Genomic DNA, 60,948 nt, shown 5'->3' on the forward strand with positions numbered 1-60,948 from the left:
GACTATCCTTACCTAGACGCCAGTTGCACTCAGGGGTCCCTAGGCCATCCTCACTGCTGACTGGCCATAAATTCAGAGGTTCTCATGACCCCCTTGGGTTTGGTAATTCATTAGTAAGATTCACAGAACTCAGGAAAGTTCAAAAGATACAAATCAGAAGGACCAGCCTAAGGACAAGGCGCATGAGGAGGTGATACCCTCCCCCACCAGCCAGGAAGCTCCTCCAAGCTCCAGGGTCCAGAGCTTTGGAGGGAGGGGTTCATTATGTAAGTATGATTGATTTAAATCATTGGCCATATGATCAAACTCAGTCTCCAGTCCCCCTTCCCTCCCAGGAGGCAGGAGGAAGGGCTGGTAGCCCATGACTCAAAGCTCCCACCCTCTAATCACTTGGCTGGATTTTCTGGAGACCAGCTACCATCTTGAAGCTATCTAAGGGTCCCACCAGCTCCAGATCACTTATCCATCACTGAGGAAACTCCAGGCTCAGGGGCAACGACCTGATCAATTCGTCCTTATGCAATGGTGGGTCAGGAGGTTCAGAGCTCAGGTCAACAGAAGAGCCCAGTTGCCCTGGGGTTGCAGTAAGGTGGGAACCCTGTCCCCGTGTGTATCTGTCCCTTTGTCTCATTGGTTCCCTGAGGCCTGTGTCCACAGGGAGAACACCCAGGGGCTCACCACTCAGGGGCTTCCTGAGTTTTCCAGCTTCCTTAACAATTAAGCATCATCCATTCTCAAAGGGCATAATTACCTTCCACAGAGTAATTTCAGTGCAGCTAGAAATTCAAAGATGAGTTAAACATAGGCACCTCTCTTCAGTGAGCTTATCTTGACAGCAAGGAATTCCTATTAGGGGCTGGGAAGAGGCGGGTGCCTCTCGGGAAGGCTCCACTCAGGTAATCGCGAACACAGACATCCTCCTCTTGACCACAGCTTTCCTGCCTCCTTCCCTCTATTTTCTCAGAGCAGCAGTTATTCCCCTCCCCGGGGCCTCCAGCCCACAGAACCGCCCTGTCAACCTGCCTCTGCGTTGGCTCTCTTGTCCGTTCTGTTTAGTTTCCATGCTCCATTCTTCAGCCATTTCTTCCTGGTCTTCTCACGGTCTCTTCCCCTCTCTCACCAGACGAAGCCCCAGGCCTGGTGGTGGAGATGGGCTGCTTCCTCTGCGTCTCTGTTGGGCTGTGAAGGGCTGCTGGGGAAGACCCAGGCTCACTGATGACTGCCACCCCGATGCACCGCCACCCTCTGGGCTCTCACACTGTCCACAGTGCTACAGATCTTTCCTAGTCTGCTGTCCACAGCAGTGACTTCCAATGTTCAGGGTTGGTGGGACTAGCTCATTGCTTATTTTTAGGATTGCTTTCTACCTGACTATAGCTCGAAGGAAGTAGGAGCCAAGTTCTCTGTCGGGGGACAAGTCTGAGGTGAATCCTGCACCAGCCTTGATTCTTGAAAAGTGTCTCCTGGGAAATTAAGGCTGGCTAATCCAGAACATAGGGCTAAGTGGTTTGACAATCAGCAGCACTAAGCCAGCAAGGCGCTGGGTGTTCAGAGAAAGCCCTGAGGGCTACTCCCTTCCCCCATCTCCACTCATATGGGTCTAGTCTCCTTACTAATGAAGCCACTTGTAAAAGGACAGTCAGGCTGGGGTCCTACCGTCGGACTGGCTGAGCAGGATCCTCTGGGGGATGTGGCCCCTGATGACGCTGACATTTTAGTCTGGGGCTCTGCTCAGCACCCTGCCCTCTCTCTAGGGGGGCACCAATGTGGGTGGGAAAAACTGAGCCAGAAGTTGGGCACCACTGTGGGAGTCTGTTACCCGCCAGATCTGCTGCTTCCCTGGGGCAAGTCTCGTCCCTCAGTTGCAACCTGACCTCAGGGCTCAGTAGCAGAAACGGGAGCAGGAGGTCTCAGTTGCCTTAAGCCCTGTGGGACAAGGTCATTCTCTAGACCAAATAAGCAATTTCAGGAACATCCACGAGGACATGAGAGAGGGCAGGGAAACTTGACAGTTAGCCAGGGCAGCCCAGCCAACCAGGCAGGACCCAGATTCATGAGCTGCCCAACCAAAGGCACTGAACTCAGTGGCTCTGACTTTCCAGGGCTTGTGTGTTCTTTGGGGAACTAGCAGTGAAACCTCAGATGGGAGCCAGCAAGAGTCAGGAAGCAGAAACTTCGAGGGAAGGCTCATTTGATCAGTGTTTACTCAGCAATGATAAGCCAACTGTCCCTCAGTCAGGGGCAAGGATGACATGGTCAAGTACTGGATCAGACAGGAGGCCTGTGTGCTGGGAGTGGTAAGCAAGAAGGAGAAGCTGAGAGGTGGGAAATGTCGGTTGGTATGGAGTCTCAGAGAAGGAGACCCATCTAAACTGACCCATGACACTGTAGTGGGGCATCCTGAGGCCATGGATTTTACCCAAACCCACAGAAATGGGGGAGCCTTTCCCCTGAAGAAGGGCACCAAGGACCCATCCATTGCAAGCACAGCTGTGAACCACGAGATCCTCAGTCCACAAGCATCCTGCCACCACAGAGCATTAGGCACCCTGCTAGAGCAGATGACATCAGCCACCTGGACCAGCCAGGGGTGAGCCAACCAGATGCTCAGGGCCATCCTGGTCTCGCTGACACACCCAGAGTCACTCCCCTTCATGTCACATCTGGATGCAGGGGCCTCACACCTGCTTCTTTATACCTCCTTCTGCTCAGTACAATACCTTCCAGATGCCCAGCCAGGGCAGACTTTTGGGGAGAGGGAAGTTAAAGTTGTGTCCTGGACAGGGGAGAGAACAGTGGTGAGAATTCTGTAGAGGTAGAAAAATGTTCCCTTCTTCCTTCCTAGGCTCTTTGGTTGGTCTCAAAATTAAATTTGCGTAAGACAGATCAACAGGAGAAAAGCAAATTTAATTTTGTACATGTATTAAATAAGAGTGTGAGACTCAAAGGCTGAGACTCAAAGCCTCGAGCAGCTGAGGCTTCTGTAAGCCATTCTGAGCTAAGGGGTGGGACAGAGGCCTGGAGCTTCCGAGGGGAGAAGGGCAAGTCACAGGGGAGGAGAGGAGCAGAGTCTGTTCATGAGGTGTTTGCCCTGAGGTGCAGATGAGTCTTCAGATGAAAAGGTGTCTGTGGTCACAGCTGTCCTCCTGGTACAGACCCCCAACTACATTATTTTAGGCAGTTAAGGGGGAGGTAAAAAGCTTTCCCTGAGTCTGCGGGTCTCAGTGATAGGGGCACTTGTGATTTCCAAAGATTGAGCGCCTGAATATTTGTGATATTGTAGAACACATATACTTATGTAAGCAAGGATTTAAGTTTTTTTTTCTTAAACTTCTTTCTCCTAGGCCTTTGCACCCTACACTCCCCTTGATCCTAGACTGAAGCAATTTAGGAGGTGACTACAGCTGTGAACAGTGGGTTAAGGTCTCACCTCTTCCAGGCGACCAAGATCAAAAGAATGACTTCCAGGACTGCACTAGCCGCATTCCATTCCCAGCCTCAGTTTGCCCCATTTCCCTATATAACCCTCTCCCTCAGGCCACTCCTGAAGACAGGTTTTGGATGCTCGTGTGCTCCCTGTCTTCTTGGTTGGCCGGCCTTCTCAATAAACGCCTTATATGATTCAACCCGGCCTCCATTGAATTGGATACAGCGATAGGCAGCCCCAAGACCCACCAGGGTTCCCCAGTAACATATTTTGGCGACTCTGCCAGGACCCTCCTCTGAGCCCTAAGGTAAGTCCCTCCGGGGATTGCTAAATGACTCTGGGTGGCTGCCTGGACCTGGGAGACGTCGTGCAAGCGCCTGTGGAAACTCTGTCGCAGCTGAGAGTTGGTTTCACTCGGGGACTTTCCTTGAGCGCTCAGGAACTTTCCCAGTCGCCTCGCTGTGGGTCGAATGGGTTCTGTGTGGGCGCCTGTTCCCATCTGATCTGTAAGTTCCAGGCACTGTAAGCTAGGCTGGCATATTTAAGGCACCTTCTGTTTCTGTTTCTGTTGTCTGTGGGTGTTGTATAACTCGAAAAGCACGGGAAATGCACTGGCAACCCCACCCGGCAGCCCCTGGGCCGCATTCTGGTCAACTTACGCTTCTGCAACCCTGCAAGGAGGGGCATTGTCGCCTGCAGCCTGTTGTCTGTTGTCCCCCACCTGGGTGAGCTTGGCCAGCTCCTGGTTGCAGGTGGCCTCTCACGGTCCCTGCCTGGTCTCCGCACCCCAGCCTGATCAGCTTAGGGTCGAGACTTAGCCCTTGGTAGTACAGGGCATTGGGTCTGGTGTTCTGTCTGGCTGTGCATGGTAAGCTGCAAGTGGCTGTCTGTCTGTTGCATGTCATCTGTCTGTTGTGCGCATTTGTTAATATTGTATATTAGAGTAGTTTTGATAGGGGCACTTATAATGTCCAAAGATGGAGCACCTGAATTAATCTGAAATATATAAAATTGTAGAACACATATACTTACATAAGCAGGGATTTAAGTTTTTTTCTTAGGCTTATTTCTCCTAAGCCTTTGTACCCTACACTCCCCTTGATCCTAGACTGAAGCAATTTAGGAGGTGGCTGCAGCTGTGAACAATGGGTTAAGATCTCACCTCTTCGAGACATCCCCAGGGGAACCAAGATCAAAAGAATGACTTCCAGGACTGCACTAGCCGCATTCCATTCCCAGCCTCAGTTTGCCCCATTTCCCTATATAACCCGATCCCTCAGGCCACTCCTGAAGACAGGTTTTGGATGCTCATATGCTCCCTGTCTTCTTGGTTGGCCGGCCTTCTCAATAAATGCCTTATATGATTCTACCCTGCCTTCCTTGAATTGAATACAGCACCAGGCAGCCCTGAGCCCCACTGGGGTTTCCCACTAACATCAGTTACCTTCAGCTCAAAATAATGCATGTGCCAGTGTGGCACATTTGGGGCAGCTTAGTCTGCTCCCCTTCAGTTCACTAACCACATACAGCAACCCAGGTCTCAGCAGAGGTCAAATATGCTTATGCCTAATTATGAGCCCCCCTCAGTGTGCCCCCATGACACTGTCTCGGTGCCCACCCTCTGGCCTCCACCTCGGGCCGCCACAACTGCTGCCAGGTGACCTTCATTCATTCTTCGTTCACTCACCCACTTCTTCATTCACTTATTCAAGTCAATCAAACCGGGCTGAGCACCAGCTACCTGCCGGCGCTGCTCTTGTCTCTGGGGTACTGCATGAGCCAAGGTGCCCGGGCCCTGCAATGGGAACCCTTCATGAGAGGGCTCTCTGCTGGGCACAGAATGGTCCCTAAGTGCCCCTGCCTCATCAGTCCTGGAGGGGGAACATTGCTCTCCCCTAAAGCTCTGAGACCACGGTCTTGCCTTCACTGAGGCTTTTCTGAAGACTTTTCTTGAAGATGAGGCAGTTTCTTGAAACTGCCATGGGCAATGTGGCTACTCCCAGGCCCCCAGCCCAGGGTGAGTTCCAGGCAGGTCCCAGGCTCAGATTCCTGGCCGTGGTCACCAGGAAGCCCACAGAAACAGGTTTCTCCACACCCACCAGGACTCCTCCTGCCCAGATGCTCTCTCCATGGATGTCTGACCCTAAAAGTCCAATTCTTTCAGGGTCCAAGCAGTGATAATGGCCACAGCCGCTTGTCCAGTGAGCAAGCATCCACCCCCACCTCTCCTGAGCCTCAGGTCCTCAGCTCTGCTCTGCAGAGAACAACCTGTCCATCAAGAGCCCCCAGTCTCCCAGGAAGCAGCCCAGTGTGTGGCCTGGAGCACTCTCAGCTCACTTTCTGTCCCTCTTCTGCCTGGCGTGTCCCTGAGTTTGTGTGGGGGGAAGGACCGACGATGCCTCCGTGGCAGTTTATACACCACTGGCCACATTCTGTCTTGAACTGTGAGGGTCTTCAAAACCCCTTGAGGATGAGGGAGGACACGTGATTGGGACAGCTGCCGCGTCTGTATAGTGCAGCTCCGCTTCCTCTGTGCGTGTGCGCATGCATGTGTGCACATGCACGCCCTTCCCACAGTGCCTGGTTGGATGGATGGATGAATTAGTGAATGAGAGAATGAATAAATGAATGATGGGAGTCATTCTAAAAGACACTCATCCTCATGCACCATCACCTCTGACTTCACCTTTCTGGGGCTCCTGCATTCTCAGAGGAATTTGGAAAACCCTCAAGAAACACTTCAAAATTGTCATGTGGTAGAAAAGGGAGCGTGTCTCCAGAAATTTACCTCCAAGGTATTTCTGGAGGAACATGGGGCTGGAGAACACCCCCTCTTCCTGGCTAGAATGTCAGCCCCCATCACCTCCCTGTCCCAGAAAACTGCACACAGGGCTCCGAACTCGCCAGACTGGCAGGTAGACGCTGCTCTGACTAAAGCCAGGGCAGCAGATGTCCCCTGGGCCCCTGTGGCAGGAACAGCACTTCTCTTAGAGGACAACCCCCATCAGGCCAGGGACAGGGCCAGGCCCCCTCAGGAATCCTGGGCTTCCCACAGCCTCTGTATCAGCAAGGCCGTGTGCTAAGGAGCCTTTCTGAGCTGGACACTGTGCTTCTGCTGAGTCTCTGCTTGTGACCCAGAGAGATTTTCTCAGGAAATGCTTTCCTAGCTCTAGATGGAAACGTGAGAGTGGCGGCCTGAGGGCTCCCGCCTTTCCGTTTGATCAGCCAACATTGGTGGAGCGCCATCCAGTGCTAAGCAGATAGGTTGTAACAGCAGCCCTGCATCAGGTGCATTGCTCGTAGGAAGACAAGCACGTAAAGCTCCATGGGGGGGTGTGCAGAGGGTGTCACGGCACCACACAGAGGAAGGACACCCACCACCCTGCGGGCAGGGGCTTGTCATGGAGGAGGTGAAGTATAAGCTGAGTCTTGAAGGCCTGGGAGTTTGCCAAACCACAAAGAGGAAAAGGGGTTCCAGAAGAAAGCACAAGCTGTGCAAAGCACAGAGGTAAAAAAGAAAATCACAATCAAGAGACTACACATAGTTTGGACGGGCGGAGGGGTGGGTGGCAGGGGAGAGCTGGGGACTCCAAGGTGGCCTCTCATGCCGTGCTCTGGAGCTCGGGATGGGAGCCAGTGACGAGATGTGAGCAAGGGCTGGATGTCACCAGGTTTGCTCTGTGGAGAGATCTCTGTGGCTGACCTGTGGGGAGTGGGTGGATGGAGTTTCCATGGCAGCAAGCAAACCAATTAGGAGACTACTGGAGGTGAGAGGGAAGGGGGGCTTAGGCTACAGTGAAGTGTGGGGGTGAAGAGAAATCTATGGATCCCGGGCATTCAGGAAGTGCTGGGTGATGAGTGCCAGGATGGGTGAATCCTTGGGTGCCACTTTCTGGTGGAATGGCTTATCCACTGACAGGCAGTGGGGCAGCAGGAGTGGAGGGAGTCCCCCTTTTTACTTTAAATACTTTTGTATTGTTTGAAACTTTGAAAATGAGCAGGTATGATTTTTCATTATGAGAATGACTTTTATTAAAATCCTCATCTGAGGATGTGTTTTAGGGTGTGTTTTTTAATTGATTTTAGAGAGAGAAAGGAAAATAGAAAAAAAAAAACAGAAAGAGAAACATCAATTAGTTGCCTCCCGAATGCACCCAGACCAGGGATCAAACCCACAGACTTTCAGGGTACAGGATGATGCTCTAACCAACTGAGCCACCCAGCCTGGGCCCAAGGACAAAGGATATTTTTGAACAACTATTAGTTCTAACATGTAACTTTCTGCTTGTGCGCATCATTGGTTAACTTTGACAGATAAGCCCTGGAACTACCATACCAAACATCCCTCCTTGTGAAAACCTGCTGTGAAAACGGGTCCTGTGTGTCTGACTCATAGATTCATTATTAAATGTTGGAAGATTTTTCCAAACCTCTAATGTCAGGGAGACAACGGAACCCAAGTCAGGCTGTGCATTCTGGAATATCTTTCCATTGTATTGAAGCTTGGGCGGAATTTTTATGACCCTTTGTTTCTCATTCCACATTGCTTAGTAATCTGGGGAGACAGCCACCCAGAGTGTGGGTCCCAAACATGACAATGCACCCAGCCAATCTGAGCGGCCTTGTGACAACTTCCTCTCCCGGAAGACAGAAGACCCGGCTCCAGCCAACAAGGCAGAAGCGATTGAGGAAGTGAAATTAATCACATCCTGGAAGGAAATGACCAAATCACCTTTGAATGATGTAACAACAGGCAGCTTAGGAGAGAAGCATTTTGTCATAGATTTTTAGGATAGAAGTATATTTTAGCATCATAAAAATAAATGCGATTCCAGGGGGTAGAACCCTAACGGGGGTTTTTTGGACGGCGCTGTAACAAAGCCTTCAGGAAAAAAGACAGAGGAAATCGAGCAACGGGGCTGCTAGTAGCAGGTGAGAAATTGAGGAGGAACAAGGAACTGACTCAGAAAAGGGAAGAGAGGGGACTATACACCCGGTTTAGAAAGTCCCAGCGCTGTCCTGAGAGACGGAGAAAGAAGAAAGTTCACACACACACCACAGCCTGGTGGGAGAGCCCGGGTGGAGGTGGCAAGGCCCGTGCGGGAGCCTGCAGAGGCCGAGCGGCCGAAAGTCATACACCTGCCAGCCAGGTGCCGATCAAAATATGATCAGATGGCCGAGAAACAGCAGCGTGGACGGCACAAGAGTGGCGATAAATGTTTAAACAATTAAAAGTGGATTTTTGAAAAAGGACCTGGTTCGGCTTCAACTAACCTGGGCTTAAGTCATGGTTCCAGTATATACTGGCTGCGTGGTCTTAGCTAAGTCACTTCTGTCGGCCTTGGTTCCCCCATAGGTGAAATGGGTCCCTACTAGTTATCTTAATATTTATTGTGAAGACTAAATAGGATCATAAGACAAAAGTGCCTAACACTTAGTAGGTGCTTGGTAAAGGATGGCTTTTTCTGGGAAAAGTATTGTTTCTAAATTTGTATCCAAGGAAAACGGCATGATACAGTGATGTGGTGCGGGGCCTGCATCCCACGACCTCCAGGGCAAACCCAGCTAAGGCCGTGCATCTGTGTATCACCTGTGGCTGCTTTCTCACAACCAGGGCTGAGCTAAGCCGCTGCAACAGAGACCATATGGCCCTCAGAGCCTAAAATATTTACTGTGTGGCCCTTTTCTATTTTTTAAATTACCACTAGTTCTAATATGTAACTTTTGGCTTGTGCACAGCATTGGTTAACTTTGACAGATCAGTTCTGGAACTATCTGATCAAACATCACTCATTGTGAAAACCTAGTTTGAAAACTGGGTCCTGTGTGGCAACCTTTTTCCTAAATGTTAGCCTTTATGGATAACATTTCCAGACATTTCTGGTATAAATGTACCAGAGCCCTGTGTTTGTGGCCGACTCTTACAACATCACATGTGGGAAAAGGCATGTAACAGGAGGGCCCTGGCATCCACCTCACCCACCCCGTGGCCTTTCTTGCTGGGTCCAAAGGAAGGACAAGTTTTCACTGGCCTGCCTGAGGTGGAGAAGCCACTGGATTCCATATACCTCACCAGACCCAGCCACCTGCTCATGTAGCCAAGCCCTCCTTGTTCTAGACTCGGGGAGAGCGGTACATCCCTGAATCTGCCAGATCCCTCTGAAGACCTGGGTCTAAGAGGAGGGGTGGCAGGTCCAAGGAGATGATGCTATAAGATAAAGAGCAGAGGTCTCAAAACTAAAAATCGGGTTGTCCAATCCCAAATAATCCTTGAAGCAGAAAGCAAAGGAGAGAGGCATCCATGGAGACAGATATAGCTACACAGGAAATTTATACTTTCGGATGCCAGAAAGACCCATAGAAATTATGGAAGGCAGGCCAGACTCTTAAGAACAATGTCAGGAAGTCAATGCCAAGGATGAGATGGGGTTGGGGAGATATGCTGGGGACAGTCACGGCTTAGTTCTGTTCTGATCAAGAGAATGAACATTAAAGGAATGGCCCATGGCAGAGAGCAGACGTTATTACATCCACCCACGATAATGTAAGAAACTAGCCATGATCGTGTTTCTTGTCTTCTTGTTCAAAATGATTGAAGGCCATTTAGGTGCGGCCAGTCTTAGTAAGAGAGGGTAGGAGCCCAAGATCGGACCTAAGATGATACCACGGCACTTGCTGTTCTGAACAAATGCCAGTCTCCTCTCTTGGAGAAATGACCTGCCAGGGGAGAGGTCAACTTGCATCTGAGAAGGGCCTGAATGACATAAGAGCTGAAAATTTTCCCCAAAGCTGGAGCTCCCCACAACATCCGGCATTGCCCACTCCGCACTTCTGCGGGTTTCGTTTCCTGGGGTCTGCATTGCCACCTGCATGGCCATCACTCTCCCAGCCACCCACCCCAGTGCAACTATCTCGGTAGTGAGATGTTCTCTGCTCTCTGGGGACTGGGAGGAAGTGCTGTGACCTGAGTGGTCTCCTTGGAGAGACAGAGTTTAATACATGTGTTGCACAATCTGCTTGCGTGACAAAAGATGTTTCACTTCCTGAGAGGGACAGGATGCTGCCAGATTTTGCATGCAGGCTACAGGCCTGGGATGAGACATAGAGACCACTGGAGACAACGTCAAGGGGCATTGCCCCATGGCTCCAAAATTTCCCTTGAGCAGAAAGAATGAAACTCATACACCCTGAATACTGGGAGATGGAGAAGTAGATTCAAGATTCCTTCCTTTATCTTAAGCCCCAGGAACAGAGTGGATTAACTCGAACGAGGTGCTCTAGTCCCTGGCATCCTTTCCTCCCTGTTGCTGGCTTTCATCCTTCATTTGGCTTCTAATCATCCTACAGATTGAGAGCGTCTCGTGCTCTCTGCCCGGAGAGCCCACACAGCTGCCAGACCAGCAGGTCCTGCTGGCTCTAACACAGAGACTCTCAGGAAGGGGTAGTTCCATCAGTGAGACTTGGGGACCAGAGGTCACTTTGCACAGTGAATACCGTAGAGGAAAACGGAGGGGTTAGCCAGGCTCCCTAGACAAGGCCTCTGGGGTGTCCGCAGAGCCAGACACCCAGTTTTCTGAGGGCTTAGGGTTGGGAACAAGCTACTGCTTCCCAAAGTCACACGAAATTGATGCACTGAATAGGGTGCCACTTATAGATTCCTGTGGGACATGGGGTTTACCAAAAGCGGAATTCTTGTGTCTACTTTCCTGACATCAAGGCACTAGGAGCCAAACTAAGAATCAAAAGGCTGCTTGGTATAATAGCTAAGATCTGGACACAGCTCAAGTGCCCGTCAGTAGATGAGTGGATAAAAAAGCTGTGGGACAGTCACACCGTGGAATACTACGCAGCTGTAAAGAAGGATCTCGTACCTTTTGCGACAGCATGGAGGGACCTGGAGGGTATTATGATCAGCAAAATAAGCCAATCAGAGAAAGACAAATACCACACGATCTCACTTATATGTGGAATCTAATGAACAAAAGCTGATAAACAATATATGTCCAGAGACATGGATGCATGGAGCAGATGGACAGATCTCGGTGGGGAATGGGAAGAGATTAACTAAAGAATTTATATGCATCTATGCATAGCCTATGGACATAAACAATAGTATGGGGAAGGCCTGGGGTGGGGTAGGAGCTGGGTGGAGCAGGACAAATGGGAGAAAATGGGGGACATCTGTAATACTCTCAACAATAAAAATAAACTCTTTAAAAAAGAGCCAGAAGGCTGCTTGGAGAGAATCCATTTCTCTCCTGCCTCTAAAAGTCAGAGGCTCTCTCCCATGGACAGTGCAGAGCAAGCACAGTAGCTGGCACACAGTAGACATGTGCTTATTTGAGTGAAAACACTGGTAATTTCCCACTCACCCACTCAGGCAGCAAACATTCACTGTCTGAGTTTGCAGGCCAGGCACTGTGGTAGACCCAGCATTAAAAGGGTTCACAGCCTCCTACGGGAACCAGATAAGTGAGCAAGGTTTCAAGTCAGTGCTGTAATAAGTGTGATAGTATAGATGTGCCAAAGCAGGTAGGGAAGGCCCGTTCCTAAACTCCAAGACCGGTTATGACCTAGTTACTCATATTCTAAAATGTGAGGGCTGCCCTGAGGCGGGCATTCCACTGGTATCTGAGTATCTGAGTTCAACAAAGTCTGGTGCATTTCTGTACACTAACAACAAAATATGTGCAAGAGAAGTCAAGAAGACAATCCCACTGACAATGGCATCAAAAGCAATAAAGTACTTAGGAATCAATTTAACCAAGAAAGTGAAAGATCTGCACCCTGGAAACTATAAGATGTTGATGAGAGAAATTGAAAAGGAAATGGAAAGATATTCTGTGTTCACAGACTGGAAGAAGTAACGTTAAAATATTCATTCTACCCAAAGCAATCTACGGATTCATTGTAATGCCTTCCAAAATTCCAATTAAAGCATTCTCTAACCTGGGAAAACCCCAGTTAATATTGACATATCCCGCATCATGGTTGTAGAAGATATTTATCTGCATGATAACGCATGTGCATATGAGTCTCGGCTCATGGCCACTTTCCCTTCCATGGGCTTGAGAATTACCGTCTCCCAGAAGTTACCATCATCTGTTTTTTTTAACTTGGTTGCAACACCACTTAACCAAAGTGGAAATTTCTCATTTCCCCACTTCTGCTTTTGAAGGCCATAAAACTCTGAGGGAGAAACTGGAAGACAGCGTTCCTCTGCGAGGCACCACAGGCTAGTCGAGGACTCCGTTCTCTCCAGCTAGTCTTCATTGCTCGGGTATGACTTATTTTTTATGACAAGGTGCTAAGGGGTTTCTCTGTCTCTCCCCTTCTCTCTGTCCCCTTCTCTTCCTCTCTCCCTTGCTGCCTGGAGGCTGGGCTTTCTGCACAAATGCCAGGTGCATTGTTATGCTATGACTTGTGGAGGATTCTGGAAATGAATACTGCTTCGAGCAGCTGACACCTGAGAGCTCAAGATCTCCTAACAGATGCACGCCTGATGTGGGTTTGGTTTAGCAAATGTTTCCCTCTGGATCCAAAGGGAGGCTCTTTCATACATTGGTTGGTTCATTCAAAGATTGTTTCTTTGCTTGTTGGCCATGTACTAGGTGCTGAGGGAAACTCACCTATGGGCTTGGCACGTGAGGGCTCACTCATTTCCTCCTCTTCACACAGGTGTCCAAAGCAGCCATGGCAGCGGTGCCTGGATTCGCCGGTGAAATGTACAGGTCAGTGGGGACACTGAGGCCAGCAGCGTGAGCAGGGCTCCCGTTCGAGACTGTAGTGCTATCTGTGCTTGGAGACCAGATTTGTCCCCCAAGCTGCACCTTTCAGTGGCAAACAGGGTTCCCAATGAACCTGGTTTAAATGCTGATTTTCCGCAAGTCCAGCCTTGGGGCCCACAGGCATCCAGATGCTTGCCTCCCTGCAGAAGGCGAGCGGGAAGGGAAGATGCCAGGTGGATGGCACAGGGCGAAGCTGGGCTTCAGTGAGAGGGAAAGCTCAGATTTTAACGGGGCTGGACATTGGGCCCCCTGATCCTGCAGGGAGCACCCATGCCTGACGTGCCTCCTGTGAGGCCCGTGCATGTCCCCGTGGAACTTGTCAGCTTCCAGCAACTGTGAGGGACATGCTGCTTATCCTGTCAACAGTAAAGATTGTTTTGCAGGAAGGAAAAACAACTTGTCTGGGAGATATAATTGAGCAGTGTCTCTGTTTTTATTCCAGTGGCCATGAGAACGACTTGGTCTTTGAGGCTGATGGTCCGCAACAAACTAAGGTGAGGCCGGGAGCTTAGCATCCAACCCATGGAGGGGCTCTGACTGGGAAAGGCTGAAGGACGAGCCTTCTGGGCCACCTTGATCCTGCTGTGTTTTGCGATGGAATGACTTTCACGTCTTCCAGTAAGATGAGTGCAGGCTGTGCCGCATGGTGGCCTGGCCCCTGGGTGGCCCCTGCACCATGCCATCACCCACTAAGGCTCGGTGATGGCGCCGTGCTTGCAGAGGGTGAGGGGCATGGCAGTGGGGATAGGTTTGCTGTGTAATGTCAGAAAGACAGCCAGGCTTCAATGCAAATTTTATTCTCCTTTTAAGAAAGGGGCTCAGCCTACATTACTCACTGGAGCCTAGTCCTGAGAGCCACAGGAGATGACTTTGGGTGTTAACTCGTCTGTTCCCCTTTGAGGTGGAATAGATCTTTGCTCCCTGGGGTGGAGTTAATGACAAGAGGTAGATGATGGAAACAAAAAGATGAATTGGGAGGTAAAAGAAAATCATTCACTTGTTTGACCTTGGACAAGTCATCTCACCCTTTTAGGTCTCACCTGAAATGCTTTAAAACCAGCATAACTGGTTTAGTCCTGCCCTGGATGGGACGTGGCTTCTCTGTCTGGCCCTTTGCCTCCCAGCAGCCTGGCTCTGCTGGGCAGGAACTTTTCTGCAGTCAGCATTCCTCTGAGCCATTAGAGGTCTCTTTCACTCTCTCTCAAGCTTTTAAACCATTGTCATGCCTCAGGACAACCTCAGTAAGCCTCACTACAGTTACAGTTTCTCCAAACAACAACAAAGTGGTCACACACTTTACAAATAGTAGCCACTTTTAACATATTTGCAGAACGCATATGAAACAGTGTTCTGGAAAATGAACTTGTTTAGAATAATTAAAAACTTATTGAATTAGCATAGATGTATAGAAAATATTATGATCATCACTGACATAAAATTTTAAATGCATAGCATTAGAGTATTAGGGATACAACAAGGTGTAAAGTGTAAAAAAGGAGAAGTTTATGGCTAGTGGAGCAGCTGTAAAAAAGACACACAAGGGCCCTGGCTCAGTGGTTAGAACATTGTCCTGTGGACTGAATGGTTGCAGGTTCGATTCCTGGTGAAGGGCAGGGTTGCAGGTTCCTCTCCCCAGTCCAGGCATGTTCAGGAGGCAATCGATGTGTCTCTCTCACATCGATGTTTCTCTCTCTCTCCGCCCCCCTCCTCCCTCCCTTCTACTCTCTCTAGAAATCAATGGAGAAATTGTCCTCTGGTGAGGATTTAAAAAAAAAAAAAAAAGATACACAAGGGCCCTGGCTGGTGTAGTTCAGTTGGTTGGGCGTCGCCCCATGCACCAAAAGGTTGCTGGTTCCAATCCCGGTCAGGGCACATGCCTGGGTTGCGGGCTCGATCCCTGGTGGGGGGCATGCAGGAGGCAGCCAATTGATGTTCTGCTCTCACATTCATGTTTCTCTTTCTCTCTCCCTTCCTCTCTCTAAAAATCAATAAAAATAGTCTTTTTTTAAAAAGATACACAAGGTACAAATGGGATTTATTCTAAAAGAATAGCATATCGGGCATCAGAAAGCCTCCATTCTGGCCTCTAACCTGCCTCCTGCCCTTGGTAAACCTCTTCATCTCTCTGGGCTTCAGAGAGACAAGAGTTTATCCTTAGAAGCTCAGTGACATCTAAGGCCCCTCCCAGGTCCCTGATGACACCATGGAAGCGCTCTGGCCTGACCACCCTAACAAGCTCACTTTCCGGATCTTTCCACAGTGCTACTTTCAAGACCTGGACCTCAGCTCCCTGGAAAGCGGGGGCATCCAACTGAAAATCTCGCACCAGCTCAGCAGCTCGAGTTTCAGGCGGGCCGTGTCTGTGGTCATCGCCCTGGAGAAGCTGAGGAAGTTTCCCGCTGTCTGCTCGCAGGACTTTCAGGACGACGACCTGAGGAGCCTCTTTTTTCTCATCTTTGTGGAAGGTACTTAATGAGAGCTGAGGGCAGGCAGGGGGCCTCTCATTTCCTTCTCAGAGTCCGTAACTCAGCAGTCAAAGCAGCTCCCCCAAAGCTGAAACCCTTGTGCGTGAGAAGGTCCACACGGAGACTCGACGAGACAAGCGCAGGGGGCCACAGGGCAGGCCAGGAAAGCTTGGTGACCCAGAGTAACCACCCAGGATGGTCGGATTACAGATTGCTAACCGGGCAGGCAGGGCCTTCGAGTCCCAGGCTTATAGCCTCCTTAGCAAATGTCACTCTTTGCCCTAAGGAGCCGCGTCCATTGCTCTTGTGCCCTAGGAGAACACACTTTTGCAATGTCAGAGTCATTTTCTTTTCCTCTGGCACTAAAGCAGGAGGCCACAGAACCGTTGATTGTCATTTCTTCCCCCCACATACCGTCTCTCTGTCTCTACGTGCTGTAAATGTTCATGATTAGTTATCCTGTACCCACCAACGTAAAGCAAGTATGTGCCTCTCCATTTTGTTTTTTATCTAATCACAGAGATGTCCCCGCTTTGCTTTCTCCTGCCTCCCTAGTCTACCACCAATGGATTTCATGTAACCCTCCTTACATTTTTAATCTAATGCATAAAAGAAGCTGCAAAACTGCCATTCTCCAGAGCATTTTCTCAATTTATTGATATTGTGCTTCAGGCATGTCCTCAACATTTTGGCTCAGATCAATTCTTATAAAGCTACAGAACTGGACATTCTTTATTTGGCATAAGCCAACAGGATTCTAAATAAGCCCACCCGGACCACCCTGCGAACCCGGGCCTGGAGCTAGGGGCCAGCAGGGGCCCACTGAGCCCCACCGGCTCCCGCTTTGCATCAGGTGGACTTGGGTGAGTTTCCTATTGGAACTCTGGGCCTCCCTGTTGACTGAGGTCGCAGGTCCTGGCTTTATTTGAGATGCTCTTAGAAAACCCTTGAGGTAGCACTATAGGACAAGGGTTGAGGTAACCCAGGAACAAAAGAAAGATGAAAGACTGCTTTGATTTGTTTTTAAATTTATTTTTCAATTATAACTGGCATAAAATATTATGTTAGTTTCAGGTGTACAGCATAGTGATTAGACATTTAAATAACTTATGAAGTGATCCCCCATAAGTCTCATACCCACCTGGCCCCATAAATAGTTATTGCAATATTTTTTACTACATTCCCTATGCTGTACTTTACATCCCTGTGACTGCCTTTATATCTGGCGATTTGTACTTCTTAATCCCTTCACCTTTTTCACCCATCTCCCCAATCCCCCTCCCATCTGGCAACCATCAGTTTGTTCTCTGTATCTACGCTTCTGTTTGTTCATTTATTTTGTTTTTTAGATTCCGCACATAAGTGAAATCTTATGGTATTTGTCTTTCTCTGACTTATTTCACTTAGCATAATACCCTCTAGGTCCACCCATGTTGTCACAAGTGGCAAGATTTCATTTTTTATGGCTGAGTAATATTCCATTGTATATAGGTACACAGCTTCTTTCTCCAGTTGTCTATCAGTGGACATCTAGGTTGCTTCCATGTGTTGGCCACCATGAATAATGCTGTAATGAACATAGGGGTATATATATCTTTTTAAATTAGTGTTTTGGATTCTTTTGGATACATACGCAATAGTGGAATTGCTGGGTCATATGGTATTTCTATTCTAATTTTTTTTGAGGAACCTCCATACTGTTTTCCACAGTGGCTGCACCAGTCTGCATTCCCATCAACAATGCATGATGGTTCCTTTTCTCCACATCCTTGCCAACACTTGTTGTTTGTCAATTTATTGCTAATAGCCATTCTGATAGGTGTGAGATGATTTCTCACTGTGGTGGTTTTAATTTGCATTTCCCTGATGATGTTGAGCATCTTTCCATCTGTCCGTTGGCCATCTGTATGTCTTCTTTGGAGAAGTGTCTATTCAGGTCCTTTGCCCATTTTTTTAATTGGATTGCTTGTCTGTTTGATGTTGACTGTATGAGTTTTTTATATATTTTGGATGTTAACCCCTTATTGGATGTATCATTTGCAAATACCTGGGAGACTGCTTTTTAATTTTGACTTTTCATTGGAATTGTTTACTAAGTGTCTGAACAAAATCCTTGCTAGATAAATGAGATTCTGAATTCATTCAGCTTCAAAGAAAAGGGGCACTTAGTACCCCCCCCCCCCCCCACACACACACCCCAACCCAAATCTCAGGTATTCTTAGGTAACTCAGGATCTTTGGAACTCTCAAGACACATAGTGGCCCACAGGGAATTCCAGCACATTGTAATTAAATAATTGACTCATCTGGAGACATACACATGAAGGTTGGTTACCTGGGGTTCCAAGTCCTCCAGGTTATATTAGACAGCCATGGAGAAAAACCAAGACACTAAGAGGATTTGAGCAACTCAGGGGATGACAGCCCCTTAGAGCTTAGGCCATAAAGCATCACACTACAACTCACCACATGATATTCCTAGGATTTTGTTCAGACTCTGATGATCTCAAAAGAAAACTAAAATTGACATGGGAAATTGTGCCTCCAAGGCCAACAAACCCCAAGGCACTCAGCCCCCATTAATACTCCTGCAGGCTGTACGGATAATTCATACGGAGCCTTGATGGCAAGTACTTAGAGAAACAGGAAGATTTAACCGAAAGTGTTATCAGCTTAAGATGGCCAAAATGGGGCTCTTTTGACACCTCTAAATTAATTTTTTTGTGTGCTCAATTGGAAAAAGCTGGCTCCACAGTTAAAGTGAATGAATGGGAGGCTTACCTCAGTTGGCGAGTTGAAGCATTTCAACAGTGCCCTTAACTTCTCCAGGAAGTCAGTAAGAAAAGTTTAGACTGCTTCTGAACTCAGGCAGGCATCCGAAGCTAGTCAATGCCAACACCCCATTTCTCCCCTCTCGATGCTCGGCATCCTTTGCTTTCTGTGCTTTCTCGTAGGGACTTGCCCCTCCCTCTCTCCTCTCCCTTGTCTCTCCCCTACATTTCCTCCACCGTCACTCCCCAGTGGCCTAGAGGAAGCTGAGACTAGAAAGCCAGAGCAGGATAAACTGTGAAAACCAGAAATATTGGCAGCTCCCTTTAGGGAAAAGCCAGTGCAGCCATGGGAAATCAGCAATGATATACATTCCTTGACTAGAACAGAATTAAAGAATCTAACTAAAGATTTCCCTGTTCATCTCCAAGACCTTGATGGGTTCATAAGGGAATCTGATTTAACTGTTAGAACGTAGGAAACTAGTAATTTGGCCAATCAGTTATCTAAAAGTATCCAAAAGAAAAAGATAAAGCTACTAAAATCATGAATTTATAGCTCCAGCAATTAAGCAATCAGGTCAGACCTCACGACAGACCTTCTTGACAGGGGGAAGGAGGAGTCCTCTTTTATGGTAAAAAGCCAGGTCACCTTAAGGAGGACTTAGAAAACTGAAATGGGGTTTAGAAAAACAAGAGAAACGGAAGCAAGCGTAGGGCTGCTCCGAGGATTCGGAGAGGGCATTTTCCCTTCTTTCCAATCCTTTAGGAGAAAATCGAAACGACCATAAAAGGGAAACTACAAAGGCCCTTTGGTTCTAATGTATACAAAAGGAACTGTTCATTCCCTGGAGCATTTTCTCAATCTGTTGATATCTCTTGCTTCCGGGCATGTCGTCAAATTCTTTGTTTAGATAAACTCTTATAAAGCTTTCTACTGATCTGAACATTCTTTCATCATTACCCTTTAAAGTATTAGGCTCATCAATGGGAGGAAAACAGGAAACAGAGAAGCCTAGAAACCAAATTAATCACCTCTTTAGTTGAAACTATTCTCAAAATGAGACCTTGATAACTACTCACATTTGCAAATCACTCGGTCATTCTCAGAGTGCTTCCTCTTACATTATCTCTTGCCCTTGTTGAGCCAGTGTTATTGGATGGCCACTTTACACAAGTCGCTCTATTGCTCCTCCATAGCAAGCAATAGTGCTGAAGCTTGAACCCCTCTCTTAAGGTGCCACGTCCAATGTTCTTACCCGCCCTGATTTCCTCCCCGTCGGGTTACAATTTCTTGAACCCACCCTTATTGTTTTGTACCTAAACCGCGTGTGCTCCACATTTCAGAACCCATCACCTACTTGTACGGTGACAGTTACGAGTGTGATGCACTCCTGCAAACGCTGAACTGCACGCTCCGGGACGTACACCAGAAATCCCTGGTGCTGTCTGGACCGCATGAGCTGCAAGCTCTGCACCTGAATACACATGATACGAGCCAACAAGGTAACTGGGAAATCTTGATTCCCCTCCTGGCATCCTGGCAGCTTGCTAATCCTCCACATTGCCTTTCTTTCTTTCTTTCTTTCTTTCTTTCTTTCTTTCTTTCTTTCTTTCTTTCTTTCTTTCTTTCTTTCTTTCTTTCTTTCTTTCTTTCTTCTCTCTCTCTCTCTCTCTCTCTCTCTCTCTCTCTCTCTCTCTCCCTCCCTCCCTCCCTCCCTCCCTCCCTCCCTCCCTCCCTTCCTTCCTTCCTTCCTTCCTTCCTTCCTTCCTTCCTTCCTTCCTTCCTTCCTTCCTTCCTTCCTCCCTTCCTTCCTTCCTTTCTTTCTACCCTCACCTGAGGATATTTTCTCCATTGCTTTTCAGAGAGAGTGGAAGGGGGAGAGAAAGAGAGAAAGAGAGAAACGTCAATGTGAGAGAGACACATCGATTGGTTGCCTTCTGCTCACCCACCCACCAGGGCCAGAGATTGAGCCTGCAACCAAGGTACATGCCCTTGGCTGGACTCAAACCCAGGACCCTTCAGTCCGCAGGCCGACCCTCTAACCACTGAGCCAAACCAGCGAGGGCAGTCCTCCACATTTTCAACAAAGTAGAACATTGAGGCAAATTATCAACATCTGTGAAAAGAGCATGTCATATAAAAGACATATAAGCTTTTGTTTGGGTCCCAGCAATGACACCAGGTTGATTGCCTTAGCACATTCATTTTCCAGCAAGAGATGTAACTGAGAAATTAGATTGCTCAAGCACACCTAGGACCGTGGTCCAGCCAAGTCATTTATCAACAGTACAATATCAGTGCTTCCATTAGAAAGGGGTCATATGATGGACATGACCCAACTGCCTGCGGGCTCTTTTTTCCTGTTGTTGAGGTTGAAAGTAGAATGGTGGAGAGATAATGTGTCTTTCTCATTCCCAGCCCTGCCCCTGTGCCCTTAACATCCTTCCCACCAAACACCAGATGAGTCCTTATAGGGAAATGTCAGTGACAAGCAGGAACTTTTATCTCTCTGCTGTAACTGGCAAATCTTCCAAGTCTGGGGAGCCCATTAGTTGTGGGATCTGCCTGGCACCCTGCCACCACGGCTCAACCCTGTGTGCAGGGATGTGACCAAGGGAGCAGCTGAAAGGAACAGCCTGTTCTTTTCCAGGGCTGCTGACCTCAGACAGAGGTATCCCTGGGAGAAGCTTTCTGCTCTCAGCCAGGCCAGAACAATCCTGTTTCTTTAGAACTGAGTTGTGAACATGATCTTGAGGCCTCCAAGAGAAACAGTTGTGACTAAGGAAGATTAAAATGAGTGTCTGTCCTTGCAGCCGCTTTCCCCAACTAAGCCTCTCCTCACGCAAATTCTTCCCATTGGTTGCTCTGCCCAGTTTCTCTTGGGAGCCCAGCTTGACTTCTTTCCTTGCCTTTCACACTGATCAAATTATTCTGCTCACAAGGATGGGCCCATCACTGGCCACTGACAAGGTAGCTTCCTTCCTTCATTCAGTTTTTTTTTAATTAGACCCCCTAATTCTTCACTACTACTGTAATGAGGTTCTGTGAAGCCCCCAGACCTTCTCTGGGAAAAATTGGAATCAACCAATGAACTCTGCTTTGGTCCGTGAGAAATCATAGGGAGTTTCCACAGAAGAGGCTAAATTGTACGAGTCCTGGGCTTGAGGTCCAGCGGTGGGGCCAACCCTGCCCTGCTGTGCATCCCTGACCACAAGGCCCCTCTTCTTTCCCCAGTGGTGTTCTGCATGAGCTTCGTGCCAGGAGACGAGAATATCGACAAGATACCTGTGGCCTTGGGCATCAAGGAAAAGAACCTGTACCTGTCTTGTGTGATGAAAGACAAGAAGCCCATTCTGCAGCTGGAGGTGAGTGAGCACCAGCGGCTGAAAGCCCTTCTCAACTCCCCTGACGCTCCCCTAGCCGTCACTGCCTTCCAAGACAACCGCCTTCTCCCCACCAGGAAACCCGGGAGCAGATCTACTTGACAATTTTGTGGAACTGTAAATACATTTAATGTAATTGTTAAATGCATACAACTTTTTTTTTATTTTAAATATATCTTTTTTGATTTCAGAGAGAGGAAGGGAGAGGGAGAGAGAGAGAGATAGAAACACCAATGATGAGACAGAGTCATTAATAGGCTGCCTACTGTACGCCCCCGACTGGGGATCGAGCCCACAGCCCGGGCATGTGCCCTGACCGGGAATCGAACCCCGATCTCCTGGATCCTAGGTCGATGCTCAACCGCTGAGCCACGCCCGGCCGGGCTAAATGCATGCAACTTTCACTTCCACCGCAGAAAATGAAATCACTTCGCTGATGTTATTATGTCCTTTCACTGCTATCACCCAACAGATGATACAGTGTCAGGGTTGCTCCAGTCATTAGATGTCTCCTGTTGCCATCTGCACTCTACTCCCAAAATCACAGTCTCTCCCACCCTCCAGATTTCCCAGCTAAAGCTTCATTTCCAAGTTGAAGTCATTCTAGCCAAGGCCATTACAAAAATAATTTTAAAAAAAAACACAGCAAAAGTCCCTGGAAACTAAGTATTCCTAGAAGCTTTAACCTACTTTTCACTTTTTAAAAAATGCCCACCTATACATTATGCTCCCCATCACTTGACACTCAGTTTCAGACACAGATAAGAGCTCCTTCAGTTGCCACATGGAAAGCGGGGGTCACAGAGATAACTTGAGAGTCGGGCTCCTGGTCCTGGCTCTTCCGTTTCCTCCCTCACTGACCCAGAGAACGGCTTTACCAGAATGTCTCTGTTCCTTCCCTCACAAAAACTCTTGCTTCTGTTTTGCTGCAGACATTAGACCCCAACTCTCAGTCAAAGAAGAAGATAGACAAGAGATTTGTCTTCAACAAGACAGAAATCAAGGACAAGGTCGAATTTGAGTCTGCCCTGTACCCCAACTGGTACATCAGCACCTCGCAAGAGGAAAAGATGCCCGTCTTCCTGGGAAATAGCAGAGGTGGCCAGGATATAACTGACTTCACCATGGAAATCCTGCCTCGCTGAAGAGACCTGTACCCAGAGCACCCACGTGTGCTCAGTAACCCCGGGGCTGCAGAAGGGGTACAGAAGGCTCTGAACATGGTGGCAGGCTGCACTTCATTGTTGTCTAGTCAATGCCCAGCTGCTTCCCTCACATTAATGCTAAGAAGACCACCAGCCAGGAGAAGCAGCCCTCTCCTCCCGGGGCCAATCCTCAGGCCCCTGTGCTCAGCCAGGCCTCTCTCCCCTCTCTGCTCCCACAAAGCCAGCCTGGCAGAAGCCACTGTACATTTGGTTCAAAGAAACTCTCTGTCCTTTGCACCCAGCTTCCGATGAGCAACCACTTAAACTATATATTTATTTATTGATGGGTTCGTTTATTTAATTTAGTTCAAGAAGGCCAAGGAACCCAGTCTTCAATATCTAAGAATCCCGTGTGATTGGAATGAGTGTACTGTCTTTATATCTAGTCCCTTCTCCAGGTTGAATAAGCTCAGATTATTTTAATAGGAATATTTGTGAATGAAGAAGTAAGATCACACTGCTTCAATAATTCTGAAATAAATTTTACTGAAAAAAAAAAAATTGTTCCCATGTGGTGATTGACTTTTCTTGGATCTGACACAGACAGGGGCAGATAGGCCATGGGAGCCTGGCTGGGGAGCTGGCAGCCTGCTCCTCGCTGAGTGCCGCCAAGCACCTGGAAACACCCCTGACCAGCAGGCCGCCTCCCACCCATCCCCTTCATTTCTGTTTTCAACAAAAGGATATTCAGTGCAAAACCTTGACCTGAAAACAGGGACTAAAGGTTGTGGAAACGGCTGCCGACAATTTCTCTGTTCATTTACTCAACATTTATAAAGCAAATGCTATGTACTAGGGGCTGGGAGCACAGAAGCAAGAAAGGTAAGGCATTCCTGCTTGGACAGGAGAGGTGAGACGCAGAAGCAAAATGAAGGAAAATGCCAAGTAGAGGTGATACAGTATGAAAGGAGCAGTCGGGGGGTGACAGATCTGCTGTGAAGGACAGAGGGTCACCGAGGGCGACATGTGAGTCAGGCCTAAAAGCATGAGCAGCAGTCCCCCACACAGAAAAGAAAGGTGGAGGGACCAGTGTGAACAAAGGTGTGGGGGTGTAGGAATGAATGATGCCAGGGGCGAACCTTCAGGAATTCAGGAGTCATCAGAAGCACAGTCAAAACACAAAAGAAACTGTTGTAACTTGTATCTCAGACAAAGGAAGTATTTGCTTAGTATATAAAGAATTCCCTCAAAACATTAGAAAAAACAAGAACAAAAATCTAACGAAATAGACAAAAACCCAACAAAAATATGTTAACAGGCTGTCAACAAAAAAGGAAATACTATTAGATCTTGTACAGAGTAAAAGATGCTCAACATTACTTATACTAAGATGAATTAACAGCACTTTGACTACCAATGCTCTATCAGATTACAAATATAAAGTTTAACAAGGCATCCAGTTCGTAAGACTGTGGGAAGACCTCCATTCTTAAGCATTACAGGTGGGAATATAAATTGATACAACTCCTATAGAGGAAAATTTTATAATAACTATGAAAATTATAAATGCATATCCCCTTTGGCCCAGTAATTTCACTTCTGGGGATTTATCCTGCAGATGGACATACACCCTTGTGAAATGACACATGGTCAAAATTGTTCATTCTACATCACTTATAATAACAAACAACTGGAAATATCCCAAGTGTCCATCGACACTTGCTAAAGGAAACTAGCTAAAGGTGTGAGCTGTGACTGGTATGTGGCTACTCCCTTTAGGGTCCCTTGCTGTTTGAAAGGGTCAATGCTTCTCTTTCTCTGCAGTCCCTCACTTTCACCCCCTGAACCCCGATCCCATCAGCCTGAAGAGACAGAAAAGGTATGAAATCCTTCACCCGCTAGGATCAGGAAGTGAGGGCTGAGGACTCCAGGCCACCGCCTGAGCATCCTGATGTGCTGCCCCTCAACCTGAAGAGGAGCCTGGCTGGAAGACAGGCCACTCGGGCCATGTAGTTTGCATGTGAATGTTGAGCTTGCATGAATCCTTGGAGCAGAGAGATATATGGGGTCCAGGTACATATAGGAGCATCTACACAACATGGTTTGGCTTTCAAATGAAATACATCAGGAACACCTGGAAGGGATGTCAAGCATGGAGCTGAGCCTCAGTGTCCTCCAGCCTAGAGGTAAGACCCTTGTCCCCAGTAGACAATGTCCTCCAAATGTCCATCCACCTCGGCCTCACTGTGAAAGCAGCAAGTCCAGTTCCCTCCCCCAAAGGCCTTTCCAGGGCCCTGATCCTTGTCAGATGTTGATCTTCCAATATTGTACTTACATACAACCTACAAGAATTTTGAAAAACTGTGGCCTTGCCCTGGCTGATGTTCCCAGTGGTTAGAGCATAGGCCTAAGGGTCACAGGTTCGATTCCAGTTGAGGGCATGTACCTGGGTTGTGGTTCGCTCCCTGCCCCCAGTCGGGGCACCTGTGGGAGGCAACCAGTCCACGTGTCTCTTTCACATTGATGTTTTTCTCTCCCCAGTTCCCTCCCTCCCTTCAGAAAGAGTGAAAACTCTGAAAGGCAATGGAAAAAAAATATCCTCAAGTGAGGGTTTAAAACAACAAAACAAACCTATGACCTCACCTCTCCACCAACATATACATTTTAGGTTAGAATCTAAAACTTGTTATCATAGCTTTAAATAGTTCATTGCAAATGTTATCATTCCTGGAATATTGTAAATTTGACATTTCAAAATAAAACTGTTACATCCCTTTTATAAAAGCATCCAATAAAATTCCAATCGTGTAGTGACTGTTTCCTACTGTCAACCATCTAAAAATTACATGAGCAAATAAATCTTCAAGTCAGAAATTTATGGCATTCTCTTTTCTCCTTGAACTGACATTTCCACTCATTTCCCCCATGAAATTTTATACTAATATAATATGTATTATGTTTAAAAACATTTTACTGATCATCCTATGATAGTTACTTGCAACAATAAAAGTGTGTTCAGTCAAAACTTAATTTATTATATTTTATGTACCAGTAGGATGTTAAATCTTTTAAAATTCTCCCAGATTGAGTCATCATTATAATTATTGTTAGTATACAATCTATCAAAATAACATAAATGCATAAATATTCTCTATTATAAATGCTGATTTTCATTAGCAATATATCTTGTTGAGATAGAGCTTTTTAAAATTATTATATATATATTATTCGTAATTAGAATGAGGGCTCAGCATTGAACCTATTCTTAGTTTGGTTTTTGAAATGTAAATCTTAGGAAAACTTGTACGTATAAACTATGAGTGGATGGGAATGAAAGGAATTTTATTTCAGTGGTGTCACTCAACTCTTTGAAATCTTTCCGAGTTACTTGTCAAAATCATCTAGTCATCTATCATCAAAAATTGTTCAATGATTTATTATCCAACAACTTATTTGGGTCCTCTCAGTTTTGTTGTGAGAAATGGAAACCACCAGAGCAGCCGGCGCCCCTCTGTCTGGTGCCCGGGAGCTCTGACACCCAGGGCAATATAACTTCCCATGATTAGCAATGTGTGGAAGCCCGCTGTCCCCATCTGCTCCAGAGAGGAGAAGGGCAAGGTCACTCCAGCCTCCTTTTCACTACTCATGTGGCTGCCTGCCCTGGTGCCATGTTCACTGGACTGGATGAATGCCAGGAGTGGCTCAGCTGATGTCAGGGTGCCAAGTGACAGCCTTGACAACACCCAACTGAGCTCTGCCCAAGGAATCGGGGGGGGGGGGGAGTTGGAGGGGAAGCCTGGGCTCACTCTTACCTCTTTGTTTTTCTCTGTAATAATGTGGGTGGGGGAAGGTCTAGTGATCAGCTCCAGCACCTGTGGTTCAGTTCCTCTTCAGTGATCGAAAAGTAACTAAGAGGGTAATAGGATAGAGGATAACTGGGTGGGTGCAATGAGAGGTACTGTTTTAGGTGAGGTGGTCAGGGAAGAAAGGCCCTCTGAGAATGTGGCTTGAGCAGAGCCCTGAATATAGAGAAGGTGCCCATCTTGCAAAAATCTAGGGAACAGCATGCCGAGAGGAGGGAACCCCGAGACGTAAAGACCCTGGATTGGAAGTGGGCTTGAATGACGAGGCACAGCAAGAAAGCCGATGTGGCTGAAGCAGAGTGGACTGAGCAGAATGGGCTGGAGAGGAAGGCAGAGAGGCAGGCAAGGGCCAAGTCTCTGTATAAGGAGTTTGGGCTGAGTGTGTCATGTGAAGCCACTGCAGATCCTTAGTCACGGAAGGGTGATCTCATATGTTGTCTCACTCTTGCTGTTGTGTGAAGAATGGACCCTGGGGGCAGGAGGAGAGGGTGTGAAGAGTGGAAGCTGAGAGATCAGTTAGGAGGCTGTAGCAATGGACTGCCCTGGAGAAAATGGCATCTTGGATGAGGGTGATAGGAGAGAAGGCGGTAAGGGGTGTATTCTGGGCACAGAGACAACAGAACTGGCTGCTGGCGTAAGTGTGGGAGGTGAGAGAGAGGGTAATCAAGGGACTCACAGGTAAGCGGGTACATGGGGGTATTTCACAGAAATGGGGAAGCCTCAGGAAGAAGCAGGCATCATGTTGGGGGGCAAGGTGGACAAAATGTTGTATTTTGGCCAAGTTGTATTTTAGATACCTGCTCGACATACACAAGAATATAAAATTTGAATCTCCCTGGAGATCAGACTCAGGTGTAAGTTGTATATAGAAGGTCACATGTCATGGGCCTCAAGGCCACCTGACAAGAGTGAATATCTGGAAATGAGAATGGCCCAAGACTGAGCCTTGGGCACAGCAATGCAGAGAAGCTGAAAGAAAGAAATGGGGCCCTCAAGGGAGATTGAAGAGGAGTGACCAGGAGATAAAAGAAAAAAAAACAGGGGTAACAGGACAGCTGGAGGAAGTGGGTGAAGGGAAAGAAGCCCACCAGGCCCAGTGGTGCTGAGGGGCTGAGACCCTGAGTGCCTGGCCACTGGATTCCGTGAGAAGGAGGTTGTGGGTGGCCATAATAATAAAAAAAAAAAGACAGAGCTTGAGGACAAAAGCTGTCCTGGAATGTGTTGAGGAGAGAATGGAAGGAGAGGAAGTAGAGCCATTGAGTACAGACAAGACTCTTTTGAGTAATTTTGCTGTGAAATAAAAGTGGGGAAAAAAAGGGAACAAGGGGCCTAGACGGGAGTGGCTCAGCTGTTGAGCATCAACCTAGGATCTGAGGCGATCTGGGTTCGATTCCCTGCCAGGGCACATGCCAGGGTTGAGGGCTCTATCCCCAGGTGGGGGCGTGCAGGAGGCAGCTGATCAATGACTCTCTCATCATTGATGTTTCTATCTTTCTCTCTCCCTCTCCTTTCCTCTCTCTGAAATCAATAAAGATATACTTAAAAAAAAAAAAGGGGAGCAAGGGGACAAAGAAATGCTATCATAGCTGAAGGGGACTGTAGGATCAAATGAGTATTTTATGTTTAAGATGGAGTTGTTATAGCACATCAGTAGGTTCAGACCAGCCATTCAGTAAGTGGGAGAGAGACTATGCAGGAGAGAAAAGGGAGGGTTACAGGAACCAAGCCTTGAGTAGCCTGTGGGGAAGTGATAAGGGAGGTGATGTAGTTGGATACAGATGCAGGAGGGTTAGTAATTCCTTGGGTAGAAATATGAGGCAGCTCTTTCTTGACTGCTCTTTCCCTCAGAATGAAATAGCACCTAGAGTACACTCAGGCTGTTATCCCTGCAGACTGGTTCTCCTCTCCTGGCTCCCTAAGCAGGGTCATTCTCACTCTCAGGCCAGACAGGCTGAGCTGCCCTGGCCACTGGAACATTCTTTTGGAGTAATCCTCTGCTAAATTCCAAATGTCACTCTACTGTATCTTCAACCCCTTAAGGTCCTACTGGTTTCTGGAAGAGTCTCAGAGGCATCTCCCATTACTCATTATTACATGGCAGCTATGAGCAGTGACCATTATAAGCAGTAAATGCAGAAGAATGCTGAGATTTTAAATTACCCATTAATCAATACAATGAGTATAGAATTGTAACCATCAGCAAACACTGAAAAAAATCAGGTACTAAAGAAATTAGTTTAGTTCAATAAGGCAATAAAAGATAAGAGGCATGATTTTATATATCCATCTATATCAGCTGGTAGGTAAATTGAAAGCAGTTAAGAGAAAAATTGGGGAAGGGTGTCATTTAAAAGAGGTCCATGGGGTTTAGTTATAAAATCAACTCACAGCTAAAAAGCCTAGTCTTAAGGCCTTCCACTGACTTAGCAGCCTGTCCCCAACTCTGAGAATTGACTGTGTTACTCCATGGTTTGTGCCATGTTATCCAAGAAGAGACCAATGACCCTGTCTCAGATTCTCAAGCCAAATAGCCCAAATGTATGAGATTTTTTTTTTCTCTTGCTGCTTTTAAAATTCTCTCTGTCTTTGATTTTAGACAGCTTTATTATAATGTGTCTTGGAGAAGATCATTTTAGATTGAAATTATGGGGTGACCTAATAGCTTCATGAAATTGGATATCAAATCTTTCCCCAAATTTGAAAAATTATCAGTCATTATTTCTTTCAGTAAGCTTTCTGCCCTTTCTCCCTCTCTTCTCTTTCTGGACTCCAATGACACGTAGGTTGTTTCTCTTAATGGTGTCTTATAAGTCCACAGGTTTTCTTTATTCCTTTAATTTTATTTTTCTACTTGCTTCTCTAACTATATAATTTTAAATGACCTGTCTTCAAACTCACTGACTCGTTCCTCTTGGTCCAGTCTGCTCTTGAAGCTCTCTATTGAATTCTTCAGCTCCAAAATGTGTTTGGCTCTTTTTTATGTTTCCATCTCTACGTTTTACTTCTCATTTTGTTTTGTTACTTCTGTATTGTTTTCCTGGTTTTGTTAAATTGTTCATCTGTGTTCTCTTGTAGGTCTCTGAGCACCTTGGATAAATCCCTTTTGAATGTTTTGCAATTCTTGTATCTCCATTTCTTGGAGTCAGTCACTGAAAGTTTGTTGTGTTCCTTTGGTGGTGTCATGTTTTGCCAATTCATCGTGATCCCAGTAACTTTGTGTAGGTGACTGTGCATTTGAAGGGGTAGTCACCTTTTTCAGACTCTATGGACTGACTTCAGCAAGAAAAGACCTTCACCCGAGGGTGGGGGCATGCTAGAGCACCCTGTAACCCTGGGTCTAGTGGTGCAGGGCACCAAGTGCAGAAGCATACAGACGCCTGTGTAGTGGCATGCGAACTGCAGACACATGTAACGGTGGGAACCAGAACCAGCGGCAATGACCTGGGCCAAGAGTGAGTGCACCAGCAGTTGTGGGGCCCTGGCTGTCAGCATGTACTACTATGGCTACAGGATCTCCACACAGATTCAGACATGGCAGTGGAGGCTGGTAAAAGGAGTTGGTGTTGGGGTGTGCAGGTGCCCAGCTAGAGGGGCTAGTTGCAGGTGAGCCCAGCAGTGTATGCCAGTGACAAGAGATAGGCCATATGCAGGCCCACGAGAAGCTGCTAGGGTCCTGGATGTCAGCGTGCACTTCGGGGCTGCAGAGTCTCACCACAGGTGCACAAACAACAGTAAATGCCTGTGGTGAGAGTTAGGCCAGCAGCATGGAAGTACACAGCTGGAGGGACTAGCAGGCACAGAGAGGTAGGTGGGGGTCAGCTGCTGGGGCCTAAGCTGGGGTCTTCATTCACACAGCTGCTGAGGACTGGGCTGGCTGCTGGTGCAGGTCCCGGGGTCTTGTAGGGGCAGGAGGAGGAAATGGGGAGAGACTCAGGCAGCTGGTGGCTGTGAATACAAATACCTGTGGAACAAAAAAAAATACATGAAATCTGCATCTGTACTAGCAGCTGTACTGGCCATAGTTTCTTTAGTGGTGAAAGCTCTGGGGTGCTCTGCAGAACAGGTCAGTGGGCGTTGTGGTCACATAGCCCTCTCCTCCTCTTTCCATTCCTAGTCATCTCTATGCATCCAGCTTTGCCGTTGTGGGTGGCATGAAACAGAGTGTGTTCTTCTTACAGTTCCCGGAAACATTGGGGAAGCTGGTCGCTGGCCCCACTTTCCCCTTCCTAGTGAGAGGAACTGCTTCTAGTTGGGGAGTTCCCTCTTGGTGCTGAGCAATACTGACTCGGGGAATGGGATGATGCAGGCACAATGAAGCTCTTCTTCCTTCCTTTTTCGTGTGCTGATTCCCAGGTTTTTTGCTCCATTGTGTTGCTGAAGTTTCTCAAGTGGACTCCAGAACTCTCCTGGAGCTGCTTTTTCATGAATGATAGCTAATCATTGATCTTTGTGGGGGAACAAAGGATGAGGTCTCCTACTTTACCACCTTGGTGGTGTCACCTCAACAATCTTTTTTTTTTTATAATCCTCACCAGAGGACACTCTTTCCATTGTTTTTTCAGAGAGAGAGTGGAAGGGACAGAGAGAGAGAGGGAGAAACATTGATTTGAGAGAGTCACTCCTGTACACGCCCCATCTGAGGCCAGGGATCGAGCCTGCAACCGAGGTACATGACCTTGACTGGAATCAAACCCCAGACCCTTCAGTCCACAGGCCAATGCTCTAACCACTGAGCAAAACTGGATAGGGCAATGATCTCAATTTTTAGATGAAGAAATTAAGGCCCAGGAAGGAAAAACAATATAACAAAGTTCATTTATTCATTCAATAAATGTTTAGTGAGCACGAACCATGTGTCAGACTCCTGTCCCAGATGCTGGAGACACAGGATAAGACATTTTAATGCAAGAGGCAGACAACAAAAAAGTAAGAAAATAAATTATTTTAGGGTAAATGCTCTGCTGGCAATAAAACAAGGCGATGTGATAGAGCTGAAAAGGAATTCCTTGAATGAGCTCATCAGGAAGGCCTCTCCTAGGAAATAACTCTGAACTAGGCACTACGTCATAAGAAGGAGCCAACCATGAGAGGAGGAACAATGCAGACAGAGAACTGTAAGCATAAAGGTCTTGAGACAGCAACCGGGTGGATGAGTTCAACAAGGAGCTAAAAGGCCAGTGTGGCTGGAGCATAATGAGAAATGAAAGAATCAGTGTTACGCTAAGAAGGGTTTGAATAATGGGCCTTATGAGAAAAAAAAAGTCATGGTTTGTAGCATTTACCAATTCCTTAGGTGTAAATACTTCCACCTACCAAGCTAACAGCATGAAGTCACTAAATGCAAAGTTGGAAAGAGATGTATGCAACCAGCCCTCAAGAGCAGGTGTGAGCAGCTTCAGTGCACCACTGAGAGTGCATGAGATGAAACTGAGAGACAGATAAGGGTCACTATGACTAAGGGCCACTAGGCCAAGCTGAGGAACTTGGATCTGTTACAAGATCATTGAAAAACCTGAGGAAGATTTTATTTTTTTATTTTTATTTATTTTTTTATTTATTTATTTTTTAAATATATCTTTATTGATTTCAGAGAGAAGAAAGGAGGGGAGAGAGAGAGAGAGAAACATCAATGATGAGAGAGTCATTGATCAAGCCCGCAACTGAGCATGTGCCCTGACCAGGAATCGAACCCCTATCGCCTGGATCCTAGGTTGATGCTCAACCGCTGAGCCACGCCCTACCGGGCAAGATTTTAAACAAGTAACATTACTGGAGTTACGATTTTAAAACACACATTTACCACTGTGTGGAGAATGGACCATGTGAGAGAAGAGGGAGCTGAGAGACCAAGTAGGAGTTTATTGTCCCATCCAAGGGTGGCTTGGACCACCGTGCACCCAAGGTTCTCTCATGGAAGACAAAGAACAAAGAGGTTTGGGGTGCTAATTCAGAGCAGAAATAATGGCCTTCCTAGTGGGTTGGATGTGGGTCTGAGGAAAATAAATGCATCAAACGTAACTGCTTAGATTTTTTTGTGAGGCTACCTGGGTAAACTTCAGAGGCATTTACTGAGGAAGACCAGGAGAGGATCAGGTTTAAAGCAGGTGGAGAGTCGGGGTTCTTTCTGGGCTACGCTTAGTTTAAGACACTGATTGGATATTCCTGTAAAGATGTCAAACTGCCAGAAAGCTATGCAAATCTGAAGCTCAGAGAAAACGCCCAGGCTGGAGATGTAAACTGAGGAATGGACAGCACCCAGAGGTCACAGGAAGCAATGGGACAAGGCCAGCTGTCCCGAGAAGGAGGTGGACCTCGAGTTGAGCTCGGGGCCTGCCTGCATTGAGAGCTCGGAGAGGAAGAACCACAGTGGTGACTGAGAAGGGCAGTCAGGGTGGAAGGGAAGCAGGGCGTGGGCGCCACAGAAACCAAAGCATGGAAGCTCTTCATAAAGCAGAAAGCGTCCCCTGCATCCGGTGCCGCTGATAGGGAGAGTCGAGGACCTAGAAGTGGCCACTAGATGGAGGTCACTGGCGGTCTTGACCTGAGGGGCTCAGGGAATAGTGGCTACAGAACGCAGAAAGAATTGGGCAATGCGGGCATGGAAGCCACAAATAGAAGCACGTGTCTCTGGGAAGGAACACAAAAAAGTGGGGTGTCGGGAGAGGGTTTCTTCATGACAGCAGATGCTTGGGCACGTTCATAGTTGGTGGCAATAAGCCGGGAGAGAGGGAGGAGGCTGGGATGTACGTGAGAGAGAGTCCTGAGCAGGAAGAAGAAAATAAAAGCCAGAGTTCAAGACCAGGGTCATCCTCAGGGCCACCCTGGCCACCGTCACAGACCGGGAAGGCAGGTGGATTCCACGTTGTGGCAGGAAGAGAGAGTTCCTGCCCCATTGCCTCTGTTGTTTCAGTGCAGAACAGCAGGGCGTGGGGCTGGGCAACGGTGAAATCACTTGTCGCTCCTGTTCAGTCTTCTCCCTCCCACCCCACTGAAGGCAATTGTACCCAATGCCCCGAACTTTCCGTCTTTTTGTTCTGGCTCTTCCGATCCTGCCCTGACTCACGATGCTCTCTCTCCAACGTAAGATGTTTACATTTTTAAAACAAAGTGTCTGGAAATAACGTATTAGTCCCCCCACAAATGCCTCTCTGTAACAGAAGCATCTGGGGCTGGTGAAGAACTTTTGTTCCTCCAGAGCTGACACCACAGCTGTTTATGTGGACGAATGACAGAGACTCCCCCACGGCTCCAGCACAGCAGCACTCGGCGCCTGTGGCTGGGCCCCCCTCGCAGGAGGTGAGCGCTGGATTACCCGCCCCCAGAACTCCGCCTGTGCTTCGGGGAAATTCCCCAGAACGCCTTGACTTCTGGCTCTTTCTAAGCCTGGGGATGGAATATTTGTGGAACTTCCTTTGCAAGAAAAAAGCGGTGACCTTTCACGGAAAAAGAAGGAAGTCAATGCTCTAATGAGGTTCCTTCAGTCGGCTAAGACCCTCTTATCTTGGGCATGACCTCAGCAGAGTCCCTGAGAGACCGCTGGGTGTGGCTCCCACCCACCCTTCCTCCTTCCACCAGCCCTCCACCCTCAGGAAGCCTTCAATTCCATGTCCATGTTAGGGATGAAAAGAACTCATCGCTAAGAACCCAAACCTGGCCCAGAACATCTCCCCGTGACCTCTCGCTTGCCAACCGCTTGGCCTCCCTGCGTGAGGAAGGAACATTCTACCTGGTCACAAAAAAGTTCCTTGAACTTCAGGCTGCGCCTCCTCAGCTGAGGCCTCCTGACGGCCCCTCGCCTCCTGGCCGCAGGCCCTTTACTTTGAGGCTCAGCTTTTACTCCCTCCCCTGTTCCCGCACAGAAAGATCCACCCCTAAGTGACTCCTGAGAGGTCTCCACTGGCCTCCCCACGTCCTGAACCGATCTGCAGCGTCTCTTATCTTTGCAGGATGTCTCCCTGACCCCTGGGCTGCACAGTCTCCTAAGGGGCTTCCCCAAAGCAGCTGCTGAAGAACAAAGAGAAACAGAGGAAGGAGGGAGGGAGGGTAGGAGTAAGGGCTTTACCGAAAGCCAAATGTAACCAGCGTGTTGGGCAGCCCGCACTTGGTGAATCACCGGCAAGAAGCCCCCTCTGACTGCTCCAGCCAGCGCGGAACTTCCCGGGGACCGTCAGAGGCAAACAGTCTGGGATCCAGATAAAGACGGCGGATACAAACGCTTTCACCTGATTCAGTTCCTCTCCCCAAGCCCCATGCATCCGACAGGACAGGGATCTTGAAGGGCACAAACCCACAAGGATGGGAGGACAGGGGAGGAGACAGCAACAGTAGGGGAGAGAGACCAGATTTTTGACCCATCTGGAAATTTCCTGGCAAGCACCTCTCTGAGTTCACATTCACAACAGAATTCAGAGTCTCTGGCCTCACACAGGAGTTTTTAAGCAAAAAACGGGGTGGGGGTGGGGGGAAGGAACCTGGGAAGCAGTTGGGCATGTGGCAGCTGACCCTCGGTGAGCAATAGACAGGCTGTGAACCAGCCGACACCTGGGGCCTTTACGAGTGGGCATGGAGGGGGGGAATAAGGGAGATATTTGGGGGCTGATAGAGAAAGCTGGAGACCAAAGGAAAGTATGATGCCATTTGCATCAAACTCTAGGAAATGTAGGCTACTCGGTAGTGGCAGAAAACAGGTGAGTGTTGCTGGGAATGAAGGAGGGAGGAGGGGGGTGCACAGAGGCCAGAGGAAATTTGTGAGGGGATGAAGCCTTCACTACCATGATTGTGGTGATGCTTTCACAGTCAAAACATATAATCTGCACAATTTAAATATGTGCAGTTTGTTATATGACAGTTTTACCTCAATAAAGCTGCTTTTTATTTTATTTTAAATATATCTTTATTGATTTCAAAGAGAGGAAGGGGGAAGGAGAGAGATAGAAACATCAACAATGAGAGAGTCATCATTGATCGGCTGCCTCCTGCACACCCCCAACTGGGGATCGAGCCCCGCAACCCAGGCATGTGCCCTGACCGGGAATCGAACTGCGATCTCCTGGATCCTAGGTCAATGCTCAACCGCTGAGCCATGGCTGGCTGGGCTAAAACTGCTTTTTAAAAGTGCTGGCAGGGCTGTGAGGAAATTCTCATTTGTTGCTGACTCAAGAACAGCATGATAACAACTGAACATCTGGGTAATAATAAAGTGACATTAACAGGGGAAAACAAATAGTCATATCCACAGACCCAAGCTCAACACTAGCAGAAGACATTAAGTTTATTCTGTAAAGGTCTACAGTGAGGTCTTTGGGCTGGGCACACCAGGCACATGTGAAGGTGGGGGAAGTACTGAAGGGTATGAGTCACGGGAGCTGCACCCTGCTGAGAGGCCCCACCACCACCTCTCAGAGGGTGAGAGTGGGCCTTATCCTTCATGCGGTACTAACATAGCCCCCCCACCCCGGGGATGAGAGGGGGGTTCTTCAACCCACTGTCCCTGCCAGGTGGCAAATGCCAACCCTCAGAGCCAACAGGCCTCACCCATATTTTCAGACCTTCTGCTCAGCTTTGGAGTTACCCACTCTCACAGAGAAGCAGAAAAGCTGGGATCACTAAACATCTGCAGGAAGTTTCTAACCAGACAGAACTCAAAACAAAAGTAAGCAGGGGAAGAAAGAGACTTTGCAAAGAGAAGGAAACTTAGAAATTAGAAACACTATTAGATATACCCTCAGAGTAATAAGATAGTAGGACCATGAAACAAGAACAAAATCCTACAGGGATGGGGAGGATAGTCCAAAGGATAAGAAAATATTATAAGAGAAATGAAAACTTAATAAAAGAACTGGGAGATAAAGTTAAGCAAACCCCCCAGATAGTAAAACCAACTGAAAAAAGACTTAGGAAACAGGGTAGAAGCAATAAAAATATTAGAGGACAGATCCAGGAGACTCAGACACTAAACACAAAGGATCCAGAGAAAAAGACAAGAGGAAAAAAACAGAGAGAAAAGGCACTTAATCGTATAATCAATTAATAAAGTGTTTAGAACTTGAAGAACATGAGTTTCCAGCTTGAAATGGTCCGTTGAATGTATACCATAATAAATAAAAGAATATCCAGGCTGTGAAATTTCAGAACCCTGAAGATAAAGAGATAACCCTACAATATTCCGGACAGAGAACAACAGTCATGTGGAAATAACTGGGCATTTGAATGGCGTCAGACTTCACAGCAGCAATGTTGGCAGTTAGAAGAAAACAGAGTGACGCCTTCAAAACCATTAGGGAGAATTAATTCCCGCCTAGAATTCTATATCCAGCCAAACTATCAACCAAATGTCAGTGTAGAATGAAGGCATTCTCAGACCTGCAAATCCCTGACAAAAGAGTTTTACTTCTTAAGGCATCTTTTCCCAAGAATCCACTAAAGGGGGTAAACCAAGGTAGATAAATATATAGAAACGAGAAGAGGGTCTAAGGCAGGAGGGAGATGTGGGGAGTCCTGAAGGTGAAGGAGCCCAGAAAAGCTGTGCACAGCAGCCCAAGATGGAGCAGCTTAGAAAGCTCTAGGAAATAATTCTTCTCCTATGATAAGACAAACTGCCTTATACCTCTGAATGCCTGAAGAGGAAATTTAAACAATTACTGGGAATTTTGAGTTGAGTCAATGATAATCAGAGGTGGGTTTACTGTCAAGGTAATCAAGCTTAAATTTTAGGACCCTTCATTTGCAAGGTCTCCTTCCAAGGCCCTGTGCCTAATTTTATATTTGTAATTTATATTTGCTTTCACCAATAGAAACTATATTCAGCCCTAATGAGAAGAACCTAAGAACTAAGCAAATGGAAAAAAAGACAATTATTAACTCAAGGGAAAATGAAATGTTGAACCAGAAAGGAAACGTAGCTACTTTACTAAAAGGCTCAGCTCTGAATAGCATTTACACCTTCATAATAATATAATACTAATTATCAATCTAAGAAAATTAAGATGTAGCTGCATTATGAGAGCCGGGAAGTGGGAAAGGTAAACATGTGTGCTGGAGGTTGGGGAAGGACAAAAAACCTAAATCCTTGTTTTCCACGGTGGGAAGATCATTGTTAACGACCAAAGCTTAAAGATGAAGAAGTACAAACACAAGCATGTCTATTCCAAATGGGACAGACGCTTGAAGAAGACCGGAATCTGATGTTTTTTCTAACAAGCCTTAGCCCTATTCGACTCTCTACATGCGGAACTTGGATTTTAAACAAACACAAAATAATGAAACTGTACCATTTTTCCAAACTAGATTTTAAAAGGAAAAGAAACAGTCTCAATAATCTTATTTCAGTAATTAAAACTCACCTCAGGTTAGTCTGCCCAGTCACAGTCAAAACTTCAAACTTAAATTCAAAATCAAAACTCCGTCTCACATGTGACCGTCACACCATCTTTACTCTGAAAAGTAGCAATTCAAGAGGAAAGAAACATTAGCCTGCTTGTGTGTGTGTGTCTCTGTGTGTATAAAGCAAGCGTGACAAGACATTGCTGGTGAGGAAGATGAGTGTGCGGATGTTCAGTTATTTAGACTTGCCTGAAGGTTGACAACGTTCATGAGAACTGGAGGGGTGGGGAGGACACGTAGGTCCAGTAGGTCTGGCAAGCGGGTGGGGTAGGCAGTGGGAAGTCACTCAGTGGCATGAGCTGATCTGCATGTGGGACAAGAAGAATCTGCCGAGGGATGACCAGGTGGCAACAGCAGGGCATCCTTCTTGAGCTGGTGTCTGCTCAGGCACAGAAGTCACAGAAACGGCCCAAGAGGAGTCATTCACCAGAGACTCTGTCAGGCGTGATGGAGAAGTGCCCGGGACATGCAAGGAGAGGGTAGGGACGTGCTCCTCTCTTCTGCCCTGATGCAGAAGCCTGGTGCCTGCACACACGCAGGTCCTCAGAGGGCAGCCCCCCGAGCCCCCCGCAGGAGAGACGGGCCCCTGGTGTGGACACCAGCCTTGCCTGCCCCTCCCTGCCGCATTCCCAGTGCCGCGCCCTCACAAAGCTCCCTGCCAAGCTGATTGACACGTGAGACAGCCTCAGAGGACTCTGAGATAAGCAGGCGAGACTTGGAGTCCTGGTCCGAAGGGCACAGGAGCCAGGGAAACTGGAATTACATTGCTATTGCAGACGCTTTGCACCCACACAGCTGTGAGGCCCAGAGGGTCTTGTTTCAACGGCTTTACTGAGGTATAACTTACATTTTTAAAAATGCATGCAATGAAAGTGCATAATTTGCTCATTATGACTGGCGTACACCAGTGAAACAATCACCACAATCAAGATAAGGAATATATCCATTACCCCAAAAGTGTCCTTCCGTCTGTGTAACTCTTCCCCCAACACCGGACAACCTATTGACGCTTTCTGTACCCACAGGTGAGTTTGCAGTCTCTAGAGTTTTATATGCATGAGACTGTGCATGAATGTGTAGCCCTGCACCTCTGCTTCTTTCAGCATAATTAAGATCATCCACATTGCTGCATGCATCCTCAGTCCACCCATGTTACTGCTGAGTAGCGCTGCACCATATGAATGGGCCAGGGTTTTTCATCCATTCACCTGTTTACAGACATTGAGTTGTTTCTGTTTTTCCGCAAGGGCAAACGAAGCTGCCAAGAGTGTTCCTAGATACACATCTGCTTTCGTTTCTCTAGGGTAAATAAAGAGGTAGGGCAGAAGGGCAGGTCGCCTGGTAGATACATGTTGAACTTTTTAAGAAACTGTCAGATCGGCCTTCCACATGGTTTTACTGTTTGCACTCCCACCAGCGGCGTGTGAGAGCTCTGGTTCTCCCACAGTCCGTGTTTTTCATGTCAGACATTCTTATGGGTGTGTAATGAGGTGCAGAGTCAAGACTTGCACTGGCATTTGCTTTGGTGCCCAGAACAGTGCCCGGCATAGAGAAAATACTTGTTGTTTGATTGCCCATTTTTTACTAATTGAATTAGTTACTAACTGGTAGTTCCACTTGGTGAAACTGTTCCTAGTGAAGGGACATATACAAACACAGAGATGGGGCACAGCAGGCAGGACAGGGATGGGCAAGAAGGTGACACGGCTCTACTTCTGGCCTATCACCTAGTAAAAGGCTAATTCAGCCACAGGCAACTCACTTAACTTCCCAGGGATCAATTATCTTATCTGTAAAATGGGAACACAGGAAAAACCGATTTGCCCAAGTTTATGGATGATCAAAATTACATGATCAGTTGTTTTATTTCTATGAGAGATGCAAATAGCAAATATTTTAAGGACTACATCCGACACAAAGAAAGGGAACTTGAATATTTTTGAGTCTTACGTTTTACAAGGAAGTTCACATTTGTTTGATTTTCATAACTACCTCATGAGGAAAACATAGCTGCCCCCCACTTAAGATGATAGGAAACTTCAATCCTTCTGACTCCAAAGGCCAGCTTTTTCTTACTACGATAAGAAATAAAACAACTAGCGCCCTACGGGTGCCTTAACCACTCGGGGCCCCGCACATGTGAACTCTGTCCCACAAGCTGAACAGAGCTGCAGCCTCATAATAATCTCCTCAATCATCCCCAGCCAATCCTTAATCACATGGTTGGGCCGGGGCTCGCCTCTGGAGACAAAGTTGCCGAGGGTTTAAAAGAAGAAAAATTTGGTTCACCTCTGCTCCACTGGAGAGTGACTAAGGCCAGGTCCACCAGGAGCAGGAAGGTCAGCCCACCTGTCCTCACGCCCGAACATTCAGGGCTCAGCCCTGCTCGGGGAAGGCCTGGTGCTCTGGGCCTGCGCTGAGATAGCATCAGTTCCAGCCTTTATGTTCTTCTGGTAATTTTATAACTTCATTTTTTTTTTGGTATGTTTAAGCCTTTAACTTATTTGGAATTTAATTTGGCACAAAGAAAAGAGTGTAACCTTTTCATTTTTTATTTTTCCAAATGGTTTATGGTTCCCAAACACAACTTATTAAGTAATCCATACTTTCCCCGTCTGGTTTTAAACATTGGAAGTTTGTCTTAAATGTAACCCATAACCTTTGGGGCTACATTTGAGAAAATCTTGAATTGAAAGTCAGAAGATGCTGTTTCCTCCCTCAAACTTATGAGGCAGTGAATATGTCACTTCCCTTCTTTTTACTTTGTTTCTAAGAACTCCCTCTTTCCAAACTCTGCAAGGCTACTGGTTCAGCCCTGCAGGAATTCCCAAGGCCCACAGGCAGAGAGGAACTAACTCTTGCGGGGAAATCTTGCAAATGCTTATTTTCTCAGTTAAGCCTACCCGATATGATGACTCAAACTGTCTGGAGTCTAAATCATAATTTTCCTCCCCAAACCATTTCCTCCTGCACACTTCTCTATTTCTGCTGTCCAGACTCAAGACCTTGATGTCATCCTCCAGTCCTCTCTCTGCTGTTAGGCACGGCCAAGGCCCATAGTGTCGGTCTCCCCTTCCCTGTATGTATCTCAGAGCTATTCTCCCACCGCCACCCGGTTGTGCCACTGTTTCCCTCAGTCCAGGCTCTCCTCACCAAGGCTCCCTTGGAAGAACAGTGGCCTCCCAGCTCCCCTCACTCCCTGTGCTTACCTGCTGAGCCCATCACTGTCAGCACCTTCCACACAGAGGCTCTGCACAGAATGTGCCAGGGCTCCCTTGTGGCTCCCAAATGGACTTGCAGGGCCCACCGCCATCGGTCAGCCCAACCTGCCTCTCCAATCTTTCCTTACCCTGACACAGACGGCTGTCTCTCTCCACAATATGGTGTCATTTCTCTCCTACTTTACCTCTAGTCTGAACTGGGTTTAGAGATACTTATTCAAGTATTGAGTAAAGTGTTACGAAGCCCGATCTTAATTTTTTAAATTTTACATTACATTTCAACGTCATGCCCACGTATTCCATATATTGACTTTCCTCAGTGGGTCAGTCACTCTCGCAAAACAAAGTTCCCAGGTCCAAGGTCAGGCCTTGCTTCTTCCAAGCTCTTGTTTTAAAAGACATAAAAGCCTGCTAGTTGCACTCTATTAGGCCCTAGAAATTTTGCATCAAAGATTTTATCGGGCCCTGGCAGGTGTGGCTCCACAGTTACGGCATCGGACTGCTCACTGAAGGGTCTCAGGTTCGATTCCCAGTCAAGGACACGTACCTGGGTTGCAGGTTTGATCCCTGGTCCCGGTCGGACCTCGGGCAGGAAGCAACCAATTGATGTGTCTCGCTCACATCGATGTTTCTCTCCCTCTCCTCCCTCCCTCCCTCCTTTCTACTCTCTCTGAAAAGCAATGGAAAAAGTATCCTCTGGGGGAAAAAAAACACAAACAAAAAGAGATTTTACCAGACCAGTTTCCTGTAAGTCAGGAAAGAACTGGGAACAGAATAGGACACTGGTGACTGAAAGTGCAGAACAAGGTGAGAAGAGGCAGGAGGAGCAGCGAATTGGTCCACTGGTTGCATCTCCAGGTGGGTGGGCCGGGGCCTCAGCTCCTTCACCCCCAGGACACCACGCTCCGCCTTCCCCTCGCACCCAGCTTCTGCTTCCCCAGGGCCCCGGCCTGCCCCTCCTGTGTGCTCCCCTCTGACCGGGTGCCTCACCACTCGCACCCACCCCTCACTTCTGCTGCTACGGGTTCCACATCTCCAGCTCTGGCCACTGTCTCTCTGAGCTGAAAGCCCAGGCGTGCAACTCCCACGGACTCGCCTCGCAGGCTCCTGGGTTTCTCGCCGTCTGCACCGCTTCTCGGGATTCGGAGCTTTGGCACCCCTCACTGCTCCTTCCAGGCGGGGGTCACTCAAGCACCCCAACCATAGTGGGTACTTTCCTTTGAATCACCGTGGTGCCCACGCTCATGCCTGACCATCCCATGTCATGCTGATTCCACCCTCTGACAACTCAAATACACCCTTTCTCTCCTCTCCGCTGCCACCACCAAGTCCCACCAGCCTCAGCTCCAGATGATTCAACAGCCTTCTGCCCTCATTTGCTCTCTCCCCTTAAGAATCCATACAGACCACTTAAAAATCACAAATCTGATTTGGCCCCTCTCCTGCTTAAAACATCTCAAAACTGCCTTCAGGATAAACCCAGGGTCCTGAACGCATTTACAAGGTTGCCTGAGCCCTGGCCCTGCGGGTCCCATGGCCCGAGGCATGAGTCTCTTTCCCTACTCTGCCTGCACCTTCATCTGGCTAAACCCCTGTCTCTCCTGTCCATTACGCTGCTCTATCAGAGAGACTTTCTATGACCTTCAGGCTGGATTAGGTTCCCCCTAACCCCCACATGTATCTCCATAGCATCCCACACCACCCTATTCTTAACAAAGACCACAACTGTGATTGTATGTGCAAGACGTGGCTTAGCTGGGTGCAGAGACGCTCTGAGAGTAGGAACTGTGTTCGTCTTCATCACCACTCAGTCATCAGCTGCACACATGCTCCTAGATCAAAGACCCCATCTTTTGTGGCGAATGAATGAATGAATGAATGAACTGAAAACCCTTAATAATATCCCAGCCTACTGTACCCACTATAGACAAGCTCACGTTCTACTCAGAATTCCTTTGACGACAATCTGATTTGGGGCTAGCCACACCTAGCATTGCCTGCAGCAAGTCTGTGCTTTCCATTCCACATCAAGGAGGGGCCTGGGCTAGTAAAGAAAGATCTAAATTCTGTGAATGAAGGAGGGGCAATAAGTCCCAAAGGGGAAATGGCCCGAGCAAAGGGTAGAGATGGGAGGATGTTGGACATCTGGGGAGAAGGAAAAGGAGACTGACTCGTTTAATCTTCCCAAACCCCATGATGTAAGAATTACTAGTCCGGTTTTACAGATGAGGCAACCACGGCTCTAAAAGTTAAGTAACTTGCCTACAGCCCCACAGAGTAGGAAACAGAGACATGGAATGTTATGTGGTCATACACCCTCTGCCCTCACCTAGAATATCCATGTCCGCTACCCAAATCTAACTACTCAAGATGCAGCTAAGACACAGTCCTCCATGAAGGCTCCTCCTGCTGCAGTCACCCCCTTCCCACCTGGGCCTCTGCCTCTATTACAGCACTTCTTTCATTCTGCGGGCACTGCAGTCATCCGCACAGGTCTGCCCACAAGTTTAGAAGCTTATTAAGGGCAGTGCAGCTCTTTCCCACCTCTTTCCCCGTGGCCTCTGCCGCGATGCCTTACAGTGCAGCAGGTCTCATGGGACTGAGCTCTGTGGGAACCTCTGCTCTCTTCTGCCCCCAGGGTCCTGTTCCCGAGCACAGGCTTCCTCAGTCTGCTTTTTCTCTCCCAGGGGAGCCACTGTGCCTTTGAAAAACCCACAGAGAATATAGTGGCCCACTAGAAACAGCGCTAAGACCCCAAAAAGGGTGGGCAGAGTGCAGAAAAAAGAAAGATCCTATTTTTTTCCTTGGCCGTTCTTTTTTTTAAAAAATCTGAATGCTCCAAAACTTGTCCAGCCTTTCAGATTCAGAAACTTAAACTTTCCTGAGGGTTATCAAGGGCCCAGGTGATTCTTTAGACCAGGCTTTCTAGAAAACAAGCCTGAGACACCATCACTTAACAGAGGAGTAAATTGCACTTCCTTCTAATTTATCAGCAACTGTTCTACATTTCTGTACTAGAAAAGGAGCTTATTTCTATTTATACTCAGCAGGACAAATCAAGTTTGTCATTAAAGTAATGAAAAGCACGTATCTATTTGTAACTCAGCTATACACGTGACAGAGAAAGATTCTCTAAAAAGACAGTAAGGAGTGAGTCTGGGGTGGGCCATGCGTAACCAAGCATGCCATTTCAAGAGCACAGAGGTGCCATGAGCAGACCATGGCCATGTTCGAAGTAGTCATGAAATATGGAATGGACATCCAGGGCTAGAGAAACCCCAGTAGTCATTCAGTTTAAAGTCCTCCCTTATAAATGAGGAAATCCTGAAGAAATGTGGGGATTACTGTAGATCACTTGACTGGTTAGGGTCAGAGTTAGAGCTAAGCCTCTTGCCTCTCCAACCACACTGTATGCCACACCTGCCACATCTACCACTCCTTGCCCTGTGGTACAATTGCTCTAACAGGGGCCCATCCTTCCCAGCAGCCAGGAGTTTGGGGAAAGGAGAGAACCGTGCATTGGCATAGGACATTTGCCACTGACTATTTGCATTCATAAATCAGCCTCATATCACATTGAATGCTTATATTGATGGTTATAAAAAATGCTTTGAAAAACTGCAAATCACCATATATAAATGTTAGATTTTTAATGTAATTGTCATATGGTTTGTATCTGGGGTGTTATCTCAATAGTACCAACTTAATTATTGGACAGTTTATCTTCACAGCCAGTATATCTTTTTATCTGGACTTGGAACTTGGCCAAAACGAAAGCCTCTGATTAAGTTCTTTGGTTTGCTTTATTGGAGAATTAAGGGAATCAATGATGTGAAAGAGGAATTTGAGGTACAGTGCATGTCCCCTTGCAGTCTGTGATAGAGAAGGGAAGCCATTCACAGTAATAGTCAAAATAAGTCGAGTTATCCCACAGAAACAATGAACCCTGAAATCTCAGTGACAGCACAGTTAAAGATTTGCTTCCCAAGGATGCCGAGTCTAAGGCAGGTTGTTCCAGTCTCACTCGTTTGAGCCATGCCTCAGCCACTCACAACCACAGTGGGAGACGTGATTTCCAAAGTTGCTGCATCAGAGGAAGCTGGAGATGACCGGGGCGCACGCTGGGCCTCGCTTGCCTCAGCCTGGAAATGTAGCCGAGCACGTATTACTTCCCCTTCCCGCTCACAGCGCTGGCCCAGCAAGCCACGTGGCCCTAATTAACGGCCACGGAGAACAGGAAATGAAAAGGGACATTTATTAAGTAACCCCACAAGGGAGCACATAGATATTTAATGAGCACGGCCTACCATGTGTGGGTTTCCTATATTTCAGGAAAGCAAATACTTCTCAGAACATGCCGTTTGCTTAAAAGCAAACCTATAGATGTCTTGAAAAAAGAGAGGCTGAATGGAAATACACTAAAATAGTAATAGTGAAAACCTCTAGTTGGTCCAATGGTTGTGGGTTTTCTTCTTTATATTTTTTATATTTCCCCAGCAGTATTCAAGTAACATGCTTTAGAATTCCAAAAACTAATACAAGGTATTTTTTTTATTGAAAAACAAGTTCAGACCAGGGTTAATGATGACTCCAATGAGGCAGATGACTCAAGGGGGAAGGGAATTTCTTAAAATGCACTTCTGATTGAACAGCCACAAGGAGCCAGCAAAAATAAAAGTGAGAGATGGGCACAGACAGGCCTGCTGACACACAAGATGCTCTCTAGTGAACTTTGATTTGTGTGTGTGTGTGTTTCTTTTTTGTTTATTTAAGTTTTTTACTGTTGGCATTATTGCAGTGGTCCCCCATTTGCCCCCATTTGCCCACCTCCGCCCTGCCCCCGCCTCCTGCTCCCTGCTCCCTTGGCCTTTGCCACACTATTGTCTGTGTCCACGGGCTCTGCATATATGTTCTTTAGCTAATCCCTTCATTATTTTTACAAATCTCCTGTGAAAAAATGAAAAGGAGAGCACAGAGCCAAGGGGTAAGGCAAAGAGGGGCATAGCCCTATTAACCACCTTCTCAAGAGAAGAGAGAAGGGGAATTCTGAATTTTAAAAAAGCACAAAAATAGGGGAACAAATGAGCTAAGGCAGAGAGAGGATCACAGCTAAACAGGGATTTCCTGCCTCAACATGAAGCTGTCCCTTCTGCCAGCTTGAGTTCTCCATCTACTCTAAGCCACAGCATCCCTCTGCTCTCCGAGTTCCAGAGCACCAATCCAAAGTTCACCCAGTGTTAAATGGATAAAGACCTTAGTGGGTCTGCATCAGGTCCTGCCCATTTGACTCACCTTCCTCTCCAGCTTCATCTCTTCACCCTTCCAGCAGCCCCTCTCTGGACTCCAGCCTCAGACTGTATGTTCATTAATTTGACCCAATGGTCTTTACTCAGCCTTGAATGTTCCCTCTTCCTTCCCCAGTGAACTCCCCACTTCCAGTCTAAGATGAGCTCCTCTGTTAGATGCCCTCACTCCACTGATCTCAGTGTGTGCTTCTCTGCTCATTTGGGGATGTCTTCCAGGACAGTAGCAACCATGGCTGGTTTTTGCCCACTGAATGGGGTTTCATTCTTTTAAACTCTTTTTTACTTATGGCTGAGATCATATCTTTACCTTATCACTCTTTCCTGAAGAGCTAGTGCCAGTAGGTAGCAGTAGGATATTTTGAACTAGAAATCAAGAAACAGTGAGTTTCCATGTTTGCTTTTACTATTATATGACCTCTCAGTGTGACCTTGGGACCTTTATACTTCCCTCTCTAAACCTGTTTCCTCCTCTATAAAGTAAGAGTTTAATCTAGATAATATCTGAATTTCCTCCGTCTCCAATGTAGCACTCCAGGGCCTTCAATAGACTAACAAGACAAAGCAGAGAGAGAGAGAGAGAGAGGGAAATTTAAAAGAACAAAGGAAAGGAAGAGATCACACTAAGAAAGGGAGAAGGCCTCGTGGTTCACTGAGCCTGGGCTCTGTGTCTGAATCCCATTTCAGCCACTTGGTTACCTTGCAACCTTGGGCAGATTGCTTAATGTCTTTGAGCCTTGACTTCCTCTTGTATACAATGTAGTAAGAATACCTCCTTCACGGGTCTGATTAGAGAGCTAAATGAGATGATGTATTCTAATACCTGGAACATGGAAGGCTATGGTAGGTGTTAGGTCCTTTCCGCCTTCCCACTGACTGTCATGGAATTTAAAAGAAGATTATAACTTAGTAGGGCATGAGTTGAGACAAAAGCTCAGTTGTCTCTGCATGTCTTGGTTCCTTTATTCCTCTGAAGAGGCTTTCTACTACCTAAAAAACAATAACACACAAACACACACAAAAACATTGCAACCCTGAAGATTCACAGAGTTGTGTTTCTCTCCTCACTCAAGCAATCCTATGAGGTTCAACTACAAGCAATGATTTTAAAGTTGGTTCTGAAGATGTTTACAGATGTTTTCTGTCTTCATGATACAATGGCAAGAGCATGACTAAAGTCCCCATTCAGCCACCACTGACCATGTGTTCAATTATGCTGGTCACCGTCACCCTTTCCTGTACATTACGGAAAAACACGAGATTTCTTTGGAGGAGGAAAGAAAGGGAAGGGAGATATTTTAAACCACTTCTTTTTTATCTCTCTTTTGTTTTACAAAGAATCTTAGAATCACTGAATGATAGGGTGTTTCATGTGGGAAATACTTCTAAGTATGATCTATTTCAGCCCTGTCACTTGGCATTGGCTGTGACAAGAGACCTGAGCATCTATATTCAGTGTAAAGAGAAGATTGCATTTGGAATAAGAAACCTGGGTTGGGTTGCTAACTCTGCCAATTTTGTGACCATAGGCTTGTCACTTAACCTCTCCAGGGGTCCCCAGCTATGAAATAGGATAGTCATCACTGCCTCTTATAGATAAAGTGAGGAGCCAGTGAGACTGTGCAGGTAAGAACTCTTTGAACTGCATCAAAGGAAAAACGCCACCATGACTCTTTGGACCCACAACCTTCGAGCTTATGAAGTATATCCACTCACTTACCAAAAAATATCATCTCATCTTGAATATCTAATTTTGTGAATCAAGAAAGAAAAATACTGATGCTTAGCAAAACCCCTGGCACAGAATAAGTGCACAGAAATTTTTTATGAAATATTTAGGTGAAAATGACTAAAGAAGGGTTTTTGAGGCCTCCTCAAAGTCAAGAAGTAGATGCATGAAGCCACCCAAAGTCCCTGTCACAGGACAGCCTTAAGCACCCTGTGGCTCCAGTGGAGCTCTACTTAGTATGTCCCTCTCTCTGTTCCCTAGAAAGAGATCACCTGGTGCCGAGGCTTCCCTACAAGTCAGCCTTTGTTCACACTCACAGAACAGTAGGGTCCCCAAAACCAAGCAGGGACTTCTCACTCTCTATACCTCACCCGAATGGTTCATCTGTTAAAAACTGATTTCCAAGAAGGTCACGTGAAGGAAAAAGTTAGATGAGACCTCAACCTGAGTTGTCTGTCTAGAAGAAATTTCAAACTCTCCTTGAGAAATTCAACAGCCCACATTGGGGAATTCTCTACAGCAGAAGAGTAACATTGGTCAGGATGGGTGTTGCCACCTATGGCAGAACCAACAACGGTATTTTCCTGGATTACCAAAGAGGTGTTGAATAGTCCTCCCAGAAACTAAGTATCTTCACGGGTTCAGTGGAGGTCTTCATCTGAATAGGTCCTCCTGTTGAAGTTTTTGAACCCATATTTTCATAACAACTATTTTTCCTTTGGTGAACCAAGGTGTTACAACGATGACTATACAGGTTTCCAAGTGACAGAGCCATCATTAGCATTGTTATTATTTTTGTTTCATTGCATCTCCCTCGCAGACCACATTCACAATGTGCTCTGCAATCGCTTCTTAGTAATAGTCCTCACAAGATCTCCGAGAGGCAAATGGGTGACAAGGGTTAACATTCAGTGTTGCCTGTAGGGGAACCACAGACGTAGAGACCTGGCTACCAACACCATTAATACAATGATCGTGCTGAGACACCTAAGCTCTGCCCCAATCTGGTCCTTCATTTACACTGCCTACATTCAGGATGCCAGCTATTTCTGAGCTCTTGTTTATGGCTATTGAAACACCAAGCCTACGATCAGGAGGAACTAGACTGGGCAAAGGAATCAGAATCAGACATTTAGCACCTAGGAAAGACCATAATGATCACCTAACCAACTCCATCCTTTAGTTGAACAGGACTGGAGAGAATGCTTTACCCAACTCACATAAGCCACTTACTCCCAGTTCTGTGCTTCGGTGCTTTTTAATGCCATGTTGCCATGCTTCCCCTTTCTCTTCGGCCCTCTCCTATCATCCATTTCCTTTACTTAAATTTATGTGGTTTCCATTCCAACCAGGAAACCTGAACCATGTATCTGCTAAGGATCTGGTGTTGTACCACCCGAACTGGGCCAGCCTCAAAATATTGACAAAGTCTGATCAGTGTCATACATGAGTCCCTTCCTTTCCCCAACCCCTATTCTTGAATCTAGCCACTGGCCTCTGGGGATTTGCCTACACTCCCAGAGTCTGCAGTGATCCTCACACTTCTGGGGTTTATCCTGAAAAAGACCAGGCGGCTCTTTGGGCTCTGGTGGAGGCTGTAGCATGGTCGGAGCCGAGAGAGGGCTCGCTCCTGAAGCTCTGTCACTTCTGTAGGAAATGGACTGACCGCATTCAGAGGAGTAAGAGGATGGAGACTTTTGTGGTTGAATATCACTTTTGTCTCCTCTGTCCTGCCCTAACCAGCAGGTTGCCACCCTATACTCGGAGTGAGCTATGCCTAGTCACACAAACCTCCCTCTTCAGAAAAAATGGGTCTTTTCCCCTCAGGGGCCACGTCTCAGCTGCCAGGGGCTGCCAAGTACCCCGTCCATTCATACTCAGCCATGGGGGACAGTAAGCAGATTGAGCCAAAACACACCCACGGCCCTGAAGCTCCTCTCCCACTCTAGCCACCTGTCATTCCCATTTTCGGAGTTCTCCTTCCTCTCCCTCCTATATTTTTAGAAACTTGGTAAGTTTCCTGTCCTTCTTCCCTTTTTCTAAGACTATGTGTTTATAATTGTTCAGAGCAAAGCAATGAACACATAAAGCAAGTCAAAAACCCTGGCAATCTCCGAGAACAACATTAGCAAGTTTATAATCTGCTATTAAAAGGTTGAACGAATTTAGGAGGAAGAATCCTGCTTTGTTTATGCGTAAATTCCCCGGGACACACCCATGGCCACGCCCACTCCATCGGAGACAAAAGGCGAAGGGACTGGCCTTGGGCCAAGTCTCAGGGCGGAGAGGGAGTCACTTCACTGGCGCCGGAGCAGCAAAGGTACTGTCCTTATCGCATCTTTGGCTTTTAAAATACTTTTTGTTTTTCTCCTTGACTGTTATCTCTCAAACTGCCTTCTCAGAAGCTAAAGCCTTTTCCTTCCTTTCTGGTCCTTTCCTAATTCGGTGTGTGAGTTAGAATCACAGTCAAATTCCAGAAAATGATTCTCTCTTCCAGTGAGCAACTGAGGGGCAGAGGAGCTGGTCTCGTCTAAGGGCACAGGTGGGCACAGCCAAGGCCTCCCTCAGAGGGAACTCTATTCCCAAAAACTACGGCGAGGAAACTGCGAGTTTCCAACTCTGTCTCTCTCTTGCATCTGTGTAAGGCAAATACCTCATTCCTGTGGGTGTCTTTTTTTTTTTAACTTATCCAAAGTTCACCGGATGCCTATGTGCATGCATTGTGTTGGACATATACGGGACACTAAGATTCTAAAAGAAGTTCACAGTCTAGTAGAGGAGGCAGATGCAATGCAAATCATTTAAAGGAGTGCAAAGAAGAATGGGGAAAATGCTGCGTGTGGGCTAAGTCATGCGTTAAGTTTCTCAAGAAGTTCCAAGCGGAGGTGGTTCCCCTTGCGGGCATCTGGCTCAGGCACCAGCTAGACTGACGCCCCCTGGTGTTCTCTGTTGCAGAAATCAACATGGCTAAGGTCCCTGACCTCTTTGAAGACCTGAAGAGCTGTTACAGGTAGGAAATAGATTCTCTTGCGATTCGATGGGGAGATCAAGGCACATTAGAATTGGGCGAGGGGTTACAGTGACCAGCGTGGGGCCGGACTGGCAGACACTGAAGAGATGTGTCCTACCTCCCAAGTCAGGGCAGGCTGAGCAAAGACCCAGGGGAACTAAGCATCCAGCGTGTTAAACTGAGATGACAGTGACAGGGAGACAGCCATTATAGAAAAATTATTTTTAAGGTCTGCTGAGTCCTAGTGAATCTCAACATCTACTCAGACACTGCCTCGGCTGGGGCCACATGTTCCAATACTGTCATGGGTTTTAATGGCTGTCAGAGAAAGAAACCATTCTCAGAAAACTTCTTGATCTCAGCCTGGAATGGGAAATGGCTCCACAGCAATCTGAGCACATGAGTGCTCAGACACTGTCAAGCCTCCTCCAGACATAGGAGAAACATACATAAATAAAAAGGTAAAATTATAGAACCCTTTCAACAAGCGTGGTGCTTCCATTACCTGTTAATGTGCACTGGCACCCGCCAGGGCATCCAAATGTCTGGATGTGTTGCCAAGTATAAATGACTAAATCCATTTTAGTGGATACATGAAAGCAACGTGTAACATCTGTTTGGCTAAAATTAAAATGAGCTGCTTCAAAAGTACTTCTTTTCTCTTGAGGAGCTTAACATTTTTCTCCAAAATTTAACTACAGCTCTTCAATTTGTTAGCCGACCCCTGTTTTTGTTGATAAAACACAGGTAAAGTTTAAAGCCTGCCCTGATATGATTACTAATTTGAAATTAGCGAGGGACAAATCACTATATGTACGTGTGTATATAGAAGCCCTTCATTTTCTAGGATGACTGTAGTGGCTGTGTGTGTGTGTGTGTGTGTGTGTGTGTGTGTGTGTGTGTGTGTGTTTTACCCAAAGCTAATGTGGTCATTAAAATATGTTGCCAGTGACTGTAGTGATATAACAAACAATTACATTTTTATCATCCTGTTTCACAGTGAAAATGAAGGCTACAGTTCTGACATTGACCAACTCTCTCTGGCTCAGGTAAGCAAATGACTGATTCTTATAGGACTGCTATTCGGACACAGTAGTATTTTCTCCACCAGAAGAGAACAGCAGTGGCGCGAGCCCTAGATGCTTCTGTTGTACCCTCACGAGAGGCCCATGGACATGTATCTCTTCATTATAAGTGAGACACACTGCCTCTATGCACTGAGAGTTGATGGCCTTCTTCATGAAGGCCAGAAGAGAGCAGAACTACCTTGAACCCCAAGAACTGGAGTCTCGGCCAGGCGTCATCAAATGTTAGTTATGTTATCCTGAGACAGCCCCTTTGGGATCCGTCTCCTAAGGAGATATGTTGGGGTCATCCTCTGTGACTCCAGCTCCAGAGATTAGAGAAAGACCTGAAATGTAACAGCCTAGGAAGCTGAGGTGGGGCAAGCAGGCCACGCTCCAGCTGTGTGATTTTGCTAGGAGACCACATAAGTACTGCCTTGAGTGCCTTTGCTACTGGCTCTAAAAGCTGTTCCCAGAAGAATGTTTCCCAGAAGAATGTTTCTAAAATATTTGTGCCCTGTCCAGTAAAAGTCTAATTTCTGAGGAAGAACTAACTAGAAGGCCACAACTTACTAAGATCTCACTTGTAAAGCTATTTCATTATATCTCAGTTTTGAGTAGGCCGATGGATGACAATAACTGGCCAAGAGATCACATCCTTTCAGGGAAATCCTGAGAAGAGGGTGGATGGGGGAGGGGAAGACTGATGAAACGAGGGTTAGCCGAGACCAAAATGGAGATCCTTCTCACTGAGTCTGTTGAATAAAACTCCTACTGAAAGCACTCTCATTTTATGGCGATGGGCAACCTCTCAGGCTCTACTTTCTTTTCTCACAGAAGTCCTTCTATGATGCAAGTTATGACCCACTTCCCAAGGAATGCATGGACAAATTCATGTCTCTGAGTACCTCGGAGACCTCGAAGACATCCCAGCTTACCTACAAGGAGAGTATGGTGGTGGTGGCAGCCAGTGGGAAGATTCTGAAGAGGAGACGGTTGACTTTCAATCAGTCTATGACCAACAATGACCTGGATGCCATTGCCAATGATCCAGAAGAAGGTAGGGGGTCAAGTACAATAATAGCCTTGCTTTTGATTTTTAAGCAAATTTAGCGACAATGGAGTATAGAGGCAAAAAAAAAACCAAAACAAAAAACAACACCCACCTGGAGTTAGAGTAACAAGCAGACAACTAGGCACCAGCCTGGTAACTATAAGGAAGGAAAATTAAATCTGTCCTTCTCAAGCCAGGGGAAAGCAACAGTGGTTGTGTCTGAAATGCTTGTTCACATGCTCATTTCATAGCTGTATTGTAAAGGTCATGTGACTTCAGTCCTTCCGCAGAAAGCATGCATGCACTGTTAGTGGGTAACAGTTGACAAGCTGTGTTCCTCCACATGCTTAACTGTGCCTCCTTGGCGAAGTTACTTAACCTTTCTGTGCTCTGGTTTCCTCTACTGTGAAATGGAGCTGATCAAGTCCTTACTCATCATGAGAATTAAATGTGTCAACATTTGCAAGCTTCTGGACTAGAATAATGCCTGGCACATAGTAAATAGCCAATAACTGTCAGTTACTGCCATCGTCGTTGTTCTTACTATTACTACTGCTGCTATTACCTTTGTTAATACTATCAACAATAACACTTTATTAGTGGCTAGACGATATCTAAACTTCTCAGCAACCCTACATTCTCATTTTATAGGTGAGGAAACTAAGCTCAGCGAGATAGTCACCTGCCCAAAGGCACAAGGTGTGTAAATGGAAAAGCCTCAGACCAAATTCGGTTCTGACGATAAAAATCATGATTTTTCTCCCCATGCCTCTACTCTATAACCCTCTATGTGAAACAGGAACTCAACATGTTTAAGGTAATAGCTAAACAATAATACGTGTTCATTGAGAAAATTAAGAAAAGAAGAAAATGGGAGAAAGAAAATAAAAATCACTCATACTACCACCAAGACTTAACCACTGCCAGCACTATAAGTCACTTCTATGTACATACACACACATGATCGTGTTAGGATCACACTATACACAATTTTATATCTGGCTTGTTTGTTTCACTTAGCGACATATCAAGGGCATTTTAGAGAGCCAATTTTTCGCCATTATAAGTAATGCAACAATGAGGCATCTAAGTTTAAAAAGAAATGATCCTAGAGCCCACTGTACTGCCGGGGGTTCCACTTCTCCGTTTCCTCACCTGAGTTGGAGTATTCCTAATATTCCTTTCGTAGCTACTTTCTGTGCCTGTATTAGAACAAACATGTCACATGTTTGCACCCAGACATTAATCTCAGCTTGTGCTAATTGTTGTAGAAATCCTCCAGTCCACGTCAGTGCCTTACAGCTCCCAGGGCAACATGAGGTACCCCTTCATGAGGGTCATCAAGCAACAATTCATCCTGAATGACGCCCTCAACCAAAGCATCATTCGAGACACATCGGGTCAACTCCTCATGGCTACCGCATTAAATAATCTGGACCAAGCAGGTAAACTGAAACTCAGTCATCCTCCCTCCTCTTATTTCTGTATTTTCTTTTCAAGCTTTCTACTTTCAAAAAATATACCTTCTAGATTCCTGGCTTTGCAAAATTTTTCTAGAACAGAAAGATGTATATCACCCCAGTAAAAAACCCAGGCAAGGGCAGGAGCCTCAGCCAAACCTGAGAGCCCCACAAGGTAAGTGTCTTGTCTTTGAAAGCACTAAGTGCAGTGTGGAGCTTTCTGATGTAGTTTCACCTTTGGTTCTCAGTCTTATCCTCTTATCTTCTTTTTAAAGAAGAGGAAACTGAGTCTCAAATATATTAAATCACTCACCCTATTTACCCAGAACCAATGAGGGGCCATCACACTTCATCAGAAAGCCTGCCGATCAAACTTACAAATGACACCGAACTAGAAAGAACCGTTATCACAATTATGTAACATAATTGTACGGCAAAAGAGCTAATAAGCTGCAAATATGTCCTGAAGGATGAAACTTAGTGTCTAAGAAGTTTTGTCACACAGACCCGATTTCCATGGTGCATACAGTTTAGCTTCAGGACATGTCATCATACACAAAATTATTTTCCGAGATTCACAGAGGCTCCTCTGCAGTAAACAGCAGGGCTCTTTCTGATTGGACTTCAGCTAACACACTTTCCACTCTGACAGTTACAAATCATTTTGTGTTTTATTTTCACACAATTTTCCCATACATTGATAATATATATGTGGTGCTCCCCCCAAAAATGTATACACACACTTTGAATAATTATAAAAGCAGTGTTTATTAAAATATATTTCATTTTCAAAATTGAGCTATCAGCTGTTAAAGCGAGTATACATTTTGGGGGGGACACATGTATATAGTTGGGTTTGCTCTAAGTAATTCTGTTGCAAATATCTTTGTATATACACTGTTTTCTTATGAGGTTATTTCTTTAGAGCATATCCCGAAAGTGGAACTCCTGGGTTTCTAGGCGTGTATAATCTTTCAACTCTTATTAAGTATTGTTCTTTAAGGAAAACTAAACTACTTGTTTGCTACTAAACTACTAACACTAGCAGCATGAGTACCGGCTTCCCTAAACCCTTCCAGCTTAGGTCATTAGGAACTCATGACCTCACAAATTTCAGGTCTTGTAATTGCATTAGTGGGCCCTCCCATTCATGTAATTACAAGAGATTTAACAATACTCAGCCCTTAAGCATCCATTCAACATAGAAGACCTAAAGACATTAACCAAGGATCTACCCGCCTAGTAAATGTGGCAGACATTGTAAAGGGCACGCAGATGTGTCAGATACCATTTCTGGCCCTTACACCATAGTCAGGGACCCAACACACACACACACACACACACACACACAATCTACATAAACACTTGATTTTGTACAAATACAATAAATTTACTTTCTTTTTGGCTTTTCTCTTCACCAGTGAAATTTGACATGGGTGCTTATAAGTCAAATGACCTTAAACGTCCTGTGACTCTAAGGATCTCAGAAACACGACTGTTTTTGAGCGCCCAGGATAAAGACGATCCGGTATTGCTAAAGGTAAGTTGTCGCCCGTCTCTAACTTACCTTTGTTACATCCCATACATTTGTAAATGACCCCAACAGGCAGACACCCCTAGCGGGGTGCAAAGTCCTCTGCTCTTCCTACCACAATCCCCACCTGCTTCTCACACATCCCCAGAGGCAATTCTAGGCGGGAGCTGTAAGAGAGTAAACTGTAGGCACAGGAGTGTAAGAGGTATGAGGTCAATTGCCTTCTTCCATCATTTTCTTTCTCTTCCTTCATTTTCTTTCACCTCCCATCCAAGGGCATACATTTAGTCCCTCCGCCTTTGATCCTTTCTGACATCTACTATGACATCTACTATCTGCCTTAAGTTATTTAGGCATTAGGGCGATAGGCCTGCCTCCAAGAAACTCAAACAAGCCAACTGAGATCAGAGAGGATTAATCATGTGCCAGCAGGCACAAAGAAAAAAGCTGAAGCCAGGACTCGAACCCTGGCCTTCAGACTCTAGTGACTCTCTCTCTTCATTGTTTCCAACATTATCCCAGCCCCACCTCCACTACCACCTTCCCCCACAGATATGCAGACACACACGCCCACTGTAGTCTTAAGAGTTTTCTCCACTGGTAAGCAGGTGACTCTTAAACAGCAAATGCATAATCCAACCCCCAACCCCCACTAGGCTTTATGTGGTGCATGTACTTCTCCACCTGGATCAAGTGAGATGAGAATGGTGTCAATAGCTTCATTCATGAAGTCATTCAGTAAGAGTTATTTACTGAGAGCCTTCTATCTGTCAAGCATAGCGTCAACAGCTGTGTAGACAGTGGCAAGCCAAAGTCCTTAGCCTTATAGAACTTAGTCTTCTAGGGGACACAGGCAATAGACAAGACAAGCAACCAGCACAATGCGTAAGATGCTATAAAGCAAATGGACAGGGTGCTGAGATAGAGAGAAGTGGGGGTGCTCTTTAGATAGAGGGGCAAGAACAGAGCTTCCTGTGAGATGAGAGCTGCTGATGGGAGGGAGGGGGGGAGCCATCATGCAAAGGGATGGGTGGGAGTGGGGCTTTGTAAACAGAGAGGGGGCTGGCTGCTCCCAGGCCCTAGATCTTAAAGGCCACCTTCAAAGATTAGAAGGACACTCTAAGAGCTGGGCACCATGAGGAGGAGGAAGGATAGACAGGGGCTAGTGTTGGTGGAGCCTTGCATTTGGATTTCATCTGAGGTACACTAAAAAGCCATTAAAGGGAGCTCACTTATATTTTCTAAAATGGACACTAGATCAGAAGGAAGGCAATAGAGGAAACAGAAGGCCAGAGTAAGAAGTAATAAAAGCAGTCATGGGGTGAGAAGTGCTGAGAAAGGTGGAAAGCAGTAGACAGAATCTCTCGTTGCATTTTGAAGACAGAACCTAAAAGAGCAAGAGGAGACATTTCATTTACTGAGATGAAAAACATTAGAAGAGGAATTGGTTTGGGAAATAAAATCCTTACTGACATTGAAAACCCCAAGGGAACTTCAGAAGGATATTTAGTTTCTTTAGACTAAAAAGATAGAGAAGATGTATCTCAAGTTGGAGCTGGCTTTTACTTTTCCGTGAAAGTATTGTTAAATTCTATTCATAATCACAAGAAGAGTACAGGCTAAAGAGATCACAGGCATCAGCAATTGTATTGAAAGGCTTCAGCTGCTAATATACCTGGGTAGTGGTGTGTGTGTGTGTGTGTGTGTGTGTGTGTGTGTGTGTGTGTTTGGGGGTTTTTTAAACCTTCAGTCGTTGACTCAAATACAGACATAAACATCTCTAAATTATAAATTATTTTCCCAAAGGTACGATTTAAATACTTAGAGGTCAAAATCTTTAGAGCTCTTAAAATCACTAGCACTTACATTTGAGGCAAAATGCCCTATGCCCATGTGGGAGGCAGGATAAGAATGAAGTTTAACCCCACCTGCCAGGATACAGGGAGACACTGGTGTCACTGGCAATCTTCATGACCAATTTGGATTTCTCTCCAGTTAACTAAGGAAATCGACTGTTATGAATAGGTGGGACCATACATCAAATAGGCATGCAACAAATGCTTGCTCAATGAACAAATGAGTGAAGAACCTACGTTGTATTACAGAGTCATAATCCTAAAGTGCTATGCTTCTCACTGAGGCTACATGCCAAGGGACTGAACTTCGATTCTTGTCCCAGCACCTTACTCTCTAACATCTCTGTTTGCCTTGTCCTAGGAGATGCCTGAGACACCCAAGACCATCACAGATGAGACCAACCTCCTCTTCTTCTGGGAAACTCATGGCACTAAGGAGTATTTCGAGTCAGTTGCCTATCCAAAGTTGTTTATTGCCACAAGGCAAGAAAAACCAGTGCACATGGCAAGTGGGCCACCCTCTATCATTGACTTTCAGATACTGGAGCACTAGCCTTGACTTTGGAGTCTACTTACTTGTGAAATGTTGCCAGTCCATATGTACCATGTACATGAACAATTGAAACCCTTTCCTCTTAGTCACTTGCTCAGCATGTGCTGAGCCTTCGTAATTCTAAATGAATGTTTACTCTCTTTGCAAGAGAGGGAGTAAGGTCTAGTGAACCAACACTAATATATAATGTTGCTTGTTATTTAAGGAACACCTTCTACTATGCAAAGTGCCAATCATTTTAATTATTATTATTCATAACAATCTTGGGAGGACCAGGGCTCTCGACTATAAAATAGACTCTACCGGTGTTGCATAGGAGTTAACCAAGGCACAAGAAAACTAAGAAAGGCCCACAGTGGCAGTTGGATGAGAAGCCATAGACCCAGGATCTCATTCCAACTGCTCACCTTCTGCTTTTAAGTTGCTGATGAACCCTTAATCAAATTCTGTAAGTTTCTGAGACTTCAGTAAGATCGTCTTCAAAATGGAAGGAATGATTCCTATGTCCTTTCTGCCTCAACAGTATTTTATGAGTCAGTGAGATCATTTCAGTAAAATACGTCTTGAAGCTGAGCCTCAAGAGTAAGGCAAAACATGGAATGTTACCTTATTATTTATATGTATATATATTTATAAAGATAATTTAAGATATTATAACATATTATTATATTTATAGCAATTCTTTGTAACCTGTGAGTGTGACCAGGCATCCTCAACAACAGACAGTGTTCCCCAGGCTGAATGAGTTTGATATAGTTACTCCAAGGCACTTTGGTCCAAGTCATGTTTTTTCCATTGCCATGAGACTCTGTATTCAGTATCCAGGATCCCTGGAATTATCATAATAAATTTGTATTAATGATTTTGTTTGTTTGAGCTGACAATTGGCCAAAATCTTCTGTTCCTCTGCCTTTAAACTTGTCTTGTCAATCGTGTGCCATTCAATTTCACCTGCTATCTGAAACAGAATGAACTTAACTTTGGCAACCACAGAACAACTGTTATCTACACTTTTTTTCCTGGAACATAAACAATGTTCCTTCTAGGTTCTAAAAGTTGGGATCAAACCATAGTCTCACATTACTGTCAACAATGAGGACCGATACCTTATCAATCACAATTGAATAAAAATTATAAACTAGTAAATCTGTCACATAATTACTTATTGTCTTAATCATTATTTTACTGCAGGGTAATTAAGAACAAATGAAAAACGTTCACATAAATAACTATACTATTACTTTACAAAACCAAACCAAAATTTTATGGTTTTTTTCTCTTCTTTGTTAGCCAGCTAGGGGCATAAATGACACTAAGAATGCTAATATTCTCAGGTGCATTTAAAGTTCACATTACACACTTATAACACATGTGTTCATATATCCACACATACTGAGCCACATTATTAACTAACCGATGCATTTAGAAAGAATGGATACAAGATATGTTGAGTGGGAAAAAGTTAAAAATCAAGGGAACTTGGAATTAGATGTGGAAATAATGGGGAAGGAGTAGCCCTAGATGGAACTTGGAATTAGATGTGGGAAATAATGGGGAAGGAGTAGCCCTAGATGGCTCTCGGTTTCCTGTTCCTGGAGCGTAGGAGAGTGATGGTGTCGATCAATACTTTGGGTAGAAATATGGAGTTCTTCTCACTACCAGGATGCAGAATGATGGATATCATTTTAGACATGTAATTTGAGCTGCTGGCAGGACCCCCAAGTGCACGTGTAGAATGGTCAGATGATAACGTATCTGGAACCCAGGAGAAGTTAGAACTAGATGTAGATTTGGAAGACAGCAGGTGTATAGTAGGTAACATCTTAAAGTGACATCAGAGAAAGGAGAAGAGAAGCATGTGGTAAACACTGTTGTTTGTCCATGCAATTGCCATCTCCCCGGCCTAAATGCTAAGAAGGTCGCTACGATGGGCTTCAAC

General features: G+C 46.2%; 2 protein-coding genes across 2 annotated transcripts; both read left to right on the plus strand.

The window, feature by feature from the left end:
* Positions 1-13,559: 13,559 nt before the first annotated feature.
* On the plus strand, positions 13,560-22,980 carry IL1B (interleukin 1 beta). Its single transcript, XM_016201765.2, has 5 exons — positions 13,560-13,709; positions 15,476-15,680; positions 19,796-19,954; positions 21,687-21,817; positions 22,768-22,980. The coding sequence occupies exons 1-5, from the start codon at positions 13,560-13,562 to the stop codon at positions 22,978-22,980; spliced, it is 858 nt and encodes a 285-aa protein (XP_016057251.2).
* Positions 22,981-27,375: 4,395 nt separating this feature from the next.
* Positions 27,376-60,049, plus strand: IL1A (interleukin 1 alpha). The gene is made up of 7 exons (XM_087823757.1): positions 27,376-27,430; positions 51,434-51,488; positions 52,489-52,537; positions 53,390-53,612; positions 54,878-55,051; positions 56,488-56,606; positions 58,818-60,049. The coding sequence occupies exons 1-7, from the start codon at positions 27,376-27,378 to the stop codon at positions 59,007-59,009; spliced, it is 867 nt and encodes a 288-aa protein (XP_087679883.1). The 3' UTR covers positions 59,010-60,049.
* The last annotated feature ends 899 nt before the right edge of the window (positions 60,050-60,948 follow it).

This window comes from Miniopterus natalensis, chromosome 13 (assembly GCF_054644295.1).
Source record: "Miniopterus natalensis isolate mMinNat1 chromosome 13, mMinNat1.hap1, whole genome shotgun sequence".
NCBI classification, from domain to species: domain Eukaryota; kingdom Metazoa; phylum Chordata; class Mammalia; order Chiroptera; family Miniopteridae; genus Miniopterus; species Miniopterus natalensis.

Excerpts from the sequence above, each read along its gene's own strand:
- IL1A (XM_087823757.1), top strand. The coding sequence starts at position 27,376 with ATGGACTGCCCTGGAGAAAATGGCATCTTGGATGAGGGTGATAGGAGA. Across the intron at positions 51,489-52,488 it reads GACCTGAAGAGCTGTTACAG|TGAAAATGAAGGCTACAGTT; the intron begins GTAGGAAATAGA and ends CCTGTTTCACAG. Across the intron at positions 52,538-53,389 it reads ACCAACTCTCTCTGGCTCAG|AAGTCCTTCTATGATGCAAG; the intron begins GTAAGCAAATGA and ends CTTTTCTCACAG.
- IL1B (XM_016201765.2), top strand. The coding sequence starts at position 13,560 with ATGCTGCTTATCCTGTCAACAGTAAAGATTGTTTTGCAGGAAGGAAAA. Across the intron at positions 13,710-15,475 it reads ATGGTCCGCAACAAACTAAG|TGCTACTTTCAAGACCTGGA; the intron begins GTGAGGCCGGGA and ends ATCTTTCCACAG. Across the intron at positions 15,681-19,795 it reads TTTTCTCATCTTTGTGGAAG|AACCCATCACCTACTTGTAC; the intron begins GTACTTAATGAG and ends TCCACATTTCAG.